This window comes from Rosa chinensis, chromosome 7 (genome assembly GCF_002994745.2).
Source record: "Rosa chinensis cultivar Old Blush chromosome 7, RchiOBHm-V2, whole genome shotgun sequence".
Classification (NCBI taxonomy): domain Eukaryota; kingdom Viridiplantae; phylum Streptophyta; class Magnoliopsida; order Rosales; family Rosaceae; genus Rosa; species Rosa chinensis.
In genome coordinates this window covers 30922727-30994209 of record NC_037094.1, presented here as the reverse complement: position 1 = coordinate 30994209, position 71483 = coordinate 30922727, and the positions used below count along the sequence as shown (strand labels likewise).

The window sequence follows — 71483 nt, the reverse complement described above, 5'->3', positions numbered from 1 at the left end:
CCATATCTAGGATGGTCTACCTTCCTACAATCAGATGAACCCAAAACGCGAGGGTCAACAACAAAATCTAGATTATTAGGATTGAAATCAGTATCCATATCAGTCTCATCATCGAAGTGTTCTTGCAAATCATTGGAGTTTGGCAGCACTAAATGTAGAATCGCTGTAAATCTGTATGTAATTAGGATTTTATTTAGGGGCTGTGACCACTTACCCAATTTTGGGCAAAAAATTGCCCACTTACTCCACCAAGAGTTTTTTAACCTCGTTTACCCAATCTAACATCTATTGACATTTTAGCCCCTATTAATTAAATTTAAACCCATCCATCTCCTCTCAGTCTCTCTCTCCTTCCCAAACTCTCTCGCTCTCCCCCCGATCTCCACCTCCTCTCTCTCTCTCTCTCTCTAGCCGGCAGTGGCGACCACGCCTTCAACACCTTCTTCGTCGACCTCGATCTCGGTGCCGGCTAGCACATCCCAAGCCCCATCTTCGTCGACCTCTGCCAATCACTGAACACCGTTCTGGTGCCGATCACTGATCTGGTGCCGACCATCCTCAATCACGGATCACCGATCTGAGGCCGGTCGGAGATGGGCTGCAGGTGAGAGACTGGAGAAGAGGGCCTGGGGAAGACGAAGGCGGAGATGGGACCGGTCGGAGATGCGCTGCAGGTGAGCGACTGGAGATGGGCTGCGTCGGGGCTGGGACCGGTCGGAGAAGGGCTGCAGGTGAGAGACTGGAGAAGAGTCCGGTCGGAATCGTGCCGGAATCAGGCTGGAGAAGCATGGGTGTCCACAGGAGAAGCATGGGTGCCCCCCAGTAAAAAAACTGTGGGGTTTGTTTGATGGTCTACTGGGGGGCAGTAGAATCATTATTGGCCCCCATTAGACTTTGATACGAGGGACAAGGATCACTATAGTGTGGTGTTTTGATAAGTTACATGCTGTTTTCTGTGTATTAAAGTCAAATTATCTGTGAATCCTACAAAAATGTGCATTTTTGGTGGTCTATTGGGAGGCAGTAGAGACATTGGACTTTGTATTGGGAGGCAGTAATATGATTACTGGGAGCCAATAATATGATTATAAATTGATCAATTGTGCCTGTAGTGTATTCATTTGGTTTTGGGAGTTCATACAATTCACTGGACGGCAATAATATGATTATTGGGAGGCAATAATATGATTATTGGGGGGCAGTAATATGATTACTGGGGGGCAATAATAGCCGGATTCCGGTCATCGGTCGCCGGAATCTGGTCACCGTTCGCCGGAGTCCTGTCACCGGTCGCCGGAGACCGCGCTGGCCACTGGTCACCGGAGCACAGCAAGGTGGAGGGTGACTTCTCTCTCTAAGTGAGAAAGAAGGAGAGGGCAAAAAGTCTCAAAAAAAAAAGAAAAAGAATTAATTGGGTAAAGGGGAAATAATCCCTTAGAGTGTTTTGGGTAAATGGGGTTAAAAAACAGTTGGTGGAGCAAGTGGGCAATTTTTAGCCTAAAATTGGGTAAATGATCATTTTCCCTTTTAATTAGGATATCCTGTAATTATGGAAATATTGTTTTCTATTAGAGTTAGACTACTCCTTTGTACTTGTATATATACCCTCATTGTGGGATGAATAGAATCATCGAATTAACCTTGAATTGAAGTATTCTTTTCTACTTGGTATCAGAGCAGGTTCAATCATTTGAACTTGCGTTGCATCCTTTGAATCCTGAATCATGAATCCTGAATCCCGAAGAACACCACAAACCGCTGCGTACCACCACCGTTGAAATCAAACCATCCTGAATTTCAAACCACCATCACCCTACCTTTTTTCAGACAAAAGAAACAAAAAAAAAAAATTTCTTTTCCAAAACATTCATATCCAGCTTGTAACCCTTGAAAATCCAATCCTGTGAAAATCATGAATTCCTCAATAATGCAATCAGAGAAACAGGCTATGGGGCATTCGGTAACTACCGAATTTTCTGTTATTGCTCAATGCAAACAAGCTCCTCCTCCAAGCTTCTCAGGACCTTCTCCACACCGTCCTCTAGGTAAACCAAATCCATATGCAAACAAAAGGTGCATTATCTGTGGGGAATTAGATCATAGCAAGGAGCGGTGCTATGAAGTGATTGGTTACCCTGATTGGTGGGACTTCACCAAGAAACCGCGAAAGAATCTGGGCAAGGCCGCTGTTGCTACTAAAGAGGAAGTTTACCTAGACAATGCCTCCGCTAATATAGCGCAGTCAGGTATGAAGGGTAAGGTTACTTTTAATAGTACATGGATAATTGATACAGGTGCATATGACCATATGACCAATGACCCAAGTCTTGTGAAAAACCTTAGACGTTCCCCTCAAGACGTTGTCTCTACTGCTGATGGTACTCCAACTCCGGTCACCGGAGAAGGTTCTATTGCTTTATCTGATACCTTAACCCTTGAATCTGTCTTAGTTGTTCCATCACTAGCTTATAATCTCCTGTCTGTTGGTCAAGTTATTTTAGCTCTTGCATGTATTGTGACCTTCTATCCGTCTTTCTGTGTGTTTCAGGACATTCTGACTCGACGGATTCTTGGTTATGGTGTTAGAAGGGGGAAATTATACTATCTGGATCTGACAGAGACTGGAAAGAAACAGAAGCATCTTTTGGGACAGGCTAATCAGATCAACGGGGTAGAGAATGCGAAGGAAGCTGTATGGTTATGGCATCGCCGTTTAGGTCATCTATCCTTTCGTTATCTTAAGAAGTTGCAACCTCAATTGTTTTCAGTTGTTAGTGATTTGGATTTCCACTGTGACATCTGCGAACTGGCCAAGAGTCACCATATTTCATATTCACCAAGTCTTAATAAAAGTCCTGTTCCTTTTATGAAGATTCACTTCGATGTCTGGGGTCCTGCAAAAATTCCTTCTCTTTCTGGAGCTCGGTATTTTGTAACATTTATTGATGATTGCACTCGCATGACATGGGTGTCAGTACTGAAGAATAAGAGTGATGTATTTGGAATGTTTACCGAATTTCACAAAATGGTGGCAACTCAGTATCAACAATCCATCAGAGTGTTTCAGTCTGACAATGGTGGAGAGTTTGTGAATGGCCCTATGATTGAGTTTTGCCGGTCACATGGAATTCGTCATCAAACCTCCAATTCTTATACTCCTCAATAGAATGGTTTAGCAGAACGGAAGAACAGGCAGTTGATGGAAGTTGTTCGTGCTTCCTTGTTTGGTATGAATGTACCTCGGTCCTATTGGGGAGAAGCAGTAAAATCAGCAGCATATCTTATCAACCGTACTCCTTCACGGGTGATTGAGTTTCAGAATCCTCATCAGAAGCTTCATACACTTTTGACCATCCCTTCTATGCCTAATTTGGAGCCCCAGGTGTTTGGGTGCACAGCCTATGTTCATATTCCCAAGCCTCAACGCAGCAAGCTTGATCCCCGTGCCCGTAAGTGTATCTTTGTTGGTTATGCTGACTTTCAGAAGGGTTATCGATGTTATGATCCTCTTACTGGCACTATACATGTCTCTCTTGATGTTGCTTTTCGTGAATCCGAGCCTTACTACTCAGAGGGAGCATCTCAGTCTTCCCTTCAGGGGGAGAGAAGTTGTGAAGGGAATCCTCGTTCTCGTTCTATTATTGATTTTGATGTCTTTGAAGACTTGGAAAATTTGGAGGATAGATTTGAAGGTAGAAATTCGGAAACAGAAAATGCAGTTGCCGAACAGAGCATTGTAAATTCCGAAATAGACAATGCGACTGCCGAACAGAGCATTGTAAATTCTGAAATAGACAATGCAACTGCTGAACGAAGTGTTGCGAATTCCGAAACAGAAAATGTGACTGCTGAACAGAATGCGACTGCCGAACGAAGTGTCGCGAATTCCGAAATAGAAAATGTAACTGCCGAACAGAGTGTTGTGAATTCCGAGACAGAAGAGACAACTTTTTTGGATAGTTTGAATCAAAATCAAGACATATCTGAAGCTCACACACAAGATATTTCCCCTTCTGCATCACCAACTGAAGATCCCGGTCAGAATGATCCACCTCAGGTACCCCTAAACTGTAATGAGTCTTCTAGGTTAGAAAGTGTCGAAGCTAGGAAATCACAAAGGGTTACCAAGGGAATTCCTAAGAAACAATATGAACCAGATATCAAAGCCAAAGCTAAATACCCTATAGCTAATTTTATGTCTAACCATAGGATTTCTGGGTCACATGCACTTGTTGTTGATCAATTATCTACTGTATCTATTCCTAGTAACGTGCAGGATGCATTGACGGATCCAAAATGGACAAAGGCGATGAATGAAGAATTGGAAGCTCTTCAAAAGAATGCAACATGGGAGCTAGTACCTATGCCGGTTGGAAAGAAGACTGTAGGATGTCATTGGGTATTTACTGTGAAGCTAAATGCAGATGGAACTATTAATAGATACAAGGCAAGGTTGGTTGCCAAAGGATATACACAACGCTATGGGATTGATTATGAGGAGACTTTTGCACCTGTGGCAAAGATTAATACTGTCTGGATTCTAATCTCACTTGCAGCAAACAAAGATTGGCCCTTGCACCAGTTTGATGTGAAGAATGCGTTTCTTAATGGGAATTTGGAAGAAGAAGTGTACATGGATGTGCCCCCAGGTGTTAAGAATTACCTAAGTGACGTTGGCAAGGTGTGTAAATTGAAGAAGTCTTTGTATGGCCTGAAGCAGTCCCCAAGAGCTTGGTTTGGAAGATTTTCAAAGTCCATGAAAGCCTTTGGATACAGACAGAGCAATTCTGACCATACCTTGTTCATCAAGCGCAAGAGTGGCAAGATTACAGCTCTTATTGTGTATGTTGATGACATGATTGTTACAGGGGATGATCCGAAAGAGATAAATGAATTACAAAAGTATTTGTCAAAGGAGTTTGAAATGAAGGATCTGGGACAATGAAGTATTTTTTGGGTATTGAAGTTGCAAAGTCTAAGAAGGGGATTTCACTTTCACAGAGGAAATATGTTCTTGATTTACTTGCTGAAATTGGGATGCTGGACTGCAGACCCATCGAGACACCCATTGAGATGAATCACGGACTTGCTATCTATCCTGATCAAGTTCCAACTGATAAAGGGAGGTATCAACGTCTTGTAGGAAGGTTGATTTATTTTTCACATACTAGACCTGATATTGCTTATGCTGTAAGTGTTGTTAGTCAATTTATGCATTGTCCTAGTGAAGAGCATATGGATGCAGTCTTTCGTATTTTGAAGTACTTAAAGATGGCGCCAGGTAAAGGGTTACTGTTTCAGAAAAAAAGATGAATTGGAAGTTGTTGGGTACACAGATGCAGATTGGGCTGGTGATAAAACTGACAGACGTTCTACATCTGGGTACTTCACTTTTGTTGGAGGGAACCTTGTCACTTGGCGTAGCAAAAAGCAGAAAGTTGTTGCCAGATCAAGTGCAGAAGTTGAGTTCCGAGGTATGGCACACGGAGTCTGTGAAATGTTGTGGATTCGTAATGTCTTGAAAGACCTGGGATACAAGCTTAAAAAGCCTATGGATTTGCATTGTGATAATATAGCTGCCATTGAGATTGCACATAATCCAGTTCAGCATGATAGAACAAAGCATGTGGAGGTTGACCGTCATTTTATTAAAGAAAATCTTGACAGAAAGGTTATTCGCTTTCCATTTGTAAACTCAGAGGAGCAATTAGCTGATGTTCTTACTAAAGGAGTGTCCAGGAAGGTATTTGACAGCTCAGTTGACAAGTTGGGCATGATAGATATCTATGCACCAACTTGAGGGGGAGTGTAGAATCGCTGTAAATCTGTATGTAATTAGGATTTTATTTAATTAGGATATCCTGTAATTATGGAAAGATTGTTTCCTATTAGAGTTAGACTACTCATTTGTACTTGTATATATACCCTCATTGTGGGATGAATAGAATCATCGAATTAACCTTGAATTGAAGTATTCTTTTCTACTCTAAAGGTGCAGATGTTGTTGCTGTACCCTCACCAATTGTCCATTTAATGTCGACTGAAATGGGAGTTGATTCAACTGTTTGTCTGACATGGGTTTCAGAATCACTATCCATTTCAATTTGTGAGACAATGGTAAGCTGTGCAAATTGTGCCTGAGCCTTGAAAAGATTTGCATAACCAAAGCTTAGTGGGGCTTTCCAACCAACAAAGCGCCAATCACTTGGCTAGGGTAACCTATCATTATGCACATGTGACAGGGACCAAACAGATTCTCCATCAGGAAGCTTTGGCACCTTTTGGCTATTGAAGATAAAAAAGTCTTATCTGCTCCTCAGTTGAACCTAATTCAGCCATTGTTGTGATCATATGAAGGAAATTTGCCAAGTATAATTCTGGTTTTCCATCAAAAAACAAACGAGAAAGCTCCATAAATAATGCGTGAGAATCTGATTCCTGGGTTGTATACAGATCGTGATCCTGTATTTATAAAAAAAAAAATAAAAAAAAAATTTTTGTTATCTCACAATATTCCGTAAAGCATGAGCTGCATCACTTGCATCTTTCAAAATTTGATTGGAAAGAGACTGATTGTATGAAAATAGTCTACGTTTTTTTTTTTTGGCGGAAGGATATATATATTTTTTTGAAATAGAAGTTGAATTCATTAGATCAACAGCCAATAGGCTAGAGTCTACCATAACTTACAAAAGCAAAACTCGGCAAAATCCGAACTAAACTATCTAAGCTAGAGTAGATCATTTAAATCTCTGGGACACTCGCTTTTAAGCAAGCCTATCTAAGAATGTATAAACCTCGCCCTCTACGGAAAGGAAATCATTCAACTAGCCCTTCCTTGCCAGGCACGCAATTGTGGTACAAGCAAGAAACTAGAAACGTCATAGAAGACTCATAGAAGTCCATATACTCTCATATAGGCTTGAACCCAAGTAACAGAAATTAAAAAAGAGCCAACTCCGTCCCTTTCGGGTTGGAGTGTTTCCCCACAGATTGTTTCTTCGTTGGGGACTTATTCTTCGCCTTACCCTCACCATATTTTGAGGTCTGCTGCTTGCCATCAGACGACACCTTATTTCTACTACCAGAAGGTCGTCCTCTCTTCCGCTTCATACTCCCAAAATGAGTCGCCTCCTGTATAGGGTCCAATCCAAGATTTCCAGAGTCAAGAGTAAGATTTCTCTTACCTACCGCCAAGCTCAATTTCAGTTTCTTAGGAGAGATAGTCATGCTTTCTTCTCTGGCTCGACGCTTGCCAGTGATGCGTTCTGGACTGACCGCTGGCCCCTGGAGTTCGCGTACCACAATATGTCGCTTCTGCTTTGGAAACAAAGCATTCAAACATGGTTCCCCACTCAGACCAGGATCTGGAGTTCGAAAGATCAATGGTGGACACGGGGTGGTAGCCCTAGCTCTTACACCAGTATTGAGCCCACTACCACTAGCATGCCCCGATGTTGACCCCGCCCAACCTCCCGGTGAGCCCCCACCACTCCTCTCCGACACCGTGTTTTGGGATCCCAAAACAATTCTCTCGGCTTCATCATCGTCTTCATCCAACGCCGGTCCGGAGCATGGTAAACCCACATGCGTGACTAATCCACATACAGAGCATCTTCCGAAAAGCTTGTCATAACGGAATTGGCAGCGAAACTCGATCGCATCTTCCACCAAGTACCACCGCTTGAAAGGCAATGGTTTATGCAAAGGTATCTCAACCCTAATCCGGAGCTTCCCAGTCTTCTTAGCAGTCTTATCAATCTCCTGAAAATCCCCCAGCGTGTAGCCGATCATAGTCATGACACGTTCAGATCGAAACGCTGGTGGTATTCCCAGAAGAGTTATCCAATATGATGCCATGGCTAGGGGCACTTTCTCCACCGGCATGATACCATCATACAAAGCTAGAGCCACCGGCGCGTGGTTATATCCCCATGGGGCACCCCGCCATATTCGAACTCGATCAGACGGATCCGACAGCGTGAATAGCACTCTCTGTTCTTCTGCTTCCTCCACCTGCAGCGAACCATTAACCCTCCGGGCGTTGCGAAACATCCCCATGAAGGACTGGACTTTGAAATCCCGAGCGGTGAGGAGCTTGCCCACCAAGAAAACGTTTGCCTGTCACAAACCCTTACCCTGCTTAGGTCGCAAATCAACCTGCCTCTTGCCTTCAGCGATAGCAAGAGAGGAGGCTAGTCTAGCAGCCATTGCATCAACAGAGGACATCTCGTTGACAAGGAGAAACACTGAAACCGAAACCCTAACTCTATGTTTTTTGAGAGAGAGAGAGTTGACGGCTCAAACTAGGGTATTATGTCTCGAGAAGGCGGAAGGATATATATTGGTTCAAATGTATCTGCATCAATTTTCATTTTGTTATAACATTGGATGAAAGGTGAAATATCATACCTGCAGAACACAACTACATTCGATTTGCTTCTTGGATTCACTTCCAGCAATCTTTATAACATTGCGGTAGGACAGCTTTTTAACTTCTACTACTCGCAAACGATTTAGTATATCGAATCCAGACTGCTTGAGTTGAGAATATTTATCAGGATGTAAACTATGTAAGAAGCGTTGCGCATATGGCAGAGCCCAATCCAGCAATGCAGCTTTAAAGCTAGATTCTGTCGGACCATTAAACATCGCCTCACGAGTCACAACCTGCATTAAAATGCACAAGGGGGCAAAGATAATCAGTACATTATCTCCCTAGTGTACATGTATTTACATGAATATTTCCCACTTTTGTTCCTTCTAACTTTTTGATTTGAGTGGCAACATATGGCATCCTAAATCTTGCACAGTTTTTCTTACATTTCAGAATCTCATATTACATACGTAGATTGGATAACCCATTTAAGTTCAATTTTTCACATCAAAGCATGTGATGAGAACTACCATGGATGCTCACGCACAAACGTATCTTACCTTTGAAAGTGCAGGAATCCCTAAGTTTCGCATGAGGACGGACATTTTTGCACTTAGGGTCTCTTCATCATCATTACTTAGTCCACCAGAGTAAAGAAAATCAAGTCCATCCATATGCATAAACTGCTTCTTCAACTTCTTATCATCACACCAGCACAGGAGACCATAGGAAGGATGTAGAGATACCCACTTATCCTGTACAGTAGGAAGCACAGTACATTCCATCCTTGTAAGAGAATCTTTCAAGTATACAATATCCTCAGCACTCATTCCTGATTGGAGCCCATCAGCCCACTTCCGAAAAACTTGAAAAACCTGAGACAACAAAGAAGCAATTAGGTAACCATGCCGTTCGACTAGTTATAATATTACTCTGAACTAGAGTGCTTACAGCATTAGCTGCTTGTCAAGGCAAAACAGCATTTGAAAACTGTAGCAAAATCTGAAGGTAGCTACGAAGAGGAGGGATCTCATGTACTCCACATATATCAACAAAGAATTCATGAAGGGCCGGGTAGAAATTACTCAGAATCCTGTTTATGGGGCCGCCATGATTACCAACTGTTGAGTTGCACTGATGATGGATCTCCTTGATTTGGTCCACAAAGAAAGTAGAATCATCCCAGTATACTTCTTCAAGGGACAGAAATGTACCAGACACCACATCCTCATGCCGGAAGCTAGATTCATATGGAACAAATACAAAAGGTTCCAAACAGAATTCCTCTGCAGTTGTCTTCTTTGAAGAAGCCATTTCATTCCAGATTAATGAGTAAAATTTGGACATTTGTGCTAGGCTGGCACAGAAAAAATAAAAAATAGTAAGCGTGAGCAATACAATTTGTAATAAAAGGAGATGCAAAATCATGTACACTTGAGAGATAATAATGGGAGCAATAAAATTGTCCCTTCAACAACAATGAAAAATAAAAAGTTCCCCGAGTATAGCAAAAAGAAAGAAAAAAACAGAAGTTTCCCAAATGAAAAGGCATGCTTGCACCAGCCAAATGATATTAAATAATTATTGCCCCAACAGAAACAGAAATGGCTCTATAAGACACTATTAAAACGCGTCTGACTGACTGACTAAATCATCAGCAAGGATAGAAAAATTCCAGCACGATATAACAAAAATCATCTGCTTTATCAGAGACCAACATGGCCTAAAAAAAGTGCTGTTTCGACACTAATCCAGTTACCCGATACTCATATCAGCTTCCTTTGCTTATTTAAGTACAACAAAGCATCATGCATGTTTAGGCTCAGCTGCGCAGCAATTTAGAAGGCACTAGTGTTACACATGTTGACAATGTTTCTTAACTAAGGAAGGAAAAAAATCTATGTTTTACTCATGAAAAAACACTAGTTAGAAATAAGCAGACGAACTAACGCCCAGTACCAATCATGGCCAACATCAACATAGTTCTTTTTCCATATGGCCCCAGGCTTTATTCTTGGTCTACAGTATAATGTTTATCCCCCACAAATACAGTAAAAGAAGCTTAGTACAGTCAGATTTGGAAACCTTGTATTGCTTTAAGAAAGAAATTTCCTTCCCCCGGTAGACAAAAAAAATCCTGAGTCTGCCAGTGTGTAAAAATATCCTCCAATTTGATAGAAGTTTAATGCTAAAAGCATATCAAACCATGGCCATCCGTAATGAATTAACTTAAATTAATAAAACAGAGTAAACTTTAGTGGACATAAAGTAGACAAAAGAGACGTTAAGAAGAACTCTTGTAGTTTGTTGTGCGGAAGCGTAACAAACACAATTGATGTGGAACTAGATGAGTGACCAAACAACGAAAAGAAAGCAAACACAAGAACACAAGAATTTATAGTGGTTCACTCAATCAATGTGATTGAGCTACGTCCACTTCAGAGCCGGCGAGAAATTCCACTATAATCAATTTGGAGAGAATACAATTAGAGTTTTAGAATAAACTCTACCCAAAATCCCAATAACTAGGTTAACTCCCTCTATCTCTCTGCAGCCGCAGTAGGCATATATATATATATATATATATTACCTAATCAATCTAGACATATATATATATATATATATATATATATATATACACACTATCCTAATTAACCTAGGGGCCTTACCCACGTGATCACCATGGGCCATTCAATTGGATTTTGCCCACCAATTAAATAAAGCCAATATTCAATAATCTCCACCTTGGCTTTATTTTGATGTAAATTCTCCAAAATAGAACTTCAAAACCAAACACCGCTCCGACATCCCCGTAGGGAATTTCAAATTCTACAAATACCAATCAAGTTCAAGCAATGCTTGAACTTGCTCAATGGAACCGACTTTGTCAACATATCAGCAGGATTATCTGCAGTTCCAATTTTGAGGAGTTGAACATCACCATCCTCCACCATCTGACGAATCTTGTGAAATTTGACATTGATATGTTTAGTGCGAGCATGAGTAACTTGGTTCTCTGCTAAATGAATAGCACTTTGACTGTCACAAAAAATATCCACATATTCTTGAATAATTCCCAAGTCCTCAAGCAAACCACGAAGCCAAACTGCTTCTTTTGCACCCTCTGTTACCGCCATATATTCAACTTCTGTAGTCGACAAAGCAATTGTAGATTGCAAATTCGACTTCCAACTCACCGGTCCACTAACAAGAGTAAACACATAAGCTGTAGTAGATCGGCACTTATCCAAATCACCTGCGAAATCAGAGTCCACATATCCAACAACACATTGACTTGTCTTATCCTGCTGAAAAACTAATCCAACATCCACAGTACCAAGAATATACCGTAGAATCCACTTTACTGCTTGCCAATGACGTTTACCTGGGTTATGCATATATCTGCTCACCACACTTAAGGCCTGTGAAATATCCGGTCTAGTACACACCATACAATACATCAAGCTACCAACAGCACTAGCATAAGGAACTTTGGCCATATATTTCATATCATCATCTGTGCTAGGAGACATAGTAGATTTAAGCTTAAAGTGAGAGGCAAGAGGTGTACTTACACGTTTAGATTTATCATTCATGCCAAACCGATGCAGTACCTTCTTCAAATATTGCTTCTGTGACAAACAAACTTTGCCTCTTGATTTATCTCTTTCAATTTCCATGCCCAAAATCTTTTTAGCTTCTCCCAAGTCCTTCATCTCAAATTCACCACTCAATTGTGATTTTAATTTATTTATCTCCACCTTGCTCTTAGATGCAATTAACATATCATCAACATATAAGAGCAAATAAATGAAGGTCCCATCCTGTAGCTTGCGAAAATAAACACATGGATCATAAAGACTTCGAGTGTACTTCTGACCGAACATAAATTTATCAAACCGCTTGTACCACTGCCTTGGAGATTGTTTCAAACCATACAATGATTTATGCAGTTTGCACCAATTTTCTTTACCAGCAATTTTAAATCCTTCTGGCTGAGTCATATATATCTCTTCTTTTAATTCACCATGTAAGAAAGCAGTTTTCACATCAAGCTGTGCTAACTCTAGATCAAACTGTGCAACCAAGGCCAATAAAATACGAATAGAAGAATGCTTAACAACAGGAGAAAATACCTCATTGTAGTCAATTCCTTCTTTTTGTGCGTAGCCTTTAGCTACCAATCTAGCCTTATACCGTGATCCTTCCTTTTTAGCAAACACCCACTTGCAACCAATTGCTCTCTTCCCATGCGGTAACTGAACCAACTCCCATGTTTTATTCTTGTGAAGAGACTTCATCTCCTCACCCATAGCTTTTTCCCATTCTACACAATCTGCATGTATGACAGCTTCTTCATAAGTAGTAGGAATTTCTTCTTCAGTAATTGGAAGTGCATAAGTCACCATATCATTAAGCCAAGCTGGCTTTTGAGCATTCCTTTTTCCCTTTGTAGTTGCAATTGGTCCATCTTGCTGTGTAGGCTCTTGGGTTGGAGCCTCTACTTCAATACTCATGTCCTCAATATTTAAATCATCTGAATCAACATTAGGACTCACTGGATCAATTGGAGTTTCAACAATTTTTTTCTTTAACTCCACCTGCTGCAAACTCTCTACGGTCATTCTCTGCTCTTTAGAATTTTTCTGCTTGTTCTGATCAACCATAATAGCCTCATCAAAAGTCACATCTCTGCTTACAACAACTTTCTTCACATCTGAACACCAAAGCTTAAATCCCTTAACACCCTCATTAAATCCCAAGAATATAGCTTTCTTGGCCCTTGGATCTAGCTTGCTTTCCCTGACATGAAAATAAGCAGGACAACCAAAAATATGTAAATAATGATAATCAGTAGCAGGTTTACCAGACCATACCTCCATGGGAGTTTTTCCCTCAAGTGCAGCGGTAGGTAACCTATTAATGAGATGGCTTGCATACACAACTGCCTCAGCCCAAAATACTTTGCCTAATCCAGAATTAGACAACATACACCGAATTTTCTCCAATAAAGTCTGATTCATGCGCTCTGCCACCCCATTCTGTTGTGGTGTCTCTCTAACTGTGAAGTGTCTCACAATGCCCTCATCTTGACATAGTTTCAAGAACGGATCAGATTTGTATTCACCACCATTATCTGACCTGAGCCTCTTAATTTTCCGACCGGTCTGAGTCTCAATCATCTTCTTCCACTTCACAAATATATCTAAGACTTCATCTTTATGCTTCATGGTGTACACCCATACTCTTCTAGAGAAGTCATCAACAAAAGAGACATAATAATGCTTACCTCCCAAAGATGCAGTTTTGGTAGGTCCCCATACATCAGTGTGAACATAATCTAGAGTACCTTTAGTCTGATGAACTGCAGTGCCAAATTTAACTCTAGTCTGTTTTCCCAAGACACAATGTTCACAAAATTCTAATTTTCCTGTCTTTGCACCTTTCAATAGACCTTGCTTCACTAATCCCTGCATTGCTTTCTCACCAGCATGTCCAAGACGCATATGCCATAATTTTGTATTATCTGCATCATCATCATATGTAGTCTCAGATATTGCTGTTTCACCTGTCACTGTGCTCCCTTGTAGAAAATATAAATTTCTAAACCTTTCACCTCTCATCATCACAAGTGAACCAGAGACAACTTTAGCAACTCCACTTTTCAATGTAATTGTGTGCCCTTTTGATTCTAAAGTTCCCAAAGAGATAAGATTTTTCTTCAAATTTGGAACATACCGGACATTAGTTAATTCTCTTACTACTCCATCATGCATCTTGAGACGAATTGTACCAATCCCTCTTGTTCTGCAAGGACTGTTGTCTCCCATCAAAACTACTCCACCATTCAACTCCTTGAAAGTAGAGAACCATTCCCTATTAGGGCACATATGATGTGAACAACCTGAATCCATAATCCACTTGTCAGAATAACCAACTGCAGATGAACTAGCCAAAGCAAACTCAATCTCTTCTTCTTCAAAATCTTCAAAAGCTGATGAACAACTCAAAACAAAATCAAAGTCGTCATCTTCATCATCTCTTACAACATTCACTTCAGAATCCTTCTTGTCTCTATTCTTCAACTTAGGACAATCTTTCTTCCAATGACCTTTGTTGCGACAAAAAGCACACTCATCTTTTGCAGGAAATTTACTTCTTGACTTGGAACGAGATTTACCTCTTTTTCCAGTAGGTTTTCTCTCATCAGATCTGCCCCTTACTACAAGTGCTTCACCTGAAACATTCTGAAGTTGCTTCTCTTTCTTTCTGCACTCATTATTTATCAATGAATTACACACATCATCAAATTTCACATCATTCTTTCCATGCAACAAAGTTGTAATCAAATGCTCATACTCGTCAGGAAGAGAATTTAGCAAACACAACGCTTTATCCTCATCACTAATTTTCACATCCAAATTAGCCAAATCTGCAAGTATCTTATTGAAATCACTGATGTGTTCAGACACAAAAACACCCTGTCGATAATTAAATCGGAAAAGCCGCCTCTTCAGGTGAAATCGATTTTCAGCACTCTTGATCATATATTGGTCTTCTAATTTCTTCCACAACGCTTTTGCAGAATTTTATTTCATGACAAAGAATTTCTGATCTTTAGCAAGGCACATTCTGATAGAACCACAAGCCCACTTGTTAATTCTCACCCACTCTACATCATCTATGTCTGCAGGTTTATCTTCCAGAGCTATATCCAGTTCTTGTTGACACAAAATATCCATCATCTCACACTGCCACATGCCAAAATTGTTGGTGCCATTAAACTTTTCAACTTCAAATTTGGCATTACCAATTGATGGCCTAGAAGTAGACCAACGCGAAGAACCTGAAGACTCAGTCCCTTTCTTTTTCTCGTCAACCATGATTTCCAATCAATGAATCAACTCCCAATTCAGAACCAGAGCTCTGATACCAGTTTGTTGTGCGGAAGCGTAACAAACACAATTGATGTGGAACTAGATGAGCGACCAAACAACGAAAAAGAAAGCAAACACAAGAACACAAGAATTTATAGTGGTTCACTCAATCAATGTGATTGAGCTACGTCCACTTCGGAGCCGGCGAGAAATTCCACTATAATCAATTTGGAGAGAATACAATTAGAGTTTTAGAATAAACTCTACCCAAAATCCCAATAACCCAATAACTAGGTTAACTCCCTCTATCTCTCTGCAGCTGCAGTAGGCATACATACATATATATATATATATATATATATATCCTATCCTAATTAACCTAGGGGCCTTGCCCACGTGATCACCATGGCCCATTCAATTGGATTTTGCCCACCAATTAAATAAAGCCAATATTCAATAGTTTTAGCGACTTAATTTTCTAGATCCAGTGTATTAAGTATTAACAATAATGGTGAACAACATAAAGCAGCCTGAACTATAATAAACTCACTTAAGAAAATGAAGTCAACAGTTGTGGGATACAATCAAACCATACCTGGCCCTAAACGGATTCTCACATCTCCATGGTTTCAACATCTCCAGAGCATTGTGAAGAGAGACTCTTGTCTTAAAACCAATATCAGATACAAATTTTTCACTGCTAGCCTGTTTCCCAAAAATAAATAAATAAATAATAATATTGTATTACAAATAACGATAAGGAAATTTCAGATTTATATTTTCATACAGCTGAAACCTTATGATTACAGTGAGTCGAGAAATAGAGAGCCAATTATTCACGTCATGAGAAGACAAACTCCCACAATACTAAAACCCTAGCGGCGCTATGCAGAGTGTCGAGTCTTACGAGCACGGCCATGGCCGCCGCTCCTCTACCCTCCATCACCGCACGCGTATTTGCTTGCCTTTGTTGGTGGCGCATAGGTGGAGGCCTCATGGCTTCCTTATCTCTGGAGGTGATCGTCGTTTTGCGGCGAAAGCAATCCTGTACCTCTCCTTGACAATTTCACTTTGCTTCCACCTGATTTCGGTGATACTTGTCGAAATGTGGATGCAGATCATGATGGTGATTCCTCCAAGAGGCTTGTGGGATCCAGGTCCAAGTAATCTTGCGGTGACTTTCACTGGTAGTACTGGGATTGCCTTGTTAATACTGGTATCAGTGGTGTTGTCGGGCGGGGGATCTGGAGTTTCGCTATTGCTGGCGTCTTTGCCGGAATTACAGATGTCTCCAGAACAGGAGGCGGTCAGACGTGGGATCTGGATGTTCTGGGCTTGGGTGTTCAGATCGTTGATGTTGCTTGAGTGGGCGAAGATCGGAAGCCGCGACGGCAATGGCAGAATCCTTCTGAAGTGGCAACGGTCATGGCCGGTGCTAGCGTGGAGACGCCGTGTTTGGGTGTCCAGATCAAATCGGACCACCTCCTTGGGCTGCCGTCGGGCCCAAATCAGGACCCCTCTATTGGGCTTAACTTCTCCAGGGGGCTGGATTTGGGATCCTGGGGATATGTTCGTTGACATTCTGTTCGATTGTTCAATTATCTCTTCTTTGGGTGTGCTGATTCTAATTTCAGGTAGATTATTTATTTCTACACTCTATAAAGAGTCTCAGTATAATCGCGCTGTGAGTACCACAATTGCGTGCCTTGGCGAGCAGTGTGTTTTAGGCTGGGACGAGTTTAGATATGATTGGTTTGCCAACTTCTTGCATGCCCGGATTGCAAATTCTGATGGTTTGATCTACAAATCTCAAGGTCATGACAATGGTCCTATTGTTGGTAATTATCTTGAGGAGGCTGGGGTTTTACCTTCAATTTTTGCTAGTTCTTCTACAAGTGTTTCAGAGCAGGGTTTTATTGTAAATGCACAAATTGTTGGTGTAGTACACCTTATGATTTGTGCTATCTTAGCTCTAGGATCAAGCAAGGTTTGGTCTTTGTATGCTCCTCATTGGGATGCCCCTTTAAGCGATTTTTATCGCTAATTCAATGAACTTTTCCTTTTCAAAAAACTCCCACAATACTCTCATGATTGAGGAAAGGGAATGGCTGAAAAAGATTGAATATTAACTATTGGGTTGCAAATCAGATTCTAGGACCCAGTGTGGGAATTAGCTGTAACTATCAACCAATATTGATTCGTGTGCTTGGCCTGAATATGGGTTGGGCATGAGGGGGGCATGCTAAGGTAGAACTGCACATTGGGAATTCTAGGCCTTTGCATTATAATATATATGATCTGGTGTCTCCATCAATTGCTGACTGGTTTCGGTTGGATGCTCTAATTTTAGCAAATACATAAATATGAATTCTCAAATTGATATATCTGAATGGTAGGTAGTATTGGCAACCTATGACTTTGGCCATTGTAAAAGGAATAATAATTTCATCTGTACCATATTAAACTGACCTTAGGAACAAAAAATGGGGCAGATCCACCAAGAATTGACCGCACTGCAACACTGTCGTGATATAGATCCTTGGGATAGTGAAGTTTATCATCCATTCCTGATACTACCCATTGCACATCGCAGATGGTGCTCATAAATGAAGATTTGAAGGGCTTTCTATCTGCAACAGACTTAGAAGAGCAGTACCCTGTAGCTCTGTCACTATAGCAATCATCCCATAATTTATCGAGAACCTCTAAGAGATACTCACAACCTTTTCTGTTGCCATCTCTGGACAATAGGGATAATAAATGGACTAACTCAGGTGATTCCCAATCTGTGGCATTCAACCCATGGGAAATAGTGTGCTGGTCCCAAGTCAGATTATTAAATAGAGCCACAGAGAACTCAGTGAAACCCTTCTCAACTTGAACTACCTACTCAAAATCCACAATGCCAATTTTCTGGAAAAATTCTCTCCACTTCATCAGTCCATTTGGAAGTGATTTAGAAACTGGATGCTTCAAATAGGAGAAATCAACCTCATCCCATGTCAGATTTACCCTATCAATCAACCTACTTATGTCCACTGGATTTCCAAATTCTTTACTGAAATGAATTGATGCCTCAGCAGGTCGTTTAAGGCCATTATTAGTTAGAATATAAGCTTTATTTTGTAGTTCTGAGTTCTGATATTATGTGTTCCCTTTCAGCATGACAATCAGAGCAGCTCGACTGTAAGTGAACCATTGCGAAGCAGATATAATCAGTCATCAAATCCTCATCCCTAACTGTAATTCTCCTCATCCCTAACTGTAATTCTATCATCAGATTATGAGTTCTGTATAAGATTATACTTTTTGTGGCTATTTGATTTTACTAAACCATATTTATTTTTGTTAATTGTATTTCCCTTCTGTTTATTTCATAAATGGTTGAACAACCTGACTTCAAGTTTGCATGATCTGGTATTTCTATTAATACTCTCTTATGTTCAACCTAACATTATATGGTTTTTGAGGTCTGGGCAATCCTCTCTGTTTTTGTCTACCTCTTTCTGTTATCTTTGACTACTTTTTTTATACCACTATGGCTTACATCTCTATATTGGTTGTTTATATCACATCTCTATTGATTCTTCGGATTTGGAGATTTTGAATGCTTCCAGATTGCTGCACAAAATGTCGATGTTTGTTGATTTCTTTCTGACAAATTCTTATTTGTAAATGTTGGGAACAGGAATAAGGGGATTGGGTCTATGCTTTCAGCCAGGGACATCATGAATTGAATATGATTTTGTTGTGGATGATAAGATTGCTGTGCACATCATGAGGTGATGTACTATTAACGTTATTATAATTAATATGAAGTCAAGCCAGTGTGAGAGAGATTATTAGAATCAGAGTATCTGTTGAGCATCTTGGTAATTTATATCTAATGGTAAAGGTTGATGACGCAGACGGATTGATAACTAGGTTTACCAGCAATAAACCTAAGCAAAAGATTCTGGAGTCCACCAGAGATAAAAGAGAATAATCTCAATTTTATTGATAAAAGATGAAAGATGAGTTCTGCAGCCGCTTGCGGCTGCATAAATAAGAGAAAAGTACCCTAGGGCGACTAACAACGAAACCCTAAGGCCCATGGATAAAAACGAAAACAACCCAAAAATAACTAAGAAAACCAAAAACGGGTAAGATAGAAAAATACAGTTTTGAGGCCCTAAACGACCTCGAAAGCCCGAAAAAGGTCACAGGTCGTAGCTTAGCTACGAGTTTGATTTCTGGCGCGATTCCCTTTCCGGAAAGGTAAAGTGCGTCCCAATCGGACTCCGGAGGCCCATTTCACGTCTACTAATCACTTTTCGTTTTCCACCTTTAGCACGATCCAATTGTTCTTGAAATTGGACCGCCATCTGTTCTGCATCAGTTGAGAAGCAGATTCTAATTGAAAGACAAGCCATTTAAAGTTTAGATCTTTTTAGTTGCTAATATTTTTCTCAATGATATGCCTTTCCTTTTCCCTTTCTATCTATTTAATTACAGTTAAAAAAAATTATATATTTACTTGACATATTTCTTTCAAGTATTTTTCTATTTATATTACTGCATTTTACCTGTAGCATACTGTCATATAAGATAGCAATCTTTTTTCATTATGCCCGCTGATCTATTACTTTTATTTCATTTGTTTTCTTTTCTTTTTTTGCGATCGTTAAGTTAAAACCAACTATAAGATCTTCTCCACCCCCTGTGAATGAAATCACAAAATAATTAAGCCAATTATAAAAAAATTCACTGTTTATAAACCAACCTGTGTCTTCAGTAATAAGGATCGCAGCATAAGTAGGCAAATGAACTTGGTTTTTGTCAAACTCAATCACAGTTTGTGTCGTACAATATACCCTGGTCTCATTCTCTTTTAATAATTTTATCGTGTCTCTATTCAGTTTAGATTGTTCATGAATAAACCACTTCTTTTCCATTTAAGATTGCATTTCATTCACAAATAATGACAGTCACCTTTTCTTTTCTCAGGTGGAGCTAGCGAGAAGTTTTTTAAGGATGGATTGTCTTTACATCTGGAAGGTTATTTATTTTTTATTTTTATTTTTTATCTATTTATTGTTATTATTATTATTATCGGGGTTTTGATGTTAGCTTTAGTGTACATTTCTCGATTGATGTTCACATTTTTTTATTAGTATTTAACTCGATGTTTAAATCTTTGAGAATATATGTTGTCAATGTACTTCATATAGTTTCATACTGCCTAATAAGAAGGGGTTAGTTGAGTTTTTATTTTCTGTTATCTATATTCGTGAACTAATGAACACAGTATTTCTAGACACTATTAGTTTATTCTTCAGCATATTGTTTAAAGTTCTGCTTTGAAGACACTTTCAAAGCAAGCATTTTCTGTTATATGAACTAGCTTCCAAGTGTCTGCAACTTTTAAAAGTCATTACTAACATGACTTTCATACATTTCAGTGACAGCCCTTCAGATCAAATCGCAAATGAGCTACTCACTACCACGGAAGATGCGTCAACAGAGGACTACAACTGACGACATCGAAAGAACTAATGTAAAATAGTTAGCTCAAACTGGAAATGTGGGATATTTTTGTTAGAATTATTCACTTCTGTTATTTGTAAAGAATGACTTTGGTTAGAGTAACTATTTTTGGAAAATGTAAATACACAAGTTTGGTTAGAATACTAGCATCGTTTAAACATCCAGTAACATTTCTTTGAATTCAGGATGAAGGTTGTTTTTCAGCATAGAGCGGGCTTATACGCTAGTAAACCCTAGAGCCGACTCTCTCTTAAACCCTCACAAAAGCCTTAAACCCTGAAAACCAAACTAAAACTCTTCTTCTAGTCTTCTGTCATTCGTTCTGATTCCAAAACCTGCAGATAGACTGATCAAGATGATGGCGATGACTCGCACGCAAGCGTGCAGGCAGATGGCGAAGTCGGCGACGCACGTAGCAATTGTGCGCCTCTTCTCCACGGCAGCCAGAGCTGCCACCAATAATGCGCCCGCGGCCAAACAATTGTCCTTCATAATCATTCCTCTAAAGGATGCGGCCGCGGGCGCATGGTGGAACAACGGCAGCATCATTTACCCCGTTCAGAGGGTACGCAGTGGTAGCACCCTGGCTCTCGGCCGTCAGGAGAAGCAGCAAGAGGAGGCTGATCATAGCAACTCCGCCGTTTCGGTTGCCGGACACGGTGGTGGTAATAAGGACGATGAGTAGAAGGCCATCACCAGCTACTGGGGGGTAGGACCGAACAAGATTACCAAGCAAGATGGTACTGAATGGAAATGGAATTGCTTCAGAGTATGTTAATTACTAATCAATGGTCGATTTTGACGAATTGTTAATTATATCTCTTTTCTTTGATGAGATTAATTTTTGACTAATCTCTGTGATTGATTTGGTGAAATTTGAAGCCATGGGAGACGTACAAGGCCGACACCACGATAGATCTCCAGAAGCATCACGTGCCTACAACTTTGATCGACAAAATGGCGTACTGGACGGTCAAGTCTCTCCGCTGGCCTACCGACCTATTCTTCCAGGTATTATCAACTTTTAATTTGCTTGGTCCTTTTTATGATTTGTCACATATTGGTAGTGACTTATTTTTTTGAGTATATGCTGCATCGTTGTTATATGCAGAGGCGATATGCGTGCAGGGCAATGATGCTGTAGACAGTGGCAGCAGTGCCTGGAATGGTAGGAGGGATGCTGCTGCACTGCAAATTGCTTAGGCGATTTGAGCACAGTGGCGGATGGATCAAAGCTCTTCTAGAAGAAGCCGAGAACGAGCGTATGCACCTCATGACCTTCATGGAAGTCGCCAAGCCCTGGTGGTATGAGCGCGCGCTTGTATTTGCCGTTCAAGGTGTTTTCTTCAATGCGTACTTCTTGGGATATATGATTTCACCCAAGTTTGCTCATAGAATGGTTGGATATCTTGAGGAGGAAGCAATTCACTCATATACCGAGTTCCTCAAGGAATTAGACAAAGGTAACATTGAGAATGTTCCAGCTCCAGCTATTGCTATTGATTATTGGCAGCTACCTTCCAATTCCACCTTGAGAGATGTTGTTACAGTTGTTAGGGCAGACGAGGCTCACCACCGAGATGTCAATCACTTCGCTTCGGTAAGGACTGAAGATCGCACCTGACTCTAGCACATCTGTTTTCAATAACTGCTGCTCCAGAGGTTCTATATGTTTATGTTTGGTTCTAATTGATACAATTGAATTGCTTTGCAGGACATACATTATAATGGACGTGAACTGAAGGAATCTCCAGCTCCAATTGGTTACCATTGAAATCCATGAACTCACCTTGTATTAAGACGAGCAAGAAGTCTGATAGTAAATGACATGGTTTTTGTGTTTTGCCCGACGTGATGATATATATAAGTTGAAGACATGTATCTAGCTTAAATAAAAGCTACTGAATGGTTATAGATAACCTGAAGGTGCAATCAACTTCACTATAAATATCAGCGAATTCATGATTTTGAATCATTCTCTAATTTTTTTTTTTTTTTTTGTCAACAGAACTTTCATTAGTAAACAGTACGAGTACATAGGAGGCCAACAGGCCTCCTAGCATGGATACACAGGCCCAAAAGCCCAACATAAAAGAAACAAGAACAGAGATCGGCCCAAAGTCGGACCACCACACCACCAGCAGCAATCAGATCGGCAAGAAGCACCACCACTACTCCACGGCGAGGGAAACAGCAGCAGAAATCTTCCAACAGAAAAGATCGGGGAAGACCCATATCGAATTCAGGGTTACCAGCCTCCAGAGATCCAGAAATCACCGAAATCATCATCGTCACCACACCGAAATTCTTCCGCCAAGAAACCAGAGGAACAACAACCGGATAAACCGGATGAAAGGAGTCCGGATAAACCGGATGAAAAGAACAGATGAGATCTAAGAGATTGGCATCCGAAGATACACAAACCCTTGTTGCTTCACCAAGAGCACTAGTGGGCAAACCCCACTTAAACCAACCACAGCAGAAGACAATAACAGTGGAATGAAAAGGGTGAGTACCGATGAAACTGAAAAGTGGAAGATCGAAACCAAGAAATATCGAACAGATCCAAAACGGAGACGAGCTCCGAGCAAAACCACCCAACACGGTGGGCATGGAGAAAACGAGAGAGGGAAAACCAAAAAGAAAACCGAAACGAACAGAAGCAAAAGGAAAAACGGAAGGGAAAGCCTCCCCCAATCTCAAGCCAAGAATCCAGATCAAAACATTGATCAAGATCTGGCAAGAGAAGGGGAGGAAAGAGGAAACCTTCTTTCGGGGGTTTTCTATGGAGAGAGAGAGTTTCAGTCGGTGGGGTTTTCTGATATTATTAACTAAATCATTCTCTAATTTTGTAACATGTACATTCTTTACTGATAAAATACTCTAATGATTTCTGATTTCTATTTAAAAGATGCCTTGGTCTCTTTTAGTCAAAAGCATTTACCATGGTATTATAATATATGCAACAGTGACATACATTTCTCACATCATTGAAGCCACACTCACACCAACAGTGTAGCAGCTTCTCAAAGTTCAGACGCTTTATTTTGGTAGCATGCCAGAGTTTGATTACACCAGATTTTCTAAAAGAGATCTATCACCTCATACTCATGGGATATTCTAAGAGGTGATTGGTTTGAAACAGGCCTCTCCTCGGACCACAGCTCCAAATTAACAGTACCAGTTCCCCAGTGGATTAGGCACTTGAAAACCTGACTGACCTCAAACCGATTCAATAACCCCAAGCCAAGGCATTTATCAATAAGCATCCATTCACCTGTTGCAACAAGAAAAAGGAAAGGCAATTTTCATCAAAGATGACCATTGTAGGAGAAAAATCCAAGCAAACCCAAACTATTATTGCTTGCACACTGAACCCAACTGCCAAGTGTGCAACTGATTTCCTTGTAGCCCAAAATACAATTAATAAAATAACCATTGTGGGTTGACAACTCAAATTCCAACCATTGGTAGGTCTTTTAGTCTCTGTTTCACAGAAGATATTGTAAATTGTAATATCAATCAGAGCATCTAGTATATGATATGATCAAAGAACAAAGAAATATAAGATACAGTAATTTGGAAAGTGCAAAGATTTTGACTTTCTCATACAATTTGTGTTCATTTTGCTCAAGTTTCTGACACTGACATAAACTTGTAAACTGCACCTCACTTACCAACGTGACTACATCCGTGTCACATTTTAAGGACAAATCAGAAATGCTAATAATTCAAACCATTGAGTGACATGCCGTTTAATGCGACCAGGCTTTATTTTAAAAGATGTATTAACTACCTCATGTTTTAATCTTGAGCTTTTACTATTTTAACATTCTTGTCCTGCTAAGTAATTGCTGATACTATGTCAGAGTACGAAGATACATCATGACCACTCCTTGAGGAGAGATGTATGATATTGAGATTACTCATAAAGTCATGATAAACCTTACACTCCCAAACACTGGAACTCATTCCAGTGTAGAGTTATGTGTCTATCAATCAATAGACTGTAGAGTAAATTCTAGTAGGATATATGTGGTTAAAATTGTTTCTTCCCAGTAGACTAATATATTTGGACAAGCATGGAACATTATAGATGGTATCAGAGCCATATTTAGGCCAGCACACCAAGGTGCAGGTACACTTCCTGAAATAATCAACTACAAAGATGCATCCGCTGCATGTGGGTTTGCAATGTGGTGGAAGATATATCTAACACAATCCCCAGGTACCTAATTTTTGAAAACTTGCGTCACAATTAAATATGCCGGAACGAATCAAGTCTCCTAGTGGTTCCTAACCAAGAAGCAACTGTTTCCCTTGGGTCCCAGTCCTTACCAATGTTGACTACCTTAGTATCCTTGACTACGTAAGATTTCACATGTCAAGAACCGCCATAAGCTTAAATTCTTCATTCTTGTTATGACTATAACGACATATTAAAATAGGAGGAAAAAACAAAAAATGCATAAGCATTCACTGGTTTTCCACTCGCACAAAATTTGGGAATTTTACTCTTTTTACTTTGTTAACATCAACAGCTCCAGCCATGGTAAATCTATTAAGTGGTATGCTTAATAAGTTTACTCATTTTTAGTTTTTTACTTTGATTTTTTTTTCTTTTTCCCTTAAGACTTTGCAAGCACAACCATAACATAGAGAGTGAAAAGACTTTGTCACTATTAGAGGTTTCAAAAGTGATTCTATACTTTGAGCAGGATGATATAGCTCCAACTTTTCATTTTCATGAATCCAAAAGATTGAGTGATAGATAAATTACCATTAGGCATTAAATTCCCTTCATAGAACTGCTCGTTAGATTCGGGCCCAATTTCATGCTTTGACCCGTCAATGGCTGTAAATGAAACATAAGATTCTGAGGGGTGCAACAGGGTGAACATCGGGTGTACTCTCAAGCAGACCAGCCTAAAAACATAAATTGACAACAAATAAAGCAATTAGGATACAGTATCACAAGAGAAGGGGGTAAAAAAAAAAGAGAGAAGCTAGCAGACAGAAAATCAGAACTACACATTGACCAACTAAAGATCTGATTAGGTTCCCCATCACTGGAGGAATATGCCAAATCAAGGCTTACACATTAGGACCAGCCTTTTTATGGCTTTCAGAAGTATTTAGAGGTGGTGTCCAGCGACCTTCATTAATATGAGTTATATTATAGAGATCTGAGTACTTGTAGTGACTTGGAGTAGTCGATTCCACCAGAAAAATTTCAAACATGCATTCATATAAGCTCTAACACAGAAACAATCGTAGGCAAAACACACACACACACACACACACACATGCATTTGAAGGAAAAAGAAGTCGATGTTCCAGAACGAACCTTGAATATCCACCAGAACCAGCACCAACTTTGCGTGCTATAATGCTAGAGTCGATCCGGAAAACCTTGGGATCATTCTTTGGAATATATAACTGTCGTTGGAGAACCAATCCACCCCCTATGTCACCTTCTAACATGAGAGATTCCTCCTCCCCGGCATGCTCGGGATTTCGTCTGCGAGGAGACTTCAGAGAATAAATGCAAGCTACAGACTACCATGATTGCCATTAATATGGACACAGATATATCCATCCGAAACTTAAACAGGCTCCGAATCGAGGTGAAGGTCCATTCGGGCGATTTCAAACTGGTTGAATGGATAGATATCAGGGAAGGTCCATTTTACTAATCTTGAGTCTACCTCTAGGCCAATCAGTGACATCTTTTGGAGTTCTAGAACGCTCCTAAGGTAATATGAACAATTATATAGAACTCAATGAGTTTTTCACTGTGATACAAAACCACTTTACTTATCATCTCAGTATGAGTTAATATAAGATAGTCTTCCGAAGAGAAGTGGTGGAAAGTAAATGCCCTTGGGTTTTCTTTTCAATTCATGCTTTATAAAAATATGCAGCTAGTAATAGTCTACTCCAGAAACTCACTCAATAACATTGTATTCCTCAGAACATCCAGCAGAGCGGTACTCGGTACCACTATATTCTTCATAACCATTAATATCAACCCTACTGTGAAGCCACTGTGTCCCTGAAACCATGACCACATGAAAAAATCAACTATGGAAAGCATCAAAATTAACACAAGTTAACTTAATAACAAATGCAGGACTTTTATTCTTAAAATATTGGGGGAAAGACTACATGGCATAGCGGAGAGCATGGAAATTATGTAAGGACGTATATCTACATAATGAAGAGAAGGAAAGGAACAGTACAAAAAAAACAGCCATAATATAGAAAGTCCTACCTGAAGGAAGGTGAGTCATGGAAATGATTCGACCACCAATCCAGGGCACTACTTTAATAACCCAATCACCACCTTTCAATTCAATAGGCGTCCTTGAAAGCTCTATTCCTTTCTGCGCAGAACTCACTTCTACTGCTGGAATACGCTTGGCATTTTCTATATTTGATAAATTAAAACCCATTAATCCGTGGACCCCTAATTAGGATTTTTACAAATACACACGACCACACACACACACACACACACATATATATATATGCATTATATTCTATCAAGTGAATTTTGAAAAAACATCTTCTGTTACATTTCAGCAACATTTCTGGGGTTACTGAAGACTTCAAAGGAGAAATGTGAACATGAGTGGAATACTTCCAGGATTGCAACTAGAAAAAATTTATAGAATTCTTGCAGATAAAATTCAAAAATGAGGACAGAATAGACAATGGCTCAAAAATTCCACCAAAACTCTCAGACAGATTCTTCACCTGTGCCTTTTATCAACTAACAAGAAATATTATCAAAAAACTACTTAAGAAGTGGATCCTTCAAGTTAAATTTGCTCATGATGTTGGACATACAGTAAAATGCATGCTGATCACAAAAAGATGGATAGATCTCTAATCTTTCTTTAAAAGAAAAAACAAAAAAAAAGGAAATTCTTAATTGTGGTAGTCAAAAGAAAAAGAAAAATCTAGTTTCGTATATAAAAAAAAAAGGAATAAAAAGAAAAGAGAAAAAAAAAAAGGATAGTTTATTGAAGCTTAGTTGAATTGGGCAATCCATTAAGACAATTCAGTCAAGGTTACTGTCATCTGACAAAGAAGTAGCATTTAGCAATATTTTATGTTCAGGATAAATGACTAAGTATGAGCATCAAAGAATTTACCCAAACGAGTTCTGTACTGTTTCTCACTGGAAGAAACCAGCTGCGAGACCTCCTGTTCTGAAAGCGCTGAAAGTTGAAGAATCTCTCCATCCTTACCCCATATATCAACCTATTTGAGGAAGTCAGGATTAATATGGGATTTTATTAATGTATGCTAGTCTCAGGCATTATTCTTGTCTCTCAAGAAACAGACATACCATGGCACCTCCACCAAGCAATAATTGCACATGCAAGCGACGGTTTGGCCTCTTCCAAGATCCTTCAGTTTTTGAAATTTTGAGAGTAAGTGTTGATGATTGAAGTTCAGCAACATAGTGTGTCAACAAGAATCCTCCTTCCAGGAATTCATATCCATCACCATCATCTTCATATAAAACACCTTCAGCTTTCCCTGTATATGAAGAGAGAATTCATTAAGCTGCCAACTACAAATTTTTAGCCTACAAAAAGTTAGGAAAGATAGATAGTATTTTAATTTAAAAATATTCAAACAGCCAGCAAACTAAATGTTACTGTAAGAAATTGATCAGGGAAGCAAACAATATAAACAAAATAACACAACTCAATTGTTACCATGTTCATTTAAAGCCACAAGGAGTGTCAAGTCATCTAATATATTAGATTCACCAACATGCTGATGAGGAGGACCCACAGGAATAATTGCTCCACCTTGCAAATATAACGCTGGTAAATCCTACAATAAACAGAAAAGAATCAAAAGGAAACAAAGAAATGAGGGCAAACAAGAGATTAACAATAAACAGACAAAATAACAAAGCCTATCAATATGTACAGAAATACATACTGGATGTGAATCATCAAAATCGAAACTCATCCAAATTCCTTTGGGCAATGTGCACTGCAAAGCATCCATCCCCCGACCAACCGCAGTGCTGATCATGATAAATAGGATGTCAAAGCAAAATTCCAGGATCAAAGACCAAATAAGGATTTCCAACTGAACCTCACCATTATCAGTGAGTTAATCTGTTAATGAAACTAGAAAAAATTAAACGATCTACATGCTGCAATTTATCCACAGGGTGCGTTTTTAAATTTACACTTCCTTAATTTCCCAATATGCAAAGGGAATAAAAGGTGGAAGTAACACTTAATATCTACCCATAATATTTGATAAACTCTGATCTTCACTCATGCAACAAAAAATGAATTGTTTGAAAAGAACCATATGACACATTGGATGAGGTGTCTTTTATTGTCAGTATGCTTTTCTATAGAAAGGATTTACAGATTAGAAAATAACACAGGAGATTGACCAGCCTTTCTCTTGATAAGTGATGTCAAATTCAGTCTCAGTTTGCTGAAGGCATAAACACAAGGTACAGATACCATAAAAGATGGAAGCCAGACTATAGGAATGCACAATCTACAACGACTTTCATACTGTAACACATAGGAAAGTGGTGAGAACCTTGCATACACTAGAACTGGACCCAACAGAAAAGAAGTCTCCAATTTCCTTAAGCTGGTATCTTTGGGATCTGCACAAGAATCGGATGCCTGTAATTAGTGACTTAACAAAGCACAGATTCACCTTCTCCAAAAGAAGTCACAACATTCAACAGCATGAAATCCCACCAGCAAAAAATGTAGGACTTGCCACTGGAGTACCCGTCGTATGAGCCATATAGAAGAGAGTGTATAAATGAGGTATAAGGTGGTAGCGCCTCCTCAATGCCAAGCGGCATACTTCTTCACACTAATATAGAAAAGCCAAGTTAGTTCTGAGCAATAGCATGCAGAGTAGATCTAGATCTAAAAAAACAATAACAAACCTAAGAAGAAATAGTAGATTCCAGAAGTATAGAAGTGGATGCATGTCATCATTGTAAGTCATTCACTACTTGATGCCTAGGATTGGAAACATAAGAGCTCGCCCAAACTATTGTCCTAGGACATGTAGCCTCCTCCACTTAGACGGGTAAACTTATCCAATCCCATACTTTCTACATCTCTAATAACTATCCTTGAGAAAAAGTTCTGATTACTATTGCAACTTTTTTATCCAAACTATAATCAACTCAATATTACATTCCAATGCATCCCTATTTCTCCCTATACATGACAAAACCATCTCAAATGAATCTACCTCAACTTCTCTTAAATTGGTGCTACCCTCTACCCTCCCATGAAATCTTCATTCTTAGTCATCCCTCTTCAGGTTTTCAAGCTACTACAATCCTCTCCTTTATCCACACATTCATTTAGCTCTTTAGAGATTTTAATGAAGACTAATGATAAGCGTGCACAGTAGTTATTAAAGATTTGTTTTGTCCAATCATTATTTGATCAAGATAATTAAGAAACAACCACGAAAAAGAATTCATAATCCTCGAGCATGACCAACCTCTTCCCCAAAAGACCACGGCTCATGGTCAGCGGTGTCCTTTTCAGAGTGCCCACGGCAAAAGGGAAACAGAGAACCTATACCCACCCATCTTCCAAAGAGCTCAGGTGTTGCATTTCCAGCAAAGCCACCAATATCAGGCCCCGACATTGGCTGACCACTAAGTCCCTGAAAACAAACTAACAAGTATCTTATAGGAGTTGAATAAAGATAAGCAGCAAACTAGTTGATAAACAATTCTGTAGTTTTTCACGAGTAACTGGTTGAAAGAAAGAACTTTTCTTCATCTATTTTAAAAACCAAACCAAGCCTTTCAAGATTTAGAGGAAAGATCTTGAAATTGATAATATCAAAACATACAAGAATACAGCCTTTTAAGAAAATATTAACATGGATATGTTTATGGGGAAGAGAATGAAAAAGTATCAGGAATGATAATTGATAGTATATGGTCAACTACAGTGGGATCTGATAATCAAGGGTTGAGATTAAGACACTAAAGTTACATTCATTTAATCTCAACCTTAAAGGGTGGGTGACCTGGAGTACATTTCTGGATGTAAATAATACTAATCTTGTAAGACCACAGACCAATTTTTGTACGAGAAGCTAACCAGAGAAAAGGCAAGGAAATCAAATTCAGGTCTACAATTTTTCTGCACTTTTGGAAACCAGACTAAAAGAATTACATACCAATTGAAGTACCATGGGAATACTCATATGCAGGTGTTCCCAAGTTGAAAGATTGTCTCCGGTCCATGTTGCAGCATACCGCTGGCTACCAATAAATCCAGCTCTCGTGAGGACAAAAGGACGTTTCTTTGCATTACCCAATTTCATCCCTTCATAAGTTGATCTTGCCATCAGCAACCCATAGACCTAATCAGCAGCAAAATCAACAACTTTTGAAGTTCAGAAACTTATCATTGATGAGTGCAGCACACTGCAATCTGATAAAATAACATGAAGACACCCCGAAACTGGAGGAAATCAAGTTTCTAGCCAGGGTGGCACAGTGGAGCAAACTGTTCAACAACATTGAACCAAAAAATAAACTTAAAAAGCAAAAGCACAAGACTGGGGTTGAATAAATGATACATTGTGGTAGTGTGAGTGATTCTGGCAGCCTCCCAGTTCATCATCCCCCTTATGGATATTGCTCTCAGGCATTGTTTTTGTGACAACCTGAAGGAAAAAAAAAATCAACACCAACTGAACAAATTGCAAGCACCATCAAGCAATTATAGAACTACCTTAAAAACAGCTGGTTCATTCATGTCATTCCATATACCATCAACACCATTACAAATGAAATCTTTGACTAAATTGGACCACCACGATCGAACTTTTGCCTGTGTAAAGTCTGGGAAAACACAAGGCCCAGGCCACACCTCCCCTGTAGATGGAAAGGAAATTTTAAGACGGTAAAATACTGGGTTAAAATTTCAAACCCAATACAAAGAGAAAAGTTACCAACAAAAGGTTTTCCATCTGCTTTCGAAATCCAGACATCAGTTTTAGAACCACTATCATACACAAAATAACCATCTTCCACTTTTATCCCTGGGTCAAGCATCCATATTGCCTTGAAACCATTTTGGTGGAGATCCTTCACCAAGGATTTTGGATCTTGAAAACGGTCCTGAAAGGTATTAGCATAATGACATTTCATTGAAAGGAATAATATATCCACTCAATTTATAGAAAAAGAACCAACTTTATAAAAAATAATAATAATAAAATAAAAAAGTGGAACAGCAATACAAATACAGTGACAACTGACCAGCAGTCCTCCGAGAAATCACTAAACAAATTAACAGCATTGAATGAGAAATAAGCCATCAAACAGACCAATCAAATACAGCTAAACAGCCTATACCATACACCCCCCCCCCCCCCACAAAAAAAAAAAAAAGATGAAGAAACAGTTGGTTCCAATTAAATCCCAAATCCCATGACCCGCAATCTAAACATGACCCATAAGAATTCCACACAGCCTCCCCATCATTAAAAAGTTCTACTCTGTCGCCAATCTATCCAAAAAGCCGAAATTGATAAAGTTTATCTTTATTTAGAATGAGGGTACTAATTTGATCTCGTAGGCTATGGAATATGAATGTATGCCTAGGATTCAGCAATGTCTAATAAGGTAGAACTCAACCCGACAAATGAAGCCAGAGAGCAGCTTAGTCAATACATGAACCAAGCTGATGAGCCAATGAGAAAGTTTCACATTAGGGATGATGATTTGCTTTGACATAAAGAAAACATATATATAATGAGATTCCACTTCAATGTGCTTAGTCCAATTAGAGAGTGGACAACTACTTTACTAGCAATGGAAATTGGCTAACCGATGATATATTTGCAACTTCTAATACTTGAGCACTCTAACGAGCAACCACTGACAGAAACCAAGGCCTCATCTCAAATTGCTTGCTGAAGTTGATTTTTCAAGCCTTAGGCTGTGCTTAAGGGGCACAAATATCCCCTTTTTTAGACCTTTGACATCCCCGCCAAGAGGAAATCATGCATCTTCTGACAGTAGGCTTTTCAAATTTGGGACGCGCGCAAGCTATGTTGCTATTTACTTGCATACCCTGTACACAAGGGCCCCGTGCTGCTTTTCCTCACTAATAGGGAGTCGCCATCCAATAACCATGGCCCTTGTGTCCCGCCTACGCAATAGGCTGAGTTGCATTAAGATACCATATGCAGTCAACTCCTAGTTGTGGTTATGTACGCTAAATCATCCCCCCAAAGCTTTACTGATGTGGAATTTATGGGCATCACAGCCCCACGGCACTTTTTGCTCTCTTGACAGTTATTCTCAAATTGAAGTTCTGGATATTAATTTCCAATCCTAAATGCATTAAAAGCTTTACAAGATTATCACCTGAACAGAAGATTAATGACGACATTCCGGAAATGTACATAGGATGAAATCAATCAATTGTCGTACATCAAGAAACTTTAAAGGAAAACATACCTTGTCAAAAGTGAAACAACGAAAACCATCCATATAATCAATATCCATCCATACGACATCACAAGGAATCTTTTTCTCCCGAAAAGTTCTTGTAACCTGCAAATGTAAGTTGGTCAATGATCATGAAAATCGATTTACTGATGCACTTAAGGTTGGTGTTGGTGGTTGGCGCTCGTAATTCGTGATTTAGGTGATATTAGTTCTCTGTCCCAGTGGACATCTTGTCCATCATTTTGTACTATATCTATTTAATTAAATTTTGTCTCCTATCAAGACAAGATAACCATACAAATAAATCAAAAAATGCTGATAAGTTTGTAAGGTGAAAGATTCCTACTTTCAAATATATAATGTGCAGGAACGAATGAAGAATATATTTTTTTTTTTTGGGTGGGGGGGGCACATAAATACAGTAATAGAGAGAACCTAACTTGAGATAAATACCAACTACATACCTCTTGAACTCTCTTATCAGAATCATAGCTCCAGCGACATTGTTGATAACCCAAGGACCACTTTGGGGGCATAAATACAGTACCTGTTGAAAAAAATTTCACTGATTTAAACAATTATACTAACAATAAATAATAAACAACTAACTGCACTTTATTCAAAGATTACCATGACTAATAAACACATACGTCTGCATTCACATGTTTGATGTATGCATTTACAGACAAACATATAGTCTGTGTAATATATGCTGTATACAGTTCAATCTGATCTTTGATTATTCAATTTTCATAAGTTGCACACTTAAACATATCACATAACATACAACTTCTTCAGGCTGCTATGTGTCTTCTCTTCAAGACCCTTCAATAGATATAACAGCCAATCAAATGTAATATATATATATATATATATATATATATATTCATCATATCTTATGTTACATTTATAATTCATGGTCAACCTTCAGTTATCAATGTAACAAGAAGGTTTTTTGAATATTATTGGTAACTGAGATATCAAGAGTCTGAAAATACAGTAATAAAATTGTGACATTAGAGAAATTATAAGGAAACTTACATAAAAATACTACATGAAATATCAGAAAAGAATTACACCTATTGCAGGCACACATTGAGAAATATCAAGGATACCATGGATATTGAAGATGATAGTAATCTTACAAATATCATCATTTCTATCAAATTAATATAGGGTTTTTTAACTGGACATAGAATTATAAAGTTGAAGACTTAAATGCAAAAACAACAGGAAGACTTATACCAATTCCAGTTCTTACTTCCACCAATTATTCTATGATTCATTTAGATAACTTTGCCAAGATCATGATCTAATTAGGGCCTACCTAATCTACTAACTTTCTAGTCATGTCTATAAGTTTCCCTTGAAGGTTGTTAACTTGTTTTATACATTTATGTAAACGCACTTATGCACCAATTAAGCAGATATTCTCCAATCAACTTTTTGTCCAGAAAGGAGTGGTTTCATGTCAAGCCATGTTGTATATATCATTTAAAAATCCATATTCTAAATTTCTTCTATGTTCTAAATTTGATCTTTGAGCTGCAAGTGCCACAAGGAATGTTCAAGGGCATACTGTAGTGTTACTTGGAGTGCCAGACAACTTTGCCTAGTGTGAACAGTTTTTGGGATGGCAAAGAGAAAAGAAACAGTTATAGAACTCAAACTCCAATGGCCTTAAGCATTCCCTAGTTACTTTAGCACATTGCACTGCTTTTATCATGAGCAATTAAATGGGGAAGCTTTTCTTTCTGAGATTTTTTGAGCTTGTGAATTTTAAATAGTGGAATCTTTAAATCCTAATGCATAGATCTACATACAGGACTTGTTCCCCTTCCAGAAACACCTCAGAACCAAAAACTTAACACTGGAAAATACATAATTGTCACAGAAACATTTGAAACAGACTTATAAAAAGAAGTGTAAGCTAAATGGTTTGAGAAATTACCAATTGCACGTGATAAAGCTCTCAAAACAGCATTGGGTGTAGCAAATGGACCAAAAGTAATGACAGGATAAGAGGATGGAGCGATGAACCGTATCAAAGATTCTTTTCTTAAATCAATCTGCCAGTGAGCAAAGAACGTACACCAAGTGTAAGTTATAAACTAACAGGCAATGATATTTTGAAGTTAACTTCCAACGACAACAAAATCATAGCACCTCACAACGCTTTGTTGTATCAGCAAGAACTCCTAATGCCTCTCCAGAAGGAAGAACAGCTAGCACCCAAGGATGTGACTGGTACAATGACGTAGTTCCAGAACCATAGCCCCATGCATCCGAATTCCAAGTAAAAACCTAAAACAAACAGAACTACTAATGAATTGCCTCCAGAGACTCAAAGAGTAAAAAGGTTTCATCTACAGTCCCAGTAACTTGAACTGGTTTCATTCCAACAACAGTCACCAATCTGCACCACCTAGCGAAAAAAGGGAAAATAACCCACGCATAGGTCATCAAAAAGTGACTCACTCTTTTTCCTGTCCGCTCAAGTTGCCCGCTAACCTCCCCAGTGCCGTATAAAGAGGTACCAACAGGAAGCTAGATGAAACAAAGTACATCATGTTAATTATAGCACAAGGAATTATCAAAGTGAAAACAAAAATAGATAGTATGAGGAGAACGAAATACACGATGTAAATTCATTACTGACCTCAAGTTTAACAATCTGCTGCCCAAGAAGACGTTCAAAATTTGGGATATAGGACGGCATGTTCTGACTCTGAATCGGTGTCTCCCTATCCTTGCCATTAACAAAAGAGAGACTAGGATGTGCTGCTTCTCTATCATTTGCAGAACAATCAAATCGGAACACACCATCCTCAATAATAGGCCCGAAAATCATATCTCCTGAAGTGACATCTGCAGTGACCTGCGTCCCTTCATCACCAGCCATTTTGGATATCAAACTTTTCGTAACCAACTTAGTATACTTCTTCCTGCAAGCAAAACTTTTGCATCATAAATCTCAGAAGTTCTAGAAAGATGATATGGCGAAATAGCGAATGTATGATTTCACTTCAGATCACCATAAAACTAGCGAAAACAGCAAGCTATAAACACAGAAAATCATATCTCAGTTCCAAACAGAATCAATCAAAATTTGACTGAATCAATCGAAACGGGCAGCATTGGCGTGAGGAAATTGGATTCAGGGAAAGAAGAAACAGAGACGAACCTGATGAAGGCAGACTGAGAACCAGGCTTCTTGTTCAACCTCAGCAACGAAATCGGGGTTGGATGAGCGGCACTGTAAGAGTTGGTATCAAAAATGGAAGTGGTACTTGGAAATCGGGTGAATTTGGAGTATGCTTCACCTACTAGTGTGGCAGTTAGCACTGGTGCTTCTCCCATTGGAGACTGCAGGACAGTCCTCTATGTATTTAATATTCTTTTTTTTTTTTTTTTTTTTTCGACTGGGTTCATTTTTTATATTTTATTTCGTGTCCTTTTGTTTATTGTTTTACTGAAAGTCCGAGATTCATGAGAAGTTTGAAATTATTTCGACGCTTTTGTACTTTTGTAGCGTGGCAACAAGTGAGTTAGGCAGAGCTGACACGTGTGGATTGTGTTCTGTTGTGATCCTGATATTGATGGGCAAAAATCAGATCAAAATCAAAACAAGTTTCCAGATGAATGTCCAATTTTCTTAATTATTTTAGGTTTAGTTCATCCCTCTTACATTCTAATACTTATGATACTCATAGTTGGAGTTGCTGAATGTAGTGATAGCAAGCTCCCTTGAACGATCTGATTTGGGAGTCTGTTTAAAGCTTGAATGTTCCTTTGTCATGATTTTCTTACATTGTGCAGCAAATCTAGCCAAACTTTGGATTTGTAATTCTTCTGTTTGCTTTAGTTGTGAAAGAGAGAAATGAAAATTTTTAACTAAATTGATTATCCTTGAGGTATTCATGATCGTGATTTACCATTGTGAACCTGAAAGGTTCAGATTGCACAGATTCGGTTCGTTTATTGATTTGATCTAGTTTAATACCGTAACGATAATCAATTTAGCTGAAAATTTGCATAAGTAATCTACTCAAGGATACCTAAAAACTGAATGGTAGAAATGTCAATATGTGAATAAAAAGTGAGTCTCACAAGAGATCCCTTACAATGACAAAAAAAAAAAAAAAAAACCCCGCTAGAAGAGCTATGTGTGTATAAGGAATTCATTTATTTATTTTTAGGGACAATGACCATTTACACAATTTTAGGATAAAAATTGCCCACTTACCCAAACACTCTAAGAGATTATTTCCCTAATACCCAATTAATTATTTTTTTATTCCTTTTATTTATTTTTGGGACATTTTTGCCCTCTCCTTCTTTGTCACTCAGAGAGAGTAGTTATCGGAGACCTTGCCGGACTCCGGCGACCGTTGGCCGGCCGCGGACTCTGCCGACCGGTCACGGAATCCGGCGACCGTTCATTGGAATCCTAATACCGGACTGGTGATCGGATTTTTGCGTCTGAATTTATTGCTCCCTAATAATATCTAGTAACCATATTATTGCCCCCAAATAATCATATTATTTGTCCCCCAATAATCATATTATTGGCCCCCAATAATCATATTATTGCCCTCAAATAACAAGTTTATTATGGATCAATAATTAGTGAAAAATGAAGATGTTTTTAATTTTGAAAGTTTTAGTAAGTTTATCCAAATAAATAATCTTATTATTGCCCCCCAAAAATTTTATTATTGCCTCGTAATAATCTTATTATTGCCCCCCAATAATCTTACTATTATCTTCCAATAATCGTTTTATTGTCCACTAATAATCTTATTACTGCCCAACCAAATCATAATAAACAAAACAATAGGAAGGGAGGGTATTTGAGGTTTGTGGAGGACATGCTGAGGCTACTACATTTCATGAAGGCTCGTACTCGCCGCCGGTTGCAATCGCCGCCGCATATGGTTCATATGCACTCCGAGCCACCGGGTCATCAGGAAATGCATGACCATCCACCACCAAAGGTTCATTTTCAGCCGGAGGTGAGGAAAATGGAGACTCACAGAGTTGCTCCGATGAACAAGAGGGTGAGAATTTCGAGGAGGCCTCACAACAACTCATCTCCAAAAGTGATTTCCAAAAAATTCGCGGCAAAGACTAAGGTGAGCGTATGCAATCCTTGTTCATCAGAATCATCAAGGAGTGTGGACTTGCTCCAAACTAGAGACCCTACATCAAGGTCAAAACATCGAGCCACCTTGTGAAGTCGAAAATGGCAGTTCACAGGCCGATCTGGAAGAGAAGGTGGAGGCGATCTGAGAGAGAAAGAGATGGAAGAGAAGGCGGAGGCGATTTGAGAGAGAGAGAGAGACGGGCTTTACCAGTGGGCTGGAGCTAGATCCGCTTATGGGATCATCGAAGTTGAGAGGGAGAGAGATTTAATTGAAGTTGTAATTTAATAATTGAGTACTCGGCCGGGAAGGAAGAGAGAGAGAGAGAGAGAGAGAGAGAGAGAGAGAGAGAGAGAGAGAGAGAGAGAGAGAGAGAGAGAGAGAGAGAGAGAGAGAGAGAGAGAGAGAGAGAGAGAGAGAGAGAGAGAATCTGAGATGAGTTGAGAGAAAGAGAGAGAAATCGGTGATGGGGGAGGAGAGAGAGAATAGATCGACGAGGGGAGGGGGGAGAGAGAGATGAGTGTAATTTATTAATTAAAATGAGGGCAATACTGTCAATAGATGTTAGATTGGGTAAATGGAAGTAAAAAACTCTTAGTGGAGTAAGTGGGCAATTTTTATTCTAAAATTGTGTAAATAGTCATTGTGTAAAGATTTTAAAAGATCGTTTGTAGGAATCGCTTCTGTATATATAGGGCTTTTCCATCAAAACATTCCCTTTTTTTTCATTTTATTATGAGACTCACTTTTCGATTACTTATCGGCATCTCGATTGCTCAATATTTAGGACTCCATGAATAAATTATTTCTGAATTTTTTTAGCCAAATTGATAACCCCTAAGGTATCGAACTAGATTAAATAAATGAATGAACCAAATCTGTCCAACCTTTTGTCATTTTATCATGAGACGCACTTTTCGATTACTTATCGGCATCCCGATTGTTCAATTTTAGGACTCCATGAATAAATTATTTCTGAAAATTTTTAGTCAAATTGAGGACCCCTAAGGTATCAAACTAGATTAAATAAATCGACGAACTAAATCTGTCCAACTTGAACTGTTCATGTTTATGATTGTAAATCACATTTATAGATACTTTAACGAATATCAATTTGACTGAAAATTTGCACAAGTGATATACTCATATAGATCTAAAAATTGAATGGTCGAGATACCGATATGTGATCGAAAAGTTAGTATAATAAGCGATCATGTGCGTATGTGTGTAAATCACACACAGATATGGCCCTTTCACTAAGGGATTCACTTTTTTTTTTTGGCAAATTTGAGGGACAACATGGACAACCATTGGATATATTTTAATGACCTTGGAAGGCTGATATTAAGTCAAACGATTCCGTCAGTCTAACACCTATAATCCCAAATTCTTATCTCCACAATTCTTTCTGGCGAGTATCAACAACGAGCTCTTGTAGTGAGGGATATATATATATATATATATATATATATATATTTGAAGGAACAGCTTGTTGGACTCACTTTTTTATCACATATTGACATCTCGACCATTGAGTTTTTAAGTATTTATGAGTAGATCACTTATGTAAATAGACTTTCAAATCAAATTGTTCAAGGGAGCTCTACTATTACTATATTCAGCAACTCCAATCTTAGTCTGATGTAGTTCTGAAGCTAACCAGCTATGAGCAAGTATTAGAATTTCAGAGGGATGAACTAAACCTAATAATTGAGAAAATTGGACATTCATCTAGAATTTTGTTTTTATTTTGGTTTGATTTTTCTCATCACTGTTAAGATCACAAAAAAAAAAACAATCCACACGAGTCAGCTCTCCTAACTTACGAGTTGCCACACTACAAAACGACGAAATAATTTCATGTGACATTTCTTAAAGGTCAGTAAAATAATTCTGATATCAATTAATAAATAAATAAATAAAAATAATTTCAATGGGAGAATTACATGTGTGTAATTCCCTACTTGTCTGACTTCTTTTTTGAAACAAATAAGTTCACATATCCTCTATTAGAGCACATGTTTACACCAAGTATAGGCCCTATTATCCTAAAATTGAAATAGAATAAAATAAAATTTTGGATAATTATCACAAATGGTACCTGAACTATCATATATCTTATCGATTGTGTCTGAACTTTAATTTTGGTCACAATCAATACCTGACCTTTTGATTTTATTTCAAATGTTACATATCACTAACTTCCGTTAATGTTCCATTAAAAACGGACATGTGTCAAACATGTGACTCATTTTTTAAGGATAAATTTGTAAAATTACATTCTTCTTTTTTGTTTTTGTAATATCACTTATTTTCACTTATATTGTGAAAATGTGGCTATAAAAATGAGACTATCAAAAGGAAAAACTTTCAACTTCAATTAAAAATATGAATGACAGGAAAAAAAAAAGAATTTCGAAAGTTTTGATAAGCTTTTGGTTTTAAATGTTTTATAGTTTGTCCAAAAAAAAAATTATAGTTTTATTTGAAATGTTTTGTCTGTATCTATAAAACAAATTAATTTTTATTGAGATCTTGTATTTAAATTTTATTTTCATAAGAGGGTAGAGATACATTTTTAATTGAACTTCTATTTTTATTAACATATTAATTGATCAAAATATTTAGTAAACAAAATTACTTAAATGAGTATTTTCGTCAAACTACTCTGGAATATAGGTCATGTGTTTTGCACATGTTAGTTTTTAACGGAAGTTAGTGATAGGTAGCATTTGAAATAAAATTGAAAAGTTCAGGTACTAATTGTGATCAAAATTGAAATTCAGGTAACATCGATAAGATAGATGATAAGTTTAGGTACTATTTGTGATAATAACCCTTAAAATTTATAGTTTGTTGCTTTGTCTGAGCTATGACCAATGATTAAAATATCGATTTTTACATATTTTTTGAAATTTAAAAAAAATGAGATATTGGAAATAGCGGGGATATTCTGAAAAATATATCTTTTTAAAAAGAGTTATTTTATTGGATTTACATATAAACAGATATGCATGTCAACTTCATCTATACTTAAAAAGAGACTTTAGGTAATTGAAAAGTCGTTCACTGATCTATGAAAGTACAATAATTAGACCAAGATATATGAGCTACTGTAGTAATAAACATGATAGTTATAGATGTCTCTGGAGTTGCCGATTGTTTTGTCCTATAAGAGGATAACAAAGATGAATCCAATTGGATGACTGATCATGTACTTCTCCATATTGATTATATCCATAAGCATCATAGCCAAATTGATTGTTGCTTTCATGAGATTCAATTGAGGTCTCACTGTGTTATATGCTTAAACTGATAGAGTTAAAACTTAAGGCAACTGAAGAAACATCAGATGGGGTACTTTGATCATCAGTTGCACCTCTAATTCTCCTCCCATAAACAAAGTTCTCTTGAGCACCATGTCCAGCTGTTCTAGTACAGACTACAAAAAGTCACAGAGTCTCGGACTACACAGTTCCAAATGATTCATATAATTGCACCTTATTTTTTTACACTCTTGTGCAGATCATAACCTCATAGTTTGTTTTCATCATCTGAAACCTTCATATAATTGGGACCAATCCCATATAATTGAGAAAGATGAAGTAAGTGAGTTATTTTTTTGAAACATGGCTACATCAAGTTTGTTTTCTTTTGTTGATATTGCTCTATCATGAATTCTCCTCACCGAGGTTCATCTTGAGGAAATTTCTTCTTACCTAGATTCCACTCCTCACTCAAATTTTCCTCGAAGGGAATAGTCCTCACCCAAACTTGCTTTGAGGAGATTTCTCCTCACCCATATTAAATCTCCTCACCCATATTCGCTTTGAAGAGATTTTTCCTCACATAGATTTGCATTTATGAGAAGTACTTCATTCTCCTTGAGAGGATTTATCCTCACCCAGATTCGCCTTCATATTAGACCATATCCTGACTAAAAATCGTTGTTAAAATTTTACACCTCATATAACCTTCATATTACATAATGTATATATGCTTCTTTGTGAATAACAGAGTTTTTATATCTATTTTTTATTTTTTTCCACCAAATTTTACAGATATTTCTTCATTTTTTCAAGATATATTCTACATATTTTATATATCGAGGATATTTGACGATATTGGAGAAATTTCGCAGAAACGGTGGAAGATAAGATATTATCTTCCTATGATCAATCGATCCCTCGAAAAAGAATGATATCAGGAGATATATCAAAAATATTGAGATATTTCAATCCTTGCATATGACATTGTAGCATTGCACAGAATATGGGTTAAAAAGCTCATCTACATCATAGGGTAGCATGACTCATCAAAGAAGTACCAAGAATTAGGCCAAGGCTTACATTGACATGAGATTTTTTATTTTATTTTTTAAATTTTTTTTGGCAAGATGCATTGACATGAGATTGCCTGCCGCCATTCTAAAAGTCTAATTTCATGAAGTAGAACGCGCCTCGTGCACGGGCCTAGGAAAAAGAAAAAAAAACCGACGGTGTGTTTTCTTTCCCGGCCGAACACGGTCGGCGTTCCCTGCCACTGTGTTCTGGCCCGGGAGAGGATTGATAATTAGGAGTTGTTGTGGGCCTTCAGGGCACCGTCCAGGGAGGGTGGATTCTTCTCCAGTTTCGGGCGGTACAGATCGTTTCTCGATCTATCTTTCTTGGATCCGGGGCGGAGGCAGTGGTGCAGCAGTGACAGTCTTCAGCTTTCCAGTGGTGGTTTCTGGCATCATCGATCTTGCGTGGTGTATGGCTGTGGCGATTCAGATCAGAGCGAGGCAGTGGAGATCTCGAATGGGATCTGTCTTCGCTTTGCTCTGGGTTCGTTTTGTGGTCGTCTGCCTGGTGTGGGACTAGCTATGGCGTGACAAGGCGGTGCTGCGACGGAAGGCTTTGGCGCGGTGGCTTGTTGCTGTGTGGCGGTGTTTTGGTGGTGCTGGGGATCACCGGCGGCAGCATGGTGGTGATGGGTGACTTGATTCATTAACTCTCGCAAGCGTACGAATCGTTGTCAAGTAAGGGAAGTATTAAAACCTTGATTATCGTACCTCGAGGATTAGGTGTTGGACCTAACCGAGGTAATTGGCGCTAGAATAACTTAAAAGCATACAATGAAAAATAAAAATAAAATAAAGTAAAATAATATTCACAAGGCACCAAGCCTCGGCAATGCTCGGCTTAGCTCACATTAAGCCTAATCAAAGTCACTAACTTGTAGCCCAAATGAGTTATGCACAATGGAAGGTAGAATTTTGTTTGAGAGTTTTGAATTGGGAATTAACTAAATTAAATGCAAACTAAAATAAAAGCAAACAACTAATTATCAAGCAAGAAATTAAAATTCGGATTTCAAATTAATGGGAACATGGGAGTGTCGGGTGATTCACACTAACTATCTTGCAAATATCGATACCAATTTCACAAATGCATGCATTTCCTATATGTGTCGAGTCCCGTATCTAGTACAGGTTAAGGCTACTACATCAATTATCCTTTCGGTGTATTGACTATGCCGGTTAAGGCCACAATAAACTCTCTAATTTGGGTATTACGCCGGTTAAGGCCGCAATATCCAAAATTAGAGGCTTAGAGAGCAAGATAATAGAGACTCAAGTAAGCTTAGCTACAATTAAGCTAGCTAATGGTTACCACACTTAAATCCTAGATGCAACAAGACCAATAAGTTGTCAATTTATTAATCTACTCATCACAATTGCCCACAACATAATTTCAAAAGGTGACAAAGCCTAGAAACATGCTTCTAAGGACCAATAAATTCGGATTTAAAGCATACACAATGCAAATTGCATTTATTAAAATTAAAACATCAATATTTATACAAGATGAGTTAGGGCTTCACAACCCTAACTCCCAAAATTGAACTACTCACTACCCATACTCAAATACATCATCAAATACATAAGAAATTAAGAGAAATGATAGAGGAGAGAGGGAACACAAGCTAGGCTCACAATTTGCTATAGGCAAACATGAACTCAACTTGAAATTAAGCCCCTCCTCTTTACCAAAAGTAAGATATCTTTGTGTTGATGAGCAATTGATGGTGTGGGTAGTAAAAGCCCTTTGATTTTCTTTGGAAAATGGTGGAGAATGATAAATTGGGTGAGGAAATCTTGGTGAGATGATGAAGGAAGGGTAAAGGAATATAAAAATAGGGTGTGACTACTCTTTTGGGGAGAAGAAGGATGAATAATGGGGTCTGCGGCTGTTGGGTGAGAAGAAAGAGAAAATGGATCTGGGGTGTGTGGCTGGTGTTGTGTGTCTAGGGTTCCGAGAGTATCAGAGTGAAGGCATTATATATATAGGCTGCACGTGTCCTCTATCAGGTCCATTGGTCAAGAGAGAGGACGAGAATCATGCCTAGAATCTGTGGGTTTAACTTTAGGGCACGTTTACTTACTTGGAAGGAAAGGGAATGATTACGGGGTAAAAACATTCCTGCGTTTACTAACATATAAAGGAATCGGAATGATTCCGGGTAAAAGAATTTCTGCATTTACTAACTCATGAAGGAATCGGAATGGATGTAGGTCCCACCTTCTTAACAGGAATCGATTCCTGAATACTCAGGAATTCGATTACGAAGGGGGGAGATGGGTTTAGGAATCATTCCTCCGGAATCAATACCGATTCCTTTCTTCTCCCATTCCATTTGTCTCCGATTCATGATTATTTTCCATTCCAAGTAAGTAAACGTGCCATTAAAGTTGGTTAAGAGAGCCTGCCACATGTCATTCCTTCATAGGCTGAAGTAATTAAACAAAGCCTTGTTTAATTGTTGCACGTTTGTGATGGCTGATGGCTCCTTGCTTAATTAATCAAATTAATCAAATCAATGATTAATTAATATAACTCTCTCAATTCATTTTTTTTTTCTCGTTCCTTTTCTCTTCTCCATATACTTCCACTAATACTTTAAGGCACTTGGATTCCGCTCCCTCAATTTGCATTGACTACGGTTGACCCGTATTGACAATTTTGTCATTTTCCTAAAACTCCATTTTGCTCCAATTTTAGATCATTTTATCTCATTTCCGTAATTCCTCTTATTTCCTACACAATAAATAAAATGAATTAATTACAAAATAATTGACTTGAAGATTAACTTATTTATAGTGTTTTATATATAATTACATGCATAAAAATGCGTGTAATCAATGGGGCTCACTGACGGCGGGATTGGTTTGCTTGCTGCGCTTGTTGTTGCAGGAGGAGGTGGTGATTGGGCCGGGCTTTTGTTCTTGGGTCTCTCTGGTGGTCTTTTGCTTTCGGTTTGCTTAGTTTTTCCTTGTTGGTTTTTTAGTTGTACTGTTGAAAATAAGTCCCTCATCTTGTGAGCGATCGAGGGTTTGAGTGTTTCTAGGTAGTGTCGTTATCTTTGTCTGGTGTCTTGGTTGTTTTGGCGTTTCTAGTCGTTGGTCGGTGCTTTCTGGTTATCAGCGTTATGGTGAATCACTCTTACACGTGGTCTGGTTGTTTTGGGACGCGGTGTCCGAACGGGTGGAAACAGTTCATCTTAATGCTGGTGGCGGGGTTGTATCGTTATACATAGGTCTGGTTATAAGTTAATTTGGGTTGGGGTTGAGCTTTTTTAGCTCATGTTTGTCCCTCTTGTTGACAGTTCGGAACGTTAGATCCAATGATATGTAACATGTTTGGTTATTAATAGATGGTTTATTTTCTCAAAAAAAGAAGAAAAGAGATTGCCTGCCGCCCTGCCACAATTAGCATAATAGATAATGACCATCACAATGGCGAGGACCATTTTAGACAATAGAACACATAGGTTTTGTATCGTGCTTGTTGATAAAGATTTTCAGCGGATCAAGATCAGGTTCCACCTGATCCAACTCCTAATGGTTTCATAATTTACATTTAGATTTGCATAATTTCTTAAGAAAAAAGGAGCGACGAAGTAGATTTTGGGGTCCTTCTTGGTGGGTTCTGGGTAGCATTTTAGGTTAATGAGGTATAGGGCAATGTTGCAGTGAAATTTGTTGTTGGTGCGTGTACAAGAAATTCTACACTTTGGAAAATGGGGATTCAGATAATGAGGTGTTGACCTAGATTTTTTTGATCAAATATGCTTTAGCTAGGGCCATTCAAATTTGAGAATTAATTATGGATGATTTTGTTTCATAATATGTATGTATAATGATACAGTGAACATGAACAGAATAAAGTAACCTAGTCAATATGGAAGTGAAATCCTAATTAAATTTACAGAAATATGGACAGATCCATTGTAGAGGATGAAGAAATACTATAAACAGTAATTTAGAATGTGTATAGGAATTCCATTATAGAAATTTACCTGTGAATATATTCATTTGCTTCCGAAAAATAGCTCAATCATATGGACTAGCAATGGTACCCGCGCTTTGCTGCGGGATTTGTTGTTTGGTAATAAAAATTTACAATAATGAAAAATATAAATGAAAATGATTTTATTATCGATCAAACTGATAACATACCATATATTACATTAATCATAATAGTGTTTTTGTGAAGAGACACAAACTGTTCTTTTTTTTTTACCACAATTCATTATTTCATTGAAACACATTAGACAAAATTTACAGCTAATTAATATGGATGAAAACAATCATGAATGCCAAAGTTACCGAGTATACATGCATTTCAAAGAAAATGACATATGCTTTTGCTTTTCAAAAATCAAAGGCCAGCTTTAACTCACATGATACAGATATGATGATACAATATGACATGAATTGCAAAGTAAAAATGATGGAATTGGAACTCAACCAACACTAAGCGACAACATTCTTGGCAAAAGACAAAAGAGGACAATGTGCATAGATTTCATTGTTTTCTGTGGTTAATCACTTACACAATATTTGGTTAAAAAAAGAAACCCCAGCAAAATACTAATACAAAGGAAGAGTCAAAGCAGTGTTTTGCTTCCACTCCTATAGTCAACAAAACCCAACAAATTCCAAATCTTTAGCTCTCTCCAGCACATAGTATGAGAATATGGAGCATCCTAGCATCAAATCTTTCCCTCCTTTGGGTGAAAACTAAACCAACATCTTCAGAAACTCAAGACGAAGGAAAAAGGAAAAAAAAAAAAATCCAAACAGTCCATATGTACATAAATGAAGTCGTGTATAGAGAATCAAAGTAAAATTTTGGAGGAAAAGTATGTTGGAACTGAAACCTAGTGAACAGAGTGAGAATGGAATCAATACCAGACCTTCAAAATTAGATTTTCAAAGCCTCTGGTTTCAGCTTTAGGTTCTTCAAGAGTAAGTCTCACCTGCAAAACCAACATAGAGAAATGGAGGCTTGATATATCAGTGTGGATTTTGATCTTGATGAAATTTTACAAATTAACAAATCTTATTAGCCCTCATAGCTTCAAGGAATATTAGAAATTGAGCAAAGCAGAAAAAGTTGAATGGAACAACCGGTAAATATCTTCCGCAAATGTATATGTGCATAGTCTTTTACCACACTAAAGACTGAGTTTTATGATATTCCTATTAACTTAAGTATTGATGCCTTTTTCCCCCTTCTGTACAGGGGGTTCTCATATGTTCACGCTATTGCTGTAGCAGTTGTGTCTTTTTACCTTGTACTCTTATCAGATCCATTTCATAAGGGTTATAGTGATACCTGATCATTAGTAGTAGATCTACTTTTTCAAATACAACATTGACATGGCTACATGACATGAGCCATAAACTTTATTAATGTTGTAATATATGTTATTGGCCTCATGACGGTATCTCCGTCTATTCATATTCTGTGGATATCCATAAACTTGGCCAGGATGTAGATCCCAACCAAATAATTCCCTAGATGAATAAGGATGAACAAAATTACACATTTTGCTTCTTTGCTTTTTTACTTAATCACTTCCTTTTAGCCATGTTCTAGAAGAGCACATTGCCTTTTTCTCCTAGACCATTTGAAACATACCTGATATTGTTTTGAAGTTTATTTGATTTACTCCTTTTTGTTTTGGACTCTATAATGTAAGGCTAACCTTCCTATCTTATGCTTGGAGGCATTTAATTACTTTGAGACATACCAGATCTACACTTTCTAAAGCATAAACCAAAATTGATAGATTAGAAAACTAAATCAAACAGCAGCATAACAACATGGGTAACTGAAACTTATACATTGGGATACATTCCTTCCTTCCTTCCCAAATCAAAACCCAATAATAATACCTCAATAAGTTCTTATCAAATTAGAACCCCAGATACTTCCAACAACAACGAAAAACATTTGAATACTCTAGACCCCAGAATCAATCAAAATTTTCAAATGATCAAACACTACAATTTTACCTGAAAAAAACTAAGCAAAAATAAAACTCTAAGTCAGCAACCAACTCACCTCAAACCAAAATGTGAATTGATTCATTAATCACAGTAACTTTATTCAACCTCATACGTCTTTCACCAAAATCTAAACAAACGATACGACGAACGATCCAAAGCAAAAAGGTTGAAACTTGAAGGAGAGAAACTAACCTCCGATCTCAGATGATGACGTGAGAATTTGCCTCCGATCTCTCTCTCTCTCTCTCTCTCTCTCTCTCTCTCTCTCCGTGCAAACCAAAGAAACACACCCGTTTCTCTATCTCTCTATCTCTTCGTGCAAAGCAAAGAAACACAACCGCTTTCTCTCTCTCTCTCCTCGATCGTTCTTGATAATTGATAAAGATGGTTTACAGGACTGTAGAAGAAAGAAGAAATCAAGTGGAGGTGATATATCAAGGTCAGGACTCCAACACCACAAAACCGTAAGTAAACCGAATAGAAAGGGCAAAAGCAGAGCTGAAAATTGGGGAAGCAGGGGAGAGAGCAAAAGAGTCGGTCTAGGAGGCTTCTGGAGGAAGAGAGAAGAAAAAAACAAAGGTTAGTGGCAGAGGCGTAAAACAAATTCTAAATGAGGGCAGAACCGTCTTTTAAGTCTCTTATGAACAGTAGTAACAGTAACCGGGCTTAAGTATATAGTATGATGATTGGCATAGAGCCACTAAAGTCAAGCAAATCAACGCATGGAAATACGCAATCACAAGTCCAATAATTGTTCTTTCGATAGCTACTTGCATGCTTGCTTTCTAGTCTGGCTGCTCAAATTACATGAATATCCTTTGTCCTGTTTTGTTTTCTTTCTGGTCTGAAGAATCTCCTTCTGCCCTCTAAGACAGAAGAATCTAATCCATAAATTCCAACTGACAGACTGTGAAATACTTGTATAGAAAACCCATAAACGTCATTGTACAGACAAACCTCCTAGTTTGACTCGCACTTCACACTTGGCACTGCTAACAAGAAACTTAAAGCAACCTCACCCCTCTGCATTTCTGTTCTCATTAGCTCATTATCATTTGCAGCTATTTTTGTCTTCCATGTAAAAACAGAAGCATCGATACAAAAAATATATATAACTGATATAACTGGAGGCCGTGAAGCTGCTAAGCTCGTTAGCCTTAACTTGATGGTTAGCTCTGAGTCACGGTGTCCGCCGTTTGACTTTTCCGGCAAGTACTACGACGTCGTGTCTGGAGATGGCTGTGGGAGGCAAAGCAGCTTCTTTGAAGGGAAGGCAGTCCTCAATCAGAGCGTTGGATATTCTGTTATTCTTGGCTTTGGAGCCTTCTTCGCTGTCTTCACATCTTTCCTGGTATGTATATGTATATGGCCCCTATTTCTCTCATCTTCTATCTTTTTGATGAATAGAACTTTGTCATTGATGTGTGGTTAAATTTTTCAGTTGAAATAAAGTCCACAGCTAACAATTTTTGGAGTTGACTTCAGGGTAAAGAATATAGGAGTTACCAGCAATTCAACTTTTGTGTGCTTGAGCTCTAAAAGACAATAGAAAAGAAAACTTTACCCTTGGATAAATCCCAGTTTTCTTGGAATAGCAAGTCCCTTCTATTGTTACGACTCTATCTTTGTACATGGGCCATCACTGTTGTTTGGGCCTATTTGGGCTTTTCCTTACATGAGTCCACTACCTCTAGTCTTTCTCTGCTTAAATAGCTAATAGGAATTGTATGGAGATATCGAATTATTGAATCAGTTTTATTTGCTTAGTTTCTTTTTCTCTTGTTTTCCTTCTTTCTCTTTTGCAACCATGTCGATCCATGGCTACGATCCCGGGGATCGTAACATCTATCAACATTTTTGATTGTATATCGATCTCACAACAGAATCTTAATCCTTGTGTAGTTGTGTTACAATAAGTCGTTGTCTCTCTATTCATTATCAATAGATTTTTTGTTGGATGATATAACTTTCTACACTCGATTGTTTGTGTTCTGCAAACTGAGTACACGTCTTTACTTTGGATTATAATGGTTTATAAGAGGACCAACTAGCCCTAATGTCAAGACTCAAGAGGCTTAGTGAAACTTAAATCATCTCACTACTGTATGAATAGCAGGACATGAAAAGACTAGTCAATGTTACATTTATATCATTTTCATTACTGTATCTGTGAATCAGGTATGGCTGGAGAAGCGGTATGTTGGTTCGAAACACACATCCGAATGGTTCAACACTGCCGGAAGAAATGTTAAAACAGGGCTTATAGCTAGTGTGATTGTATCTCAGGTACAGTCCCTGGGATTAAAGCAACCATTTGCAATTTTTCTAGGGAGAAGGGTAATTTTGGTGGACTCATTGAGCTTCCTATGTTTTGAAATTTTTATTTTACAGTGGACCTGTGCAGCTACAATTTTGCAAAGTTCAAATGTTGCTTGGCAGTATGGAGTAAGTGGCCCTTTCTGGTATGCTAGCGGAGCGACTATTCAGGCACGTCCAAGCTGATATGTACACTGTTGATTGTTAGAGTCAGTTCATTAGATTAATAAAATGACCTCTAAAACCATGGATAAATAAGAGATTGTTTGATTTGGTAAAAAAATAGGTACTCTTGTTTGGTATAATGGCTATAGAGATCAAGAGAAAGGCTCCTCATGCTCACACTGTATGCGAAATTGTAAAAGCTCGGTACGTTTGGTTCCATTAAATGAACTGATTTGATGCATCAAGTTTCAAACCTCACAGGATTTGTGTCCAAAAGCTCATAGATAATCAATTGTAATCATCAATATTTCTCTTCAGCTGGGGCACGGCCGCACACATAGTCTTCCTCAGTTTCTGCTTTTTGACAAATATTATTGTAACGGCAATGCTGCTGCTCGGTGGTTCTGCTGTTGTAAATGCACTTACCGGAGTAAACATCTATGCTGCTAGCTTCCTGATACCTCTTGGTGTAATTGTCTACACTTTAGCTGGAGGTCTAAAAGCCACATTCTTGGCAAGCTATATACATTCTGTTATAGGTAATCATTAACATCTCCCTTCTAAGTTGTTTTGATACATTTCTTTTTATCTATTCATGTTGATCATTCTGACATATTTGTTCTTCATGTATTTGGTTTCAGTTCATGTGGTCCTAGTCATATTTGTATACCTTGTATATACGGCAAGCAATGAGCTCGGTAGCCCCAGAGTTGTCTACGACCATCTGGTAGAGGTAGCAAGTAAATCAAGAATCTGTCAGGAGCCAATTTCTCATCCTGGGCAGTCTTGTGGTCCTGTTGGTGGGAATTACAAAGGGTCTTACCTAACAATGCTGAGTTCCGGAGGGCTAGTCTTCGGGATTATCAACATTGTTGGAAACTTTGGCACTGTTTTTGTTGACAATGTAAGTTCATAAAATTTTAAGACCAACTAAGAAACATATTTCACATGTTTAAGTTCAGAAATTTAGTTTATCACACTTCAAGTAACCCCCCGGAAACTTCAGGGATATTGGGTAAGCGCCATAGCTGCACGGCCGTCATCAACTCACAAGGGTTACTTGTTAGGTGGGCTTGTCTGGTTTGCAGTCCCATTCTCTTTGGCAACATCACTAGGTCTGGGAGCACTGGCCCTTGACTTACCCATAACAGCAAGTGAAGCAAGTCGTGGTCTTGTTCCTCCTGCCACAGCTATAGCTTTGATGGGAAAAGGAGGATCAGTTCTTCTTCTTACTATGCTCTTCATGTGAGTTTTAGCTTATATATATTTAATATTTTGTTGCAAAGGAATTCATAGACATAACGTCTAGGAACTTGATGTCAAGTATTTCAGCAGTAGCATATTCTGTTATAGACCGTTAGAAATGTTTTGGTTAAAACACAATTACACACATTTTGGTAAAGATCTTTTGAATACTTGAGGTTTTGATCTTCCAACTATCTTATTTTTGAACAGGGCAGTGACATCTGCTGGTTCTTCAGAGCTTATAGCAGTATCCTCATTATGTACATATGATATCTACCGCACATACATAGATCCAGATGCAACTGGAAAGACAATCCTCAAGGTATCTAGGGCTGTCATCCTTGGTTTCGGATGCTTTATGGGGTTGTTAGCAGTGATACTAAACAAGGCAGGAGTTTCATTGGGTTGGATGTATCTAGCAATGGGAGTGCTCATTGGCTCAGCAGTACTCCCCATTGCTTTTATGCTGCTATGGAGAAAGGCAAATGCAATTGGAGCAATTCTAGGAGCAACCATTGGTTGTCTTCTTGGGATCATCACTTGGCTATCGGTTGCGAAAATTGAGTATGGCCGAGTGAATCTTGACACAACAGGCAGGAATGCACCAATGCTCGCCGGAAACCTTGTCTCTATACTTACTGGTGGCGCTATACATGCTATCTTTAGCTTTGTGTCACCGCAAAACTACGATTGGGGTACCACTAAACAGATCACAGTGGTTGAGAAGGAAAAGAGTGAGCTGCCAGCAGAAGAGTACAGGGAGGAGAAATTATTGAGAGCAAAAGCATGGATAGTGAAATGGGGTGTTGGATTTACTTTTGTGATTGTTTTGTTGTGGCCTCTTCTAAGTCTTCCAGCAGGTAATTCCAATAATGATTCTAACACTCCTTAAGTAGCCACAATAAGAATTAAAATTGATTATTTCTTACATTGTCAATTGGTGCAGGGGATTTCAGTATAGGGTACTTCACATTCTGGGCAGTGATTGCAATAGCATGGGGTACAATTGGTTCCATTGCCATCATTGCTTTACCAGTATACGAGAGCTGGGAAACGATCCAGAGTGTCCTTCTGGGCATGTTTACAAATGACAGGCTCATGGAAAAGGTTGAAGAAATGAACTTGAGGCTGCGCACAATCGTGTTGGCTATACCAGAAGCAGAGAGAATTTACTTGCTTGAGAAGGAGAAGGCTAAGAAGGAAGAACCATTAGAACAAGTGCAACCATAAGAGTTGGTCAGTGGTTGAAGAAGCATATATATGACAGCACAAATGAATTTTCTTTTCTGGGTATAATGCTTGGGCATCAAGGGTATGTAACCAGGGTCAATCATTGAGCCTCTAACCCACGTCCATATTTGTCAATCATGTATACAATCACTGTATAATGTATTATCAAGCAGTGTTTCATGAATTCATATTAGAATTTGATTCAGTACACATGGAACTTAATTTTCTAACTAACTACTTACTGTTTTACTTATGTCTATTGTGTCGGCACTACAAAGTATCTACCAAACCAAAGATGTAAAGATGCATCAATTATTTATTATTGTATGAATATATACAGGTACATTTTCCTCTGTGTGAACATAGCTGTGTGCAATGGGTATTTTTTCTAGTAGTGGGTTGTTGTATAGTGCTGGTGTGCAATAGGTACTTTTTTATTTATTTTTTAATTGGAGAATGAAAATCTTCATTAAGGGCAGCGCCCAGGAAACAAGGCCAGCAAGAACTGAGGCACAAATACAACTGATAAGGAAAGTAAACCAGATAGGAATTAGAATAAAGAAAAAAACCCAGAACAGCAAAAACAAAAGGCTGCCGCCCCAATAGGTACTTCTTCGAGTAGTGGGTTGTATAGTGCTGGACACATCTCATCTTTTTATTGTGTGAAAATATCTGTGCGCAAAATTTCTTGTTCAAAATAGAGAGAGATTTTGACTGGTGTATATTCTTGAACGGCTGGGCACCAGGAAATAGCTAGTGCATGGGCACCAGAAAATCAACAAAGCTCACGTGTATCATTTTCTTTGAATTGTCAGAAAATGCAAAATTTCTGTTCAAGTGTATATTCTTGAACCGCGTGCTGAGCACCAGGAAACTACTAGTTAATGCATGGGCTTACATATATAAGAAAACCCTGAGAGCCTCATCAAGTACCATAACAAAACCATAACCATGAGATCATTAACTTATAATTATGCTAGAATTTTCACTCTAGCTTGCCTCATCTTGTATCCTCTGCTAGTTTCATCACCAAACAGAAACGTTGCTTATGCTTCTTCTGCTAGAATTTCTACTGAAGCCGAGGCTCTTCTCAAATGGAAAGCCAGCTTTCGTTCCCAAACCCAGAATAATCTTACCTCGTGGACTTACTTTCCAAAATTCAGTGCCTCTAGTCCATGCAATGTTTGGGTTGGTATTTCATGCAACACTGCTGGAAGTGTCAACAAGATAAATCTCACCAATTCTGGTATTCAAGGTACGCTGCATGAATTTTCATTCCTAGCTTTCCCTAATCTTGAATATGTTGACCTCAGCTTGAATAAAATCTTCGATGTCATCCCACCTCAGATCAGTTCCCTCTCCAAACTTATTTATCTTGATCTATCTTATAATCAATTGTCTGGGAAAATCCCACCAGAAATTGGTCTTCTAACAAATCTCAAGGTCCTGCACCTTATGGGGAACGAGTTAAATGGCTCAATTCCTCAAGAAATAGGTGACCTTAAGTTTCTCTCCGATCTTGCGCTATACACCAACAATCTCGATGGTTCAATTCCTACTTCTCTGGGTAATTTGAGCAACCTGGTTTTTCTTTATCTCTATGAAAACCAACTTTCTGGTCCCATTCCTCCAGAAATGGAAAACCTTCATAATTTGGTTGAGCTCTATATCGATACCAACCACTTAACAGGTCCCATCCCTCCAAATTTTGGAAATTTCCAAGAGCTCACTGTGATGGCATTGTGGAACAATAATCTTTCTGGTTCTATCCCTTCAGAACTAGGAAATCTGAAGTCTTTGATTAAACTATACATTGACAGGAACAATTATTCTGGTTCAATCCCGGCATCCTTAGGTGACTTGACAAACCTTACACATCTCTGTCTATCTGAAAATAAATTTTCTGGAGCCATTCCGAAAGAGCTGGGGAGCTTGAAATCTCTAGTACATCTAGAGTTGCACGTGAATCAACTCAATGGTTCCATTCCAACTTCAATAGGGAACTTGAGAAACTTAGAAATCTTATACCTCCGTGACAACCAACTTTCAGGCTCCATCCCCAAAGAGATGGAGAATCTCATGAAGTTGACTGTACTGGAGTTGGATAGTAACCAATTCTTTGGTAACCTGCCCCAAAATATTTGCCGAGGTGGATCACTAGAAAACTTCACAGCAAACGACAACTATTTGACAGGTCCAATCCCCAAAAGCTTGAAAACTTGCAAGAGCTTATTCAGACTCCGTCTCGAATGGAACCAACTCACAGGCAATATATCTGAAGACTTTGGTGTCTACCCTCGTCTTCAATTTATAGACCTAAGCCACAATAACTTCTATGGTGAAGTCTCACACACTTGGGGACAATGTCCAAATTTAGCAACCCTTCGAATTGCGGGAAACAACCTTACTGGTACCATACCACCTGAGATTAGCAATGCATCTCAAATTCATGAACTCAATCTTTCTTCAAACAGGTTAGTCGGTGCGATTCCAAAGGAGTTTGGGAGAATGACTTCTTTGGTGAAGCTGGTGTTGAATGACAATCAACTGTGGGGTCATATACCCTTAGAGTTTGGATCATTGAATAATCTTGAATACCTCGACCTGTCCACTAACAAATTCAATGAGTCAATTCCAAGCAGCATATGTAACTTATTCAGATTAAACTACTTGAATTTGAGCAACAACAAGTTGAGTCATGAGATTCCGTTTCAGTCGGGGAAGTTAGTTCACCTGTCTCAACTAGATTTGAGTTACAACTTACTTGAGAATAAGATACCATCAGAACTGAGCTATATGCAAAGCCTGGAGACACTGAATCTTTCTCACAATTATCTTTCTGGTCTCATTCCAACAACTTTTGATGAAATGCCTGGCTTGTTGTACGTTGACTTATCTTACAATCAGTTGCAGGGTCCCATTCCAAACAACAAAGCATTTCAAGATGCTACCTTGGATGGGAATGAAGGATTGTGTAGCAATGTTGTTAGAGGACTTCAGCCCTGTAAGAATATCTCAAAATCAAGTCGAAAATCTGTGTTCATAATCACTTTCGTTTCCTCGGGGGCTCTTTCACTTGCTCTCCTTGGAATTGTAATGATTATTAGATCAAGAAAGAAGAAAGAGCATCAACCAATACAGCACGATATGAAGGATGGAGAGATTTTTTCTGTACTTAATTTTGATGGAAGAAAGATGTATGAAGAAATCATAAAAGCAACCAATGGTTTTGACTCCATGTACTGCATTGGTAAAGGAGGATCTGGAAGTGTCTATAAGGCCATGCTATCCTCAGGTGATATAGTTGCAGTAAAGAAGCTCCATGCAATACTTGATGGTGATGGCGAGGATGTGGAGACGTCCCGAAAGGACTTCCTCAATGAAGTCAGGGCACTTGTGGAGATACGACACCGAAACATTGTGAAACTTCTTGGTTATTGTTCATATCCAAATCACTTGTTTTTAATTTATGAGTATCTAGGGAAAGGTAGCTTGTCTTCACTCTTGAGCAACGTACATGAGGCTAAAAATTTCGACTGGAGTTCTAGGGTGAGAATTGTAAAAGGTGTAGCTCATGCATTGTCTTATATGCATCATGATTGCAAGCCACCGATTGTACATCGAGACATATCAAGCAACAACATTTTGCTCAATGACGAATACGAGCCTTGTGTTTCGGACTTTGGGACTGCTAAGCTTCTAAATCCAAACTCATCTAATTGGACGTCCCATGCAGGCACATATGGATATGTAGCACCAGGTAAACCATGGTAAAAAGTTGCTTCTAATTTGAGTTTACTGAAGTGTTAATTAATGCCTTTCTGATCCCTCGTTTCTTTGGCAGAGCTTGCTTACACAACGAAGGTAACTGAGAAATCTGATGTTTATAGCTTTGGAGTGCTGACCCTAGAAGTGCTAATGGGAAAGCAGGCAGGTGATTTCATATCCTCGCTTTCTCAATCGTCTGACAGCGCAAACATATTGCTGAAAGATGTCTTGGATCAACGCCTTCCACATCCGTCACCTCAAGTCGAAGATGAACTGATAACCATTGCAGGGCTAGCAATTGAATGCAGACATTCCCATCCACAATCTAGGCCAACAATGCAAAAGGTTTCTCAGGTCCTATCACGCCGACATGCACATACCTATGGACAGCCAGAGATTACATTTGCACAACTCATTAATTAAGATCTGAAATTGTGTCGATCACCTAGCGATGAGTATGCACAAAATAGATGCTACAGCTATTATTTGAACATTTTCATGTAGTGACTACTTTGAGTATTCCATTTGGACCATTTCATGTCAACTATCACATGTAATGAGCCCCTGATTTGGGAGAACAACTCATACAACTTTTTTTTTGGTCGGTAACTCATACAACGTTAGTTTTGAATAATTAAATAACCATTTCCTTATGCAACTGCAACATTATTCAGTAAGTAGCTTTAATATGAAAATCGTGCAGTTATATCATCATGAACGAGCAATGTAAAATGCACTCCAAGATCCTTATCAAGATACCTTGGTGGGGTTGTTTGGCTCCAAAACCAGTATGGGTGCAAACTCTCTTTTGAGCGTGTGCGCAGGCATGCCAGCACCGTGGGGTGTAGTTGTCGGGGAGTCCCTTGACCTGACTTCTTGATCAAATGTCATGGACGAGGAGAGCACCAACCTCGTCACCAAATTCTTCTCTAGGCCTTTTGGAAAAGGACTTCTTGCCTTACGGATAAGGGCTTTGGTTGTGATCTCTTCACGACACCGAATCGATACTCGACGTTGTAGGTTGAACAGAGCAATCACTGGGAAGTTTGGAGAAAGCACGGGTTTTGCTAAAGCGTGACTTTAGCTTCGCTGGGTTGCGAGGGCATTACCCTTGCTTCACTGGTTTGCAACTAGGTTGCAAGTAGGTTTGCTCCGGAGAGGCTTTGATAATCTGTATGATTAGTCGATTTGAGAGTTGTGTCTAATTCGTCCTTGAAACTTGGTATTTATATCTAGGGTTTCGACTGTTCCTTGCCAAAGAAGGATTATTGATTGAAGTTTCCTATTCAATCTCCGCTACTTGATTCCAATAAGGGCTTGTTTTCCTTATGGATCACTGAATGGGCGAAGCTGTAACCCAAACCCAAGTAGGCTTATTTTTTAGGCCGCAGGTATCGGCTCGCTGTGCTAAATCCCCTAAGGGATCTTGCCAAAAATACTTTTGGGCTCAAACATTGCCCCCCAGGCCCCGAAATCGGGCCCGCGAGAAGTAACTGATTGAAGGGGACTTAAAACGACATGCCTAATGATCGAAAAGAGGCCATTAATGAGAGTCGCGTCCATTCGCTTTGCAAAACGTCTTTTCGTTGTATCGTTTTCCTCACAAAATCTCTTATTTAAATCCCGCAGCCACTTCAGACCTGTCACATCAGAAACCCTTCTAGTCTCCTAAACCCAGAAAACTCCTTGCTCCATACACCTCTTTACAGAAACCCAGAAATGGCTCCCCCAAAGAAGATGATCATCGATCAGGAAGAAGAACTTAACGAGAAAGCAGCCCATATTTGGGGAACAAGCGTAGGTGCCTGCTGTTTCATTCACACCATCGTCCGAAGACCTCTGCTTCTCAGACTCCCAAACCAACATGCCGGACTGTGCCCTTCACCACGAGATTCCATCCTGGATGACGCGCTCGCCCTCTACGGCCTGCCCATCCGACGTGCCATTCCGGTCCTCAGAAGAACAACTGGAGATTTCACTAGCTGGGGTGCGCATCAACACATAGCCAAAATAGGGCATTGGCCCACCACCATCAATGCGGTTGAGCTCTCATGGTATCGCAAAGCATGATTGCGAGATCTGGCTCGCCGGGACGCGGTAGGTATCACTCAGACTATTGATCTCTGTTTTTGCCTTCCGCGTGGTGGCAATCGTTCACCACTGACTGCCTTTCTTTGTTTCTGGAACACCGCTACTGACACTTTTGATTTTTGATTCGGCCAAATGGGCATCACTCTGCTAGACATCCTCACGATTACTGGGTTACCCATTGACGGCGAGCCCTACATACATGGCTAATTTGACTCTGTCTCCTTCACTTTGACAATGGCTCAAACCGGCTGCAGCTCTCATAGCGGCTCCTACCCGCGATGGCTGTCCCATTACCGTAGAGAACATAACGCGACCAGAGGAATTGCCTTCCTGGAGTACTGGCTGTGCAAGTTCATCTTCTGCACGTCCGCCAACAAGCCCACTGGACCTTGGACTTCTCTCACGACGGCCCTCTACAAAGGCCACCGCATAGGGCTCAGACAACCGATTTTGGGCGCCCTCTACCGCACTCTATACCAGGCCACCATGCATCCTTATAAAAACTAACATCTCAGGCCCCTTTTGGATTCTTGATTTCTGGATTCAAATTTACTTTCCATTCTTCCGCCGCGACGACATTCCACCGCTACCACCAGCTGACACTCTTCTTGGCCAATGGCTCTGCCGCGAGGCAAGGTACACATCCCCGCCCTACTCCGAGTGTTTTACATATCTGTACCTCCTGCACGAAATGCTGCCCCTCGACTTAGTGATTAATAGAAGATTCCCGCCACCTCTTGAGCATGGGTTCCTTCCTGGGGAGGTCAATTATAGTGATCGCGCACACTTGGCTTTTCGCCGCGAGATCTCCTGCTCAGACATTAGGCTCGCCGCAGAAGAATTCAGCTATGAGCTTTACGCGCCTAATCACTTTGCTCGCCAACTCGGGCTGATTCAGTTAATGCCATTCCCCCTCTTTGACTCTTGGAACTACAACACCTCCTGGCGGAGAATTGGTCCCCCCACTGGGCCTCTACTAGCCCAAAGCATGCTTGCATTGGTTGATCTCCCTCAATGGGCCAACGACCTCGCTCCAGTTGATGGGACCTCCGAAGATTATGATCAATGGTGGGAAGAAGTCTCTGTCAACTGCTGGAGACAATGGGATGATGAACTCTTCGCGACCATCTTCCAAGATCTGCGATATCCCTATGATGCTGATACCGAACTGCTTGCTCGCTTCCCTGAAGCTGAGGCGCCATCTCCAGTACTCGAGCCTACTCAGAGACCCAAGCGAGCCCCGCGTCTTGCTCAAGCCGGCATTGTTATCCGCGAGCCACCACAAGAGGTAACTTGCCCTTTGAATGTTTTCATTTTCTTCTTTTGCTTTAATTCCACTCTTTTCCCCTTATTCAAACTCTAATGTAGCAGGGACGTGTTTGGCCTTCCAGCAGCCGCACAGCGGATGTTCCTCCAGCCACCGGTCAGGCTACTAAACAAAAAGCTGTAGCCACAGAGCCTGAAATTGAAGACTCTTCTTCCGATAATGACGACCCACAAACTGTAAGGCCTTTCCTTCCAGAGTCTGAGATTGCGACATCTTCTCCACAGTCTAACTTAACTCTCTTTTGATCTTGACAGCTTGCCGCCGCTTTGGCCAGCAAATGCAACTGCGCTGACCCCGGACGGACCCGTGGGAAGAAGATGAACCACTCGCATTTCGACTGGTACTTCGTACTAAACGCAGCACTGAAATTTTCATTCCATCGTTATGTCTGAGCCTATAACGCTCCTTACTTGCAGGTCCATCAAAGGCCCTTAAGGCTAATCGGTGAAGGGTCGTTCACTGCTGGCGACGAAGCATCCCCTTCTTAAGCCCAAACGTGGCCTGATTCAACCAAACCTCCACCTCCTGTTAACACCGAGAATGATTCGCAGCTGCCCCAAGTGCCGGTGCAGATTTTGGATGACAGCTCTCCTGAGGCTGAAGAAAGAGTGCCACCAACAGAAACCACTTGCGAGCAGCCAACTGCAAACCCCATCCTGGAGCCAATCATGCCTGACTCGGCCAATCCTCTCGAGGTTGCCCAAGAACAAATGGCAACCGATGCTCCTCACGAGTCACCTGTTGAAGAGGTATGTTTCCTTGTAAATATTTCCACTCTGGTTCCTGCCTTATCCTTCTTACATTCTAACAACTCTTATCAGGCCCAGAATGTCGCTCCTAATGAGGAAGTGGCAGTAGCTGCCGAGGAAATTGCTATCGAGAACCTTGCTGAGCCTGATGGTGGAAACCCGGCTGACCAGGAACTTGCCCCCCAAGTGCTTGAAGCAGAGGTAGAGGTACCTCACGAACCGGTGCCAGAGGCAGTTCTTGTCGCGGAGCCTCTTGAGGCTCCTATTGCTGTGGATCCCAACCTACCACCTATGCCTCCTTCGAGACTAGAAATATTGGCTCGCGTACTTGAAGTGGTCCCACCTGGAGTGGTAGATGATGCTAGAGAAGGCCTCCGTCTCCTCCTGGGCCCTGACATCCTGACACCCGGCCCACCCATGAGAGTCTTGGAGTACATGAGGGTACTTCTCCGTGAGGGAGCCATCACTGAAGCTCAGTTCATTGATATTGACCAGTTGCTGTAGGATCTTCCCCAATGGCTGAATGAGAAGGCGGTCGCGATCGCGCAGGCCAGGCAGACCCAGGTGCACTATCAGGCCCTTACTCATCAGATGGACAACTCCCGCGACTCTTTGGGTGATCAAGACAATCTCGTCAAGGAGCTAACGCTCACGAGAAACCATCTCCGGTTCCAGATTCAGGATCTTCAGGCCCAATTAACCAGTGTGATGGCCAGGCTTGCCCTTGAGGAACCTCAACTGGAACAACCCTTAGTCGCTTTCGAGGTACTGTCACAGGAAGTGGCCCAAGCCCGCATGGCAGCCCAACAGGCCGCCCAAGCTGCTGCTAATGCGAGTTTTCGCCTGGACAAACATTTTCTCCGCCTAACTTATGCAGGCCGAAAACTTTAGGCCTCTAGTATTAGGCCCATTATTTTGTATGAACAATATTAATATTACTTATTTAGCCCACTTTGCTGGCCCAAATGTCTATTTTATCTTCGTACATAGCAAAACGATAACTATTTCGCCTTAACTGTTAAATCAGTTTTCAAAAGGATAAACTCGAAAAGGGGCAGTTACCTCCTTGGACACTGCTCTGTTGTCCACGCGTATTCAGTTTTGTTCATTTCCGAGATCATAGCATTGAATTCCCTTGATGTTCTCATTAATGGCGTTGAATCTACTTCAACTGCCAAGATCAAAAGGCTGAGGCCACTAAAGTTGGCCCTATATATACCTATATCGTAGGAGTGCAAGTACACGCAATCATGATTCCTCCAGAAATTGTCTTGCAATCCCTACTTCTCTTCCTCCTATTCTTGAAATCATCTCCTCTTCTCGCCTTTAGCCTCTATATCCTAGGCTTTATGGCTTAATCTTATTTCCTAGGTAGGCCTTACGGCCTAATCTCAGGTCCAGCCGCATGTCTTTGGCCTCAGAAAGTCTGGACGGGATTCACCGGTTCTAGTTAGGCTGAAGAACATGCGGCGCTCCTAACGCGGGGTGCCACATTCTAGGGAGTTTCTCTCTTTAGGTTCCCTTGCGTGGAGCAAAACGAAGAAGGGTAGAAGGCCACTTGAGGCCCTATGCTCTTCTTCGGTGCCCTACCTTAAGGGTTTGAAGGACATGCTTCTGTTTTTCCCCTTGAGGGAGTTGAGGCAGCTGGGCCGCGCTCGGCTCTAATGATCACCTCCATCCTGGAGGATAACTCACTGGAAGAGTTGCGATGGATTATTTCCTTCCCTCCTCTTCCAGTACCAATGGTAGCAGCGGCGACTTAGATCAGAGGAGGGTGAAGAGAGAAAGAGGAAGAGCGATCACTTCACTAACCCCTCCAGAGACAAAGACTTAGAAATCCATAAACTTTCAGAAGATCTGAAACCCTTATGATTTTCAGCCACTGTTGGCTTTGTAATTTGCATATGTGTTTGTATTGCTTTTGGCCGCAAAGCCACTTTATGAATTCAAGCATATTTCTTCCTCCATCTTCAATCTGTCTATATAATATGGCCTCTGGTATAGGCCCTGTTACATGCTTCTAACACTTATTGTCGAAAGAAAAATGAATAGAAAAATGTAAAAAATTACAACGAAGAAGAGGGATACATAAGGCCGCTACAACAAGCCCTTAATGTATAGAGTGTTGCCCCCTTGTCTTAATAAGTGAGGCGAAGACAGGAGAATGAGGCCACAGAAAAGGCCGAAATGGAAGGGAGGACGCAAACCAAGGAAGCCTATGGTTGCCCCCCAGTCCCAGAAGCCATCTGAGCAGGTGGATCTTCGAACTCCCAAACACTAGGGTAATACTTCTTTAAGAACCTGCCATTGATGGGATTGCGGTGGAGGTCGCCGTCCAAATCTTTCAGGTGAAACGCCCCGCGCTCCAAAATTCTGTGAACAACGAAGGCTCCTTCCCACCGCAGAGTCCACTTACCGCGGCAAGTCAACTTCTCGCCCAATGGCAAAATCGCCTTCCAAACCAGTTCACCCTCTTTGTAACTACGGCCACGCGTCCGCTTATCGTAGGCACGAGCGATGCGTTGCTTTTCCATCACTAAGTTGTCCAACGCCTCTAAGCGCTTATTGTTAAGGTCTTCATGCTCTTGCCACATAGCCTGGATATAATCTTCACCGATCAAGTGATGCTGATCTTGGACACGAAGGGATTGAACAATCACTTCCAAATGGAGAACCGCATCGTGGCCAAACATTAACGCATAGGGGGTGGTAGCAGTAGGGTTCCGCTTGGAAGTACGATAAGCCCATAATGTCTCATACAATGTTTCATGCCACTGTCGAGGGTTCTCTACAAGCAATTTTTTCAATAGAGTAATGATCATCTTGTTGCTGGTCTCCGCTTGACCATTGGATTGAGCATAATAAGGCATGCTATGGATAAACTGGATTCCATAATCATTGACGAGCTTCTCTACATCACCACCCATGAACGCTGCTCCCCTGTTAGATACAAAACCCCTGGGATGCCAAACTTGCAGATAATGTTGCGGAAAAAGAACCGGCGAATGGTGGCACCGGAGGCTTCCTTCAAAGGCTCAGCTTCCACCCACTTAGTGAAGAAATGAGTAGCGACGATGATGAACTTATGCTGGAGTGAACAATACGGGTGAATCATGCCGATCAAGTCTAAAGCCCAGCCTAACGCAGGCCAAGGTTTAATGGTGGGTTGCATTGGAATATTAGGAATGTGCTGGACTGGTCCATGAGCCTGGCAATCTTGGCATCCTTTCGCGAATGCGATACAATCCTTCAAAATGCTGGGCCAATAGTACCCATGTCTCCTGATAAGCCAGCGCATCTTTGGACCCGCTTGATGAGCTCCACACACGCCTTCATGCACTTCTCGCATTAATCGTTTCTCTTCGCGGTCATAGACACACCTGAAATCGATGCCATCTTCGCCGTGTCGACGTAGCTCGTCACCTCTGAGGAAGTAATTTAGTGCCAGAAAACGGGTTTTCCTGTCCGCAGTGGGATTTGGTTGCATGTGGTAAGCGATTAACGGGATGCGCCAATCCACATCAATAGGATCAAGGGCCGCCATTGTGTGCTCTTCTGGCGGGTTAGAGCGTGCAAGCCACAAAGGCAGCATGCGTCGCTCAACCTTGAGAATTCTCTCGCGAACCCCATACTTCAAAGTAACGCCTGTTGCCAACTGAGCGAGTTCATTGGCCACGAAGTTGAGCTCGCGAGGAATATACTCCAAGTCCACATCTTCAAATTGGGCCAGAAGTTCAAGGGAGCTATCCAAATATGGTGCAAGCAAGTAGCTGGAGCATCTGTACTTCGCGCGAAGCTGATTGATCACGAGTAAAGAATCACCACGTACCTAGATGTCTTTGACTCCTAGTTCGAGTAACACCTCTAGGCCAATAATAAGGGCCTCATATTCTGCTTGGTTGTTGGTGCATCGGAACTGTAACTGGAAGGAATATGAGAAACGATTGCCAGCTGGGTTTTCCAAGACAACTCGGCTCCGGCCAGTGTCTCCGTTCGCGAACCATCAAAATATAACCCCCAGGGTTGGAATGAGACTGTGGCTTGATATAACATGGCATACTTAGGTAAACATGCAGATTCGGGCGAACTATAGTTTCAGCAGCGACTTCTAAGTCTCTTACCTCAAGAACGTCTAGCATGGGGTGATGCTCTAGGAAGTCGGCGATGGCTTGTCCTTTCACTGCTTTCTGAGGGAGATATTGTAGTGAAAATTAAATTCCGACAAAGCAAGAACCCATTTGCCGATGCGCCCCCTTAAGATAGGTCGCGACAACATATATTTTACCAGATCGATCTGAGCGATGATGCAAGTAGTAAAGGATAACATGTAATGCCGCAGCTTGCATGCAGAGAAGTAGAGAGTGAGGCACATCTTTTCCATTGGAGTGTACCTTGTTTCGCAATCGGTGAATGTCCGACTGAGGTAAAAGATAGCATGTTCGACGCCAGCTTCGTCATCCTGGGCGAGGAGGCTACCAATGGAGGCCTCCGCGGCTGAGATGTAGAATTTTAACGGAAAACCAGCCCTGGGTGGAACTAGTACTGGCGGACTTGCCAGATAGGCCTTGATCTTGTCAAAAGCCTCTTGATGTTGAAGTTCCCATACAAACTCGTTCTGTCCCTACAACTTCAGCAACGGGGAAAACGGCTAGATTTTACCTGCAGAATTAGAGATGAATCGTCGCAGAAAATTAATCTTACCCAATAGTTGCTATAGCTCCTTCTTCGTTCGTGGGGGAGATGCGTTGATAACTGCGTTTGCCTTATCCTCAGGGACCTCGATTCCTCTCTGATGGACTACAAACCCCAGAAAGTCACCTGCCTGAACTCCGAAAATACATATGGCGGGATTCATCTTGAGCTTGTGTAGCCGCATGCGCTTGAAAACCTTTCTGAGATCTACGATATGGTCCCCTCGCTTCTTAGACTTCACGACCACGTTATCAATGTAAACCTCAAAAATGTTCCCAAGTATGTCGTGGAAGATCAGGTTCATGGCTCTCTGATACGTGGCCCCAACATTCTTCAGTCCAAAAGGCATGACTACATACTCGAAAACTCCCGCAAAGCCTAGGCAGCAAAACGCGGTCTTATGTCTATCTTCTTCCGCGACCGGAATTTGGTGGTATCCTGCAGTTCCATCCTTAAAGGATAACAATTCATGTGTCTACCAACATGTCCGCGAACGGCATGGGATAAACATATTTAGGTGTAGCCACATTAAGGTCTCTATAATCCACACAGACTTGCATCTTGCCGTTCTTCTTGCGAACATGCACTATGTTCGATAGTAACTGATTGTACTTGGCCACCCTGATGATGCCTGATTTATGCATCTTCTCGACTTCTTCTTTAACTAAAACCTGGGTCTCTGTACATACATGTGCATTTGCAAGCATAATTAGCTATAATGAGCCACGCTCATTGTACCGCCAGGGGTACCAACGCCCACCATATGAGTGACTGGCGTAAAGACAGCTAGCCGGGTTACCGCTTCAGCCCCGGATCAACCCCAAAGCACCGCCGACGCGCCTCCACGCGCCGTGTCAAGTTAGCATCAGAAGCTACTGAAACTGGGAACTGAAGAACATCAGTCCCACACCGAAAACAAGGAGAAGACCATCCTCTTCCTCACCTATAAAAGGTCCTCTCCTCTCTCCTCATTAATTACGCATTTACTACTCATTATTGTTATGCTGCCCATATGCATTGACTGACTTAGGCATCGGAGAGTTGAAGACCGCCCAACGCGGTCTCCCTCTAACGCCCCGTCTTGTGTTTGGCAGCTAGCAGTAATCCTCAGAGCGGCAGAGTAGCGGTCCGCCTGCCGGACCAGCGTTAGACCAAGGTTTGGCTACCGCCAGACTTTTGAGCATTAACAGTCTCTGAATTCATTCTTCGCGGCTCTTGCTTCACAGGCCTCTTGTCAGGGAGTGTTGGCATCTGATGGCATACCAAGTCCGGTGACAGGCCTGGCATATCCTGGTATTTTTTCGCAAAGCAGTCCTTGAATTCCAGCAATAAGTCAATGAGTGTCTCCTTCTTGCTAGGCCCTAAGTACGCACTGATAGCCACTGCCATGGGCTCGTCATTTGTTCCAAGATTGACCTTCTCAATAGGGTCCTTGACCTTAGGAGGTGTGTTGTCCAATGCCGCTAGGGCGAGCTAAATGTCTTCCTTTTCCTTTTCATGGTCAGAGAGTTCCTCGTTAACTATTTCCAAGGTAGCGATTCGATCATAGGCCTCTTTTCCCACCATATACGAGGATAATCTTTCGTACAAAGAGTGGAAGGCCTCTATCCCTTCCTCTGGAAGGTTGTAATCCATTAATTATTTAAAGGTTTGGGCACAGCGTGGCCAGGCCTTTCCAGGCCTTCCTTCGAGAGCGTGAGCCCCAACTGTGCCAATTCAGAGGTCGTCACCCCTGTGGGGCGGCCTTTGTCATCAATGCCACTGTCCTGTAATGGAGTGATTGGCTCCAAGTAGTACCTGGCATCTACGTAATTTGCAGAAATAGAGAACGGGTGAGGATCAGCCTTAATCACTTCAGCCTTGTTCATAGCCCTATTCCACATAATCAATTCCTGATGAAGAATTAACGGAACACAATAACTCCGGTGGATCCAGTCTCTGCCTAGAATAGTGCTATATGCCGCATAGCAATCTGTCACAAAGAAAGCATATACCCCCTCTGTGGGGCCGACCTTGATACGCAAGAATAATAGGCCCAATTTCTTCGTTACCGTCCACGCGAAGTTCTTAAGCATGAGGGACGTAATCTGAATCCTCTCTTTCTTAATTCTGAGCAAGTGCATAGTTCTTGTAGTAATGACATTAACTGCCGCTCCAGTGTCGACCATGATCTTGCTGACTTTGGTGCCGCCAATCTCCGCTGTGATATATAAAGGTCTCATGTGTTGGACCATAGCAGATGTCGGCTTTTTAAAGCTCATGAGGGATTCTCTGGTAATGACATCCTCTGTTTCCAAGAACACAGTCTCTTCCACAGGTGTCGCGGCTGTTGAGGTAATCTGTAAAGGCTGTTCGCTGCCCCCTTTAGCTTCCACACACTCCTGCACGGCAATCGGTAGTGCATACCTTGCGGGAAGGACATAAACCATGTTGCAGGAGGTGTCTAACACTTCTGTCTCGTCCAGGTTGAGTTTTGGCTCATCAACTGGTATGTCAGTGTTGAATTGTTTGACCAACGAAGCAACTAACGACTCCTCTATGAGGCCTTTTACCTGGCACTGCTTGTGCTCCTGAGTCGTGGTAATCTGCTTTGGTGAGTCCAACTTGTGTTCCTCCGTTGGGTTCTCCTTTGGGGGCGCGACTACCAGACTTTGAACCTTTCTAGGTCTCCACTGTAAAGCATCAACAGTGTTGTCCTTACCCCCCAGTTTGCCAAAAACTGAGGGTTTGGTTTCAGATTCCTCGAGAAACAACCAGCGTCTGACATGGGGCCACCTAGTGGGTGAGCTTTCCTTCCTGGCTGGCGGAGGTGTTCTTTCTTTTGTGATCCTGCCGAAAACACTAGGCTTAGAAGCCCCTGACTCTGAGCGTGCTTGCTTCTGAAAATTGTGAGGAGCCACTAATGGCTTAGTGGCTAGCGCATCCATCTCCTTCTGATATTGCTCAGGTGATTTGACCAGTTGCGAAGGTTTAATCAAGCCCTGATCGAGAGCTTCTAGTGTTCACTTGGCCTCTCCGAACCTTCGCTGTAACTTCCTTTTCTTGGAAGGGCTAATCTCCACCGCTTTCCCCTTCTCTCTGGTGTACCATTTGCCTTCCTTGATGGAGGACGTTGAAGACGGTGGAATATATGGCTTGGTCAAGATATCTTTGTGCCTATTCCTAGCCCCGTCATCTTGCTCCTGTTCTGTTGCAGCTGCCTTCAGCTTTTTGAACAAGTTGGAGTCTCTTGGAGATGATGGTGATTCTATCTTGTCTCTTGTTCTTGGGCTCGACGGTTGATAGTTTCGTGACGGTGAGGCCCATTTGATTGGCGGGAAAGAGCCGAACCGAAATGTCTGCTCGACTTCTTCATGCGATACTTGGATGCCATATTCTTCCTTACATAGCAAGCAAAGGACCACTGGTGAGGCTTCGCTGACCAGTTTAGCTTTCTCCTTTGCAGGGGTCTCGTCCCCTTCTGTCCTCTCCTCTAGCCCCTTTGTAGTCAGATCCAAGGTTGGCTTTCTCTGGTTCTTCTTGGTCCAGTTCACATCAACCATGTTGATCTCGGTGTCTGGGAAAGGGTTCAAGTCTACTATTCGACAGGTCCAATCCCCAAAATCTTGAAAACTTGCAAGAGCTTATTTAGACTTCGTCTCTAATGGAACTAACTCACAGGCAATATATCTGAAGACTTTGGTGTCTATTGAAGGGTTATTTGGTTTCCTAGTAGTTTTAGGATTATTGCTGATCGGGTTTTAGTTTCAGTTTAAATAAGTCCCTAGTCTTCAGGAGGTTGTTCACAGCTTTGACACTTTCTTCAGGGATTTCTGTTTTGATTTTTTCCTTGTTGCATCTACCACGTTTCTGTAAGCGTGGGCTGCTTTCTAGCTATTCTGTTTATTCATGTAAGGATATAAAATAGCCACTGTTATTCAATAAAGAATCAAGTCATTCAATCCAGTTATTGTGTTTGAGTTCTTTGCTCTCTTGTTCTCATTCCCAACAAACTGGTATCAGAGCACCCACTGGGCCTAAAAGAAAAGCTGCAGTCTTTTCGAGTGATTTCCAAAACACAGAGTCAGGAAGTGAAAATGGCAACAGAGTCAAGTAACTTTGCGCAACCTTGCATCCCAAAGTTTGATGGGGATTATGAGCATTGGAACATGCTAATGGAGAATCTCCTACGTTCAAAGGAGTTTTGGAGTGTTATTGAGACGGGGTATGCAGAACCTGCTACTGGAGAAGTTTTAACTGGTGCACAAAGAAAAACCGCTAAAGGATCTGAAGGCCAAGAATTTTCTTTTCCAATCCATTGACAAGTCCATTCTGAAGACAATTTCTCAGAAGGAGATGGCAAAGCAGCTGTGGGATTCCATGAACGTCAAGTACCAAGGAAACGCTAGGGTGCAGCGTGCTCAACTTCAAATCCTTCGTAGGAATTTTGAAGTGTTGGAGATGAAACTTGGAGAATCTGTCACAGATTACTTTGCAAGGGTGATGCTGGTGGCAAACGATATGAGGAATCTTGGAGAGAACATGCCTGATGTGAAGATTGTTGAGAAGATCTTGCGCACACTTACTGAGAAGTTCAACTACATAGTTTGTTCTATTGAGGAGTCGAAAGACATCAATCGTCTTTCAGTGGATGAATTTCAGAGTTCACTACTTGTTCATGAACAAAAGTTCCGAAAGAATGAAGGAGATGACCAAGCACTGAGGGTCTATGACGAAAGAGTTAGAGGAAGAGGCCGAGGAAGAAGCAATTACAGAGGAAGAGGTCGTGGAAGAGGACAAGTGTTAAATAGGGCCACAGTGGAATGCTTCAAGTGCCACAAACTTGGACATTTCCAATATGAATGTCCAAGTTTGAACAAGGAAGCCAATTACGCAGAGCTGAATGAAGAGGATGAGATGCTACTGATGTCGTATGTTGAATTACTGATGTGAAATAGAATGATGCGTGGTTTCTTGACTCAGGGTGCTCCAATCAGATGTGTGGATATCGAGGTATGTTTACCAATTTAGATGAAAGTTTTCAACATTCAGTTAAGTTGGGAAACAATAGTAGAATGAGTGTGGCTGGAAAAGGGAATGTGAAGCTATTCTTGAATGGAGTTAATCATGTTGTCAATGAAGTGTACTA

The 71483-nt window shown here is 40.2% G+C and overlaps 5 protein-coding genes and 1 long non-coding RNA gene across 6 annotated transcripts; 3 read left to right on the top strand and 3 right to left on the bottom strand.

Annotated features, from left to right (window-relative positions):
- Positions 1-6150: 6150 nt before the first annotated feature.
- LOC121050465 (protein NO VEIN-like) lies at positions 6151-18137 on the bottom strand. Its single transcript, XM_040510485.1, has 6 exons — positions 17725-18137; positions 15851-15960; positions 9329-9734; positions 8938-9252; positions 8413-8670; positions 6151-6462 (listed from the first exon to the last, which is right to left on the bottom strand). The coding sequence occupies exons 4-6, from the start codon at positions 9205-9207 to the stop codon at positions 6286-6288; spliced, it is 705 nt and encodes a 234-aa protein (XP_040366419.1). The 5' UTR covers positions 9208-9252; positions 9329-9734; positions 15851-15960; positions 17725-18137; the 3' UTR covers positions 6151-6285.
- Positions 18138-21157: 3020 nt separating this feature from the next.
- LOC112176452 (ubiquinol oxidase 2, mitochondrial) lies at positions 21158-22605 on the top strand. The gene is given in 4 exon segments (XM_024314380.2): positions 21158-21550; positions 21664-21792; positions 21893-22381; positions 22496-22605. Coding segments are annotated over 4 exon segments (1056 nt in total). The 5' UTR covers positions 21158-21172; the 3' UTR covers positions 22556-22605.
- A 1100-nt stretch (positions 22606-23705) lies between these two features.
- Positions 23706-36688, bottom strand: LOC112176448 (alpha-glucosidase 2). The gene is made up of 23 exons (XM_024314375.2): positions 36474-36688; positions 35949-36234; positions 35768-35836; positions 35456-35593; positions 35241-35358; positions 33754-33836; positions 33299-33394; positions 31783-31951; positions 31563-31705; positions 31408-31494; positions 31003-31188; positions 30310-30477; positions 29541-29661; positions 29374-29443; positions 28747-28834; positions 28515-28635; positions 28139-28332; positions 27942-28050; positions 27056-27211; positions 26734-26836; positions 26129-26302; positions 25562-25707; positions 23706-24058 (listed from the first exon to the last, which is right to left on the bottom strand). Exons 1-23 carry the CDS (start codon positions 36647-36649, stop codon positions 23865-23867), a joined length of 3195 nt encoding a protein of 1064 aa, XP_024170143.1. The 5' UTR covers positions 36650-36688; the 3' UTR covers positions 23706-23864.
- Positions 36689-47246: 10558 nt separating this feature from the next.
- LOC112176943 lies at positions 47247-49317 on the bottom strand. The gene is made up of 2 exons (XR_002927231.2): positions 48965-49317; positions 47247-47736 (listed from the first exon to the last, which is right to left on the bottom strand). It is a non-coding gene; the product is annotated as an uncharacterized LOC112176943 (long non-coding RNA).
- Positions 49318-49676: 359 nt separating this feature from the next.
- On the top strand, positions 49677-53981 carry LOC112176942 (urea-proton symporter DUR3). Its single transcript, XM_024315086.2, has 9 exons — positions 49677-50123; positions 50951-51058; positions 51164-51259; positions 51375-51457; positions 51572-51792; positions 51895-52157; positions 52260-52498; positions 52709-53358; positions 53445-53981. Exons 1-9 carry the CDS (start codon positions 49938-49940, stop codon positions 53726-53728), a joined length of 2130 nt encoding a protein of 709 aa, XP_024170854.1. The 5' UTR covers positions 49677-49937; the 3' UTR covers positions 53729-53981.
- Positions 53982-54603: 622 nt separating this feature from the next.
- Positions 54604-58100, top strand: LOC112177771 (MDIS1-interacting receptor like kinase 2). The gene is made up of 2 exons (XM_024316027.2): positions 54604-57488; positions 57573-58100. Exons 1-2 carry the CDS (start codon positions 54680-54682, stop codon positions 57917-57919), a joined length of 3156 nt encoding a protein of 1051 aa, XP_024171795.1. The 5' UTR covers positions 54604-54679; the 3' UTR covers positions 57920-58100.
- Positions 58101-71483: the final 13383 nt, after the last annotated feature.

What these genes read in the sequence shown, in the direction of transcription:
- LOC121050465 (XM_040510485.1), bottom strand. Translation starts at nt 9,207, where the DNA reads ATGAGTGCTGAGGATATTGTATACTTGAAAGATTCTCTTACAAGGATG. An exon ending in GGATTCCTGCACTTTCAAAG is followed by an intron (nt 8,671 to 8,937) that starts GTAAGATACGTT and finishes ATTTTAATGCAG; the next exon opens with GTTGTGACTCGTGAGGCGAT. An exon ending in AATGTAGTTGTGTTCTGCAG is followed by an intron (nt 6,463 to 8,412) that starts GTATGATATTTC and finishes TTATAAATACAG; the next exon opens with GATCACGATCTGTATACAAC.
- LOC112177771 (XM_024316027.2), top strand. Translation starts at nt 54,680, where the DNA reads ATGAGATCATTAACTTATAATTATGCTAGAATTTTCACTCTAGCTTGC. An exon ending in ATATGGATATGTAGCACCAG is followed by an intron (nt 57,489 to 57,572) that starts GTAAACCATGGT and finishes TTTCTTTGGCAG; the next exon opens with AGCTTGCTTACACAACGAAG.
- LOC112176448 (XM_024314375.2), bottom strand. Translation starts at nt 36,649, where the DNA reads ATGGGAGAAGCACCAGTGCTAACTGCCACACTAGTAGGTGAAGCATAC. An exon ending in TTGAGCGGACAGGAAAAAGA is followed by an intron (nt 35,594 to 35,767) that starts GTGAGTCACTTT and finishes TGTTTGTTTTAG; the next exon opens with GTTTTTACTTGGAATTCGGA. An exon ending in AAGTCCTACATTTTTTGCTG is followed by an intron (nt 29,444 to 29,540) that starts GTGGGATTTCAT and finishes ATTCTTGTGCAG; the next exon opens with ATCCCAAAGATACCAGCTTA.
- LOC112176942 (XM_024315086.2), top strand. Translation starts at nt 49,938, where the DNA reads ATGGTTAGCTCTGAGTCACGGTGTCCGCCGTTTGACTTTTCCGGCAAG. An exon ending in CTAGCGGAGCGACTATTCAG is followed by an intron (nt 51,260 to 51,374) that starts GCACGTCCAAGC and finishes GTAAAAAAATAG; the next exon opens with GTACTCTTGTTTGGTATAAT. An exon ending in CTTCTTACTATGCTCTTCAT is followed by an intron (nt 52,499 to 52,708) that starts GTGAGTTTTAGC and finishes ATTTTTGAACAG; the next exon opens with GGCAGTGACATCTGCTGGTT.